Source organism: Puma concolor, chromosome A2 (assembly GCF_028749965.1).
Source record: "Puma concolor isolate L17-30 chromosome A2, mPumCon1.1.hap2, whole genome shotgun sequence".
NCBI classification, from domain to species: domain Eukaryota; kingdom Metazoa; phylum Chordata; class Mammalia; order Carnivora; family Felidae; genus Puma; species Puma concolor.
The window spans coordinates 155,814,521-155,885,779 of NC_141668.1; the positions used below are offsets into that span (position 1 = coordinate 155,814,521).

General features: G+C 46.7%; 2 protein-coding genes and 1 non-coding gene across 4 annotated transcripts; 1 reads left to right on the forward strand and 2 right to left on the reverse strand.

Moving 5' to 3' along the window:
- Positions 1–9,500: 9,500 nt before the first annotated feature.
- LOC112852423 (C-C chemokine receptor type 5-like) lies at positions 9,501–12,851 on the reverse strand. Of its 2 annotated transcripts, XM_086698418.1 has the most exons (3): positions 12,754–12,790; positions 11,855–12,005; positions 9,501–10,882 (listed from the first exon to the last, which is right to left on the reverse strand). In XM_086698418.1, the coding sequence occupies exon 3, from the start codon at positions 10,869–10,871 to the stop codon at positions 9,813–9,815; it is 1,059 nt and encodes a 352-aa protein (XP_086554544.1). In that variant the 5' UTR covers positions 10,872–10,882; positions 11,855–12,005; positions 12,754–12,790; the 3' UTR covers positions 9,501–9,812. The 2 variants fall into 2 exon arrangements, with proteins under 2 accessions (XP_086554544.1, XP_086554543.1); XM_086698417.1 differs by lacking the exon at positions 11,855–12,005 and having other exon boundaries at positions 12,754–12,851.
- An 8,853-nt stretch (positions 12,852–21,704) lies between these two features.
- Positions 21,705–28,035, reverse strand: LOC147583627 (C-C chemokine receptor type 2-like). The gene is made up of 3 exons (XM_086698419.1): positions 27,896–28,035; positions 27,625–27,733; positions 21,705–23,614 (listed from the first exon to the last, which is right to left on the reverse strand). Exon 3 carries the CDS (start codon positions 23,601–23,603, stop codon positions 22,482–22,484), a length of 1,122 nt encoding a protein of 373 aa, XP_086554545.1. The 5' UTR covers positions 23,604–23,614; positions 27,625–27,733; positions 27,896–28,035; the 3' UTR covers positions 21,705–22,481.
- Positions 28,036–59,242: 31,207 nt separating this feature from the next.
- On the forward strand, positions 59,243–59,327 carry TRNAR-UCG (transfer RNA arginine (anticodon UCG)). The gene has a single exon. It is a non-coding gene; the product is annotated as a tRNA-Arg (tRNA).
- Positions 59,328–71,259: the final 11,932 nt, after the last annotated feature.

The following is a 71,259-nucleotide window of genomic DNA, read 5'->3' on the forward strand; positions in this document are numbered from 1 at the left end:
TTTGCCTTAGTTTCCCACATCACCATGGCAAGCACTGAAACCCCTTTCCTTGGCTCTTGGGTAGCTGGGAGTGTCTGAGGAAAATCACACAGATTTTCTCCGCTGGGGGCGGGGGCTGTGCTGTTAGCCCGGACTTTGCCCGCAGCTTGCCCCAAGGTCCCTCATCACCAGGAAGCTCTGCATTGGGGCATCTCCTCCGGTGGTCTCCAGTCCCCGCTCCGGGGCACTGCCGGCCACTCTGGGGTGCATTCGTGGTCATCGCTTTTAGGAGCAAGAATGTGATTGGCTCACCTCGGGCAGCACACGGCACACACCTGGACTTTGTGGGACCAGGCATCCGCTCTAATTTGTGACCACTGCAATGACAAGATCACCAGTCCGGGGTGGGGGGGGACTCTGACTCCCTGGCTCCACTGGTCAATGTTCACATCACGGAAACGGTGGCCGTGTGCCCTGTATGGGCCACCAGAAGGACCCGCCCCACGCATTGAGGGGCCTCCCCGAGGAGCAAAGCACCTGAAATGATGCTTGGGCACGCAGTCATTTAACTGGAAATACAGAAATAGGGCCAACCGTGGGGTCAGGAGAGAAAATATTATAAAAACGGCATTTAGGGGGCGCCTGGTGGCTCAGTCGGTTAAGCATCTGACTGCGGCTCAGGTCATGATCCCACAGTTGGTGGGTTCGAGCCCCGCATCGGGCTCGGTGCTGACAGCTCGGAGCCTGGAGCCTGCTTCGGATTCTGTGTCTCCCTCTCTCTCTCTGCCCCTCTCCCCACTCTCTCTCAAAAATAAATAAATAAAATGGTAGCTTAGAGAACACATGTGAGTCTCAGAACGGGAAATGGGGAAAGCATCATTTCCACTCTAAAAAAAAAATGGCATTTTAAGTTAGTAGGAAAATAATTTAATAAACCATCTTGGGAGGATGGGGTGCCATCCGGGGCAAAAACCTTGAATCCCCACTTTACTCTGCGCTGCAAGATGAATTCTAGGATACAAATTGTAAAAGATGAAGCCATAACAGCTTTAGAAATAAAACCGGGAGAGTTTTGCAGTCTCAGCATGGGGAAGGCTTTCCTAACCATGTCATAAAACCCAGAAATCAAAGAAAAAGTTGATAAGTTCCTTTGTGGGGCGCCTCGGGGCCTCCGTCGGGTAAGGTCCGACTCCTGATTTCGGCTCAGGTCATGATCGCACGGTTCGTGGGTTCCAGCCCAACATTGGGCTGTGGTGACGGTGCAGAGCCTGCCTGGGGCTCTCCCTCCCCCTCTCTCTACTCCTCTCTGCTTGCGTGTGTGCGCACGCATGCTCCCTCGCGCGCAAAATAAATAAATAGACATTACGAAAAATAAGTTCACTTGCGTGAAAATAGAATCTGCCTGGCAAACCGTAAGAAATACTAATAGCCAAAATTCACTGGGTGGTTGTCATATGCCAATTAGCCTATTAACTCATCTCCTCCTTGGAACAATCAGTGAGGTTGGGATCATTATCCCCATTCCACAGACGGGCAAAATGAGGCACGGAAAGCTTAAGAAATCTGCCCAAGATCGTAAAGGGGAAAAAACCAAGGTGCGGTAAAGAATACTCCGAGCGTTTGTGATTTGTGGAAACACAGGAGATAAGGGGAGAGATGTGATTTTGGTTAGATGCGCAGGAAGTACCTCCCAAATGATAAGAGACTCGTAACTTTATTGCCTCCAGGGCGGACGACCTAGCAGGCAGAAGCAGGGGTGGGAAGGAGACGTTCCACTTATTTCCCGTGGTACAAACTGAAAGCAAACGCGGAGACAGGGAAACTACAAAACCAGCCCCAGGAACCCAAGGAGGCTGGTGTCTCGGTGTGTAGACAGGTCCTCTCCCCACCCCTCGATGACCCCCCTCCCCCAAAGGGCAGCGGGTGCTGGGACAATCAGAGACAAGAACATTCTGTTCAGCGTAAGCTATTTAAGGAGGCACGGAACCGAGAGACAATTGTAGCCAGGCTTTCTTTACGGAATGGTCAGAGAACGCACTGACTGTCCGTCTGTCTGTCTCACTCACAAGGCTGTGCCGTTTTAGGCACCTGGATGGTGCCTTGCTCCGTTTTGCCTATTTTCGCTGGCATAGTTGTGCCTTCTCGTAGCCTCTACGTACGGTGCTTCTATGCAGCTCTCACTCAACCACACAGTGCCTCCACTTACCCCATGGGCAAGCTCCCTTACCCCATGCCCCGTGTCTTGCACAGGCCCTCCACGAATGTTCACTGAATGAATGAATGAATGAATGGGCTGCCCACAGTTAATGCACATGAGAACCGTGTTCCCACCTTGCTGCTTCTGTCGGAATCCCAGAGGGAGGGGGTGGGGAGTTGGCCTGCCTCCCTCATTTCCCAGTTTGCCTAGAGCTGCAAGGCCGACATCCGGCCAGAATTACGTTCTCAGGTTAATCCCCCCACCCCCCACCCCCACCCAAAGCCTTTCCAAGCGCACTACACAAGTTCGGACGTATTGAACACGACGCCACCAAGTTGGGAGACCCTGTCCGTCCATTGCTGTAAATCCACAGTGTTTGAGTTCATGCCCGAGAGCCCCCTCGGGTCTGCGGGGGTTCCATTCCACTGCAGAAAGAAGAAATAGCCACTATTAGGAAAGTAGCTAACGGTTCCAAGAACTTCCGCGTGCCAGGCACTGCCTTAAAGCAATGTGCGATTTCTCATTAAATCCTCCGCACAAACGTATGAGGTGGTAGGTGTTGCTATCGGCCCCATATCACAGATGAGGAAACGGAGGCTAGAAGCATTACAACTTGCCTAGGAATCCCTGATCCCAGAGTCCAAGTTATACTGATGCTTCTTGGATACTCACTGTATGCCAGACTTAGCCTTGTCCGTTCATAGATGCACTGAATGTTTTAAAATGAAATGAAATGACAAATCCAGTCCCGTAGTCACATTAGGCACGTTTTGCACCAGTCTGGAGTCATCTCCGTCATTACAGAGCGTCCTTCTGGTCAGGGCTGGTCTAGATACTATATACCGACATAACTTTCAGATGTTAATAGACGTGAATACTATCCAGAATGACAGGAAAGGACCCTGAGGTCCACAGAGGGACTCTGAGTCACCTCCCCAAGCTCCTACAGCCTCAAGGCTGGACCTCAAATCAGTCTGACTTTGAACTCCCCACTCTTTTGTCCACCAGGCTCCACTTTCCACCCTTTGGAAGGAGTGAGATAATCAACAGAGAGTCCGGATTTGATGATCTGTTGGAAAAAAAATCATAATTGTCTGGGGCAGCTGGGTGGCTCAGTCGGCTGAGTGTCTGAGTTCGGCTCAAGTCATGATCTCGTGGTGTGTGAGTTCGAGCCCCCACGCAAGTCTCACTGCTGTCAGACTGTCAGCGCGGAGCCCGTTTTGGATCCTCTGGCCCCCTCTCTCTGCCCCTCCCCCGCTGATGCTCTTCCAAATAGAAATAAATATTTTCAAAAAATCATAATTTTCTTAAAAGGGGTTTTTGAAGAATATTAGCTAGTGGAAATGAACCAAAACACAGGAATTCTAGGGTGAATACGGGCCGTTGCTGTTTTGAGGCTGACTTGTTGCTTCCTCTGCAGGATTATCATCGCCTTACCCAGGGCTCACACAGACTTCCAGAGTTTTCCAGGTCTTCAGGGGTAATGCTTTACTGGACGCAGTTGAAGGGATGGCTCGCGGAGGGACAAGGAAATGGGGTGGGGAGGGGTGGGGGGAGAACTCTTTTGCCAACATAAGCAATACCAATATTCATTTGTAACACATCGCAAACAGACCTTTTCTACCCGAGAGACTTCTTCTGTCTTGAATTTGAAGCCACCAAGCTCCGCGTGGGCAACAGACACCCCATCTTTATTTACTGTTCACTTGGAATGGATGGGTTAAATCATAATCCGAAAGCAGAAATGAAAGCATGATGCTTGGTGCCTCAAAGAGAGATATTTTACGTTGCCAACTAAAGCTAGATGCATATGCTTTAAAGACCAGCTTGTGGGAAGACGGAGTTAATGTTCCGCTGGGACGATCGAGGAGTCGAATCCGGACCCTTCCTGGCCTGTGTGCCACCCACTTCCAGGCCGGCAGGATTCTTCCTCAGACAGCAGCCCGCATCCAGCAGGCTCGGTTTGATGGGCTGTAAGCAGTGGTTTCCAAAGTTGGCTGCGCTTAGAGCTTCCTAGAACTCCGAGCTTCTGCAGACCCATCAAATCGGAGTGCTGCGGGTGGGGCTGGGTGTCACTATTTGTCCAACTCCCCCAGGTAACTCCAAGGAGCAGCTAAGATTAAGCCAGCGGCCGTAAGCATGGTCCCCATGAATTCCGGATCCCGCTGTCCCTCATCGACGTGGGTGCCGGCTGTCAGGGGAGTTAGAACGGCTCCCACCTGCTCTCCTCAATGGCGCATCGCTGGCTGGCAGGTGCAATGGGGGAGCCTGTGAAAACTGAGGCCAGGCCTGTTATGCCACACACCTATTGTGCCAGTGCGTCTGGCACTGGGGGCAGGCTCCGCTCTTCTTCCATAAAGTGAGGGGTCAGGCTGACTGGTCCTCAGCAACCTTCCTGTTTTCAGATGGTGCGATGCCATTAAGAGGAATCGAAGTGAGGGGAACACAGTGATAGAGAAAGGGAAGTGTGAATAAAGAAGAAATCCACCCACATGGCCACCATATTGGATCGCTTCGAATACGAGGTACCCACAGCCATTGCTGGATACACATGGGAGTCACGCGAGACGGGCTCGTGGCATTGGATGGCGAAAAATGCTTTGTCACAAAACACTTTGTGACTTTGTTGCAAGGCTGTGGGTTCAGGGATCTGCAGAGTTTGCCCTGAGAGAGCTGGGACCTTCGGTTCACCGCAGGCATCGACGTGTGTCCTCCACTGGCGCTCCTTTTCTTGGCCAGTGAGTTGGGCATTATCTACCCTGAGCTGCTGTGGAACCACCTCTTGTCCACAACAGGAATGGTAGCAGCAGAGACCAACATGAAACAGCCGAATGTATAACCACCCGAGTCGAGGCTGGCTGCGGGACGCCCTTGTTGGATACCAAGGTGACCACAGGGAGGCAGTATAGCCCAAGATTCTCAATGGCCCGGAAGGCCTTTCCGTTGGCTCCTTTGAAAAGACTTTCAAGCGTTTAAAACACGAGTTACCATCGTAAGAAAAAGAAACTCAACCAAGTTCCTGAAACATGACGGAACCACAATGACACAGAACTTATTATCAAATTAAAGTAGTGACAATATGAAGCCAAAAATAAGTAAGCCTTGGAAAAAACGCTTGTAGAAAAAAACCTAAGGCACGGCGCGCCCGGCTGGCTCAAGTCAGTTGAGCGTCCGACTCATGATTTCGGCTCAAGTCATGATCCCAGGATCGTGGGATCAAGCCCCAGCGTTGAGCTCTGCACTGGGCATAGAGCCTGCTTAAGATCCTCTCTCCCTCTGCCCCTCCCCATATGTGCTCACTCTCGCTGTCTCTCTATCTAAAAAGAAAAAGAAAAGAAAAGAAAATACGGCACCGTCGCAACATCTATCTACAGAAATATTCAAGTTTGGCTGTGTTTCAGGAAAATACCAAGCAAGACTTTCATAGTGAGTTTTACTTAAAAGCAAAAGAACTCTGTTTCCTCCCAGGAGCGGCAGCATCTCAGGGTGTGGGAGTTCTCCACGCTCTCAGGTTAAGCAGGGGGGTGCGAACAAGCTATGAAGCAGAGCAGTCCGGTCGTTCACGGCCACGCCCCTTGCTCACATCTCCACATCTCCTGTGCCTTCATCAGAAAGTCAACAATGAAACTCCGATGTTCCTGTTGAGGAGTCTGTCCTTCCCTTGGATAGGAAAGCAGTGACCTGATTTAATCACAACAGTGGCAAGACTGGTAGCCTTTTAGCTGGAGGTATTTGGAACCTTGGGATACACGTGTGAATGGAATCCTAACGTCTGAATTTGCACATTTTCCCTCCCCGCTCAGGGCGTTCACTTTACTTGGACTTTATCCATGGCCCATACGTAACTCCCTCCATGACAGACGCCCCTGGGCCGGGGAGCAGGTGTCTTCACCCAGGATGTGATGAGTGGAGTCAGAACCTGAAAGTCACGATGAGTTCAAGCCTGTTTGTCAATCTAAGGACTGGGGCAGAGGAGGGGTGGGCCCAGGAGGGCCCACAAAGTGAGGGGCGTGGGGTGGATGGAACTGTGCCCCGGACCCTTCCTCTACTCCGACTCAGTCCCCTCCCTCCCTTCCTTGGGTCATGCCTCCTGTTGAGGGAGGTGGAAGGCGGTCTTTCTGGTTGTTAGGGAAAAGCTGTCCTAAAATCGGCTCCAGCTGCCCTTGCCTTCTGCTCATTCCCCGGGAAAAGCTGTCCTAAAATCGGCTCCAGCTGCCCTTGCCTTCTGCTCATTCCCCGGATGTCCAAGTAGGACCGTGACCTACCTGGTCTCAAGACCAGCCTGCCCCAGGCTGTAAATGCCACCTGGACCAGTCGCCTCTTCCCGGAGCACCTGTTCTCTCTGGGGATAAGAGACACGTGCACAGAAAGCCAAACATCAAGGACAAATCCATGGTCATCACTGCAATTACAGGCAAGTTTTTAGAAGGGATTTGAAATGAAAGAAAAGCAACCTTTATAGCAGCCAGGTCCTCGCGTGTCATGTGTCTGCAGTTTGGGATTACAGAGCAAGGACCAGACTGTGACATCGTATGTCTTCTTCATTTTCTTGTTTTAATTTTTTTTTTTTGAGTTTAGTTATTTTAAGAGAAAGAGAGAGAGCATGCACATGTGCACATGTGAGCAGGGGAGGGGCGGAGACAGAGGAGAGAGAGAGAGAGAGAGAGAGAGAGAGAGAGAGAGAGAATCCCCAGCAGGCTCCGCACCATCAGCACAGGACCGAACTCAGGGCTTGAAGCCACAAACCATGAGATCATGACCTGAGCCAAAATCAAGGGTCAGATGCTTAACCGACTGAGCCACCCAGGAGCTACTAGGCCTTCCTCATTTTCTTTTTTTTTTTTTTTTTAATTTTTTTTTTAACATTTATTTATTTTTGAGACAGAGAGAGACAGAGCATGAACGGGGGAGGGTCAGAGAAAGAGCGAGACACAGAATCTGAAACAGGCTCCAGGCTCTGAGCCGTCAGCCCAGAGCCTGACGCGGGGCTCGAACTCACGGACCGTGAGATCGTGACCTGAGCCGAAGTTGGACGCTCAACCGACTGAGCCACCCAGGCGCCCCTCTTCCTCATTTTCAAACATAGACAACTGGCGTGGGCTTACACATACATTGATTTTCTTTTTTTCTTTTTTAAATGTGTCAATTCTTTTGCTCCAGTAGTAGAATTAGATTAGAAACTGGAAAGTTTTCAGTGTCTGTTGCTCAGAAATGCCACCCTTAGAGGCAGCATCTTCAGACAAAGTATTCTGGCAATTTGACCCAGGAAGAGGGGCAACTTTTAAAAAATATTTCAAAGGAAGTATAGCTCTCTGTGCGTGTACGTACGGAGTTTTCCAAAACAGTGACCTAACAAAATCCTTTCACGGTTTTGTTTTGCTTTGTTTGTTTGTTTTTTAAATTTTTAAAAATGTTTACTGAATTTTGAGAGAGAGAGACTGAGCAGGAGTGGGGGAGGGGCAGAGAGAGAGAGAAGGAGACACAGAATCCGGAAGCAGGCTCCAGGCTTTGAGCTGCCAGCACAGAGCCCGGTGTGGGGCTCAAACCCATGAACGGCAAGATCATGACCTGAGCCGAAGTTGGACACTTAACCCACGGAGCCACCCAGGCGCCCGGCTTTCGCAGTTTTGAACGCTATTCTCTACATGTGCGCTTGACGGAAAGAATAGGAATACAGTCAGTTATTTTACAGGGTGATTTTTTACTAGGCAAGGGTTTTCTTCCAAGCGATTTGTAACTTTCTCTATACATGAGCCGGATCACATCATACATGATATGTATTCGACACACAAAGATATCAGAGTGCCTTTGAGTTGACCCAGAGGCTAGGTCATAGGATACTTGTGCCCTTGAAACGACCTCAAGAGCACTTCCGGTTGCTCCCCGTCGACACCCGCGCTCTCAAGGTCGTATTTGAGAGCTGAGAAACATCGGTAGCACCTCTTATTACTCTGATACCTTCATCTTGTGAGGGAGTCTCACTGCTTTGATGTCGCCTCACCTAATCTCTCCCAAATGGTCTTAGCTCCTCCCGGATTCCAAACCATCTCGGGCAGGTACAAAATAGTACAAGGAGCAGCTGCCAAACACGAAATCATGACCCTGTCTTTGAAAGGAATAGATCCCTTAGTGTTCGGGGGGGTGTCGGGAGAAGGCGTCTGGAAGGAGAGTCTAAAGCCACCACGCTCAGCCCGAAACACCGAGTTCCGTAAAACGGTGCTTCTCGGAGCTGAGTCAGCTGGAGGCGGCCTGTTTCCAAATGAATCTGTCCCTTCTCCCCTCTGCCCACTGCGAGTTAACTCCCGAAGGCAACGCTTAGGGAGGCAGTGGTGTGTCCTGGGCGGGCAGAAACTTAGTCATCCCGGCTTCCCTCCCCCCTCTGGGGCGTCTTTGCTTAGTGCTTATAAAAGCCCTGGGTGTTCATTAACTACACAGTCGGCCCCTGGATGTCATAGCTGACGTAAACGTGTTCCCAGGCCTCAGACTCCCGCATTTCCTAAACCTAGTGCTTCCAAGCCCCCTGGAGACGCCCCCTGGTTGGAGCTGGGTTGGGAAGGACAACTCCAAAGGCAGGAGCGGCCACCGCTAGAGAGCCCAGGTTCTGTCTCCGGAAGGCTGTGTTCAAGCTGGCAAAACCAGAGGCTTCCTCTTCCACCAGCCCCTCCTGGTTTCGATGCAAGCCTTGGCCCCTTTCCATGCCTGAGGTTTCCTTAAGGGCATCTCCAGTCCTCGTGCGTGAAGCCTAGAGGTTCTCTCTGCCTCCCCACGGCCCCTCACCTCCAACCCCAATCCACCCCAAGTTCTGTGGACTCTCACCCTGCCTGCTGCGAGGGTGTCCCCATCCCTGGTGCCCGGACCTACATGGAAAGCCTCCTCGCCTCACCCGACCTAAAGGCTCACCTTTCTAGGCCATCGTTCAGCTGCGCAACGAGCTTCCGGCGACAGTGGCCGGGGATCACCACCCCCCCCCCCCCCACTCTGCTCTGGCTTTGACAAGCGGTGCTGTGCACGCTCCCTATGGTCCGGGCTCGCCTTGCCTCTCCCCAGCCAGTGCTGACCCCCCACCGCAGAGCCGCCCCGCGCATGTGCGGGGCCTGCAGGCCTGGAGCTAACCTTCCTCCCCTCTCCCCTTCTCCCTGAAGAAGCCTTCGCAGCTCTCACCCGGTCCTGATCGCCTGTGGAACTTACCAACCACACCCTGGAGGGGAGATCGCTCTTGGAAGAGCTCGTTTCTTAACAGATCACCCACAAGCACCTGCTTTCAGCGCACTTAACAACCTGCACCTGTTGCCTCGAGCAGATCAGAAACCGTACAATATGCATCTTGATTGGTTTTGTTATTCCTGTTCGTGTCACCGAACTCAAGAATTAGCAGTTCTCTGGGGATTTTTTTTTTTTTATAATGAAATTTTTGCAGCAAAGGAAGAGTTTGCCAATAAGTTGTTGTGTGCGGAGGGGAGGTGAGGAGGTTTGCTATGTCATCAACATATACTGATTCGGCTTTCCAGATGTGACGGGCTTAAATGGTGGGATAGATGCCAGGTGCACAGATGACTCTTAGGCCCTCTATGACAGTAACTTCCTTTTTAAAAGGGTCACTCCCGCCCCTAGGCTGTGTACAAACACCTGGCCCAGGTCACAAGCCGACAGAGATTTCCTGCTCTCCGGTGGATCGGGTGTAAACCGAGCTCGCTCTGTCGGGGACCTTTCCCTGGAAGACAGGACAACGTTTGCAGAAGTGCCTGGCGATGTGCTTTTGGAAGAACACCAAGAGGTAGCTTCTGAACTTCTCCCCGACGAAGGCGTAGATGATGGGGTTGATGCAACAGTGCGTCATTCCCAGGGTCTCCGTCACCTGCATGGCTTGGTCCAGTCTGTTGGAGCTACTGCAGTTATTGAGGCCAAAGGACTCCGGGAAGGTGCTCAGCAGGAGGACGATGTTGTTGGGGGCCCAGAAAAGAAAGTAACCGATCATGATCACGAAAATGAGCTTCACGGCCCTGTGCTTCTTCTTCTCGTTCCGACACCGGAACAGGGTCCTGAGGATGGCCGAGTAGCAGACGATCATGACGAGCAGGGGCAGGACCAGGCCCAAGACGGTCATCTTCAGTGTCTGGAAGTTCTTCCAGAAATGATACTGATTGGATGGAAAATGAGGGCTGCACGTAAAATGAGAGCCCTCTTTTTGGGATCTGCTGAAGACGCACCCCGGCAGAGAGGCGACCACGGCCACCGCCCAGGTGACCGCGCTTGTCACCGCCCCAAAGGTGACCGTCCTGGCCTTTAAAGCGAACACAGCGTGGACGATAGCCAGGTACCTATCGACGGTCAGGAGGATGATGAAGAAGTTTCCGCCAAAGTACCCGACGTGATAGAGCCCGGTGACCGTCTTACACATCACATCTCCGAAGACCCACCCGTTGGCGGCATAGTGGGCCCAGAAGGGGAGGGTGAAAAGGAAGAGCAGGTCGGAGATGGCCAGGTTGAGCAGGTAGACGTCAGTCATGCCCCTCAGCTTTTTGCAGTTGATGAGGATGAGGACGACCAGCAGGTTGCCCACGAAGCCGGAAATGAACACGAGTGAGTAGAGCGGAGGCAGGAGCCTGGCTGCGATTTGCCTCACGTCAGTTTTCTGGCAGGGCTCCGACAGCTCGTATTCAATGTCATAGTAGGGGCTTGTGGCTTGATAATCCATTTTGCTCGACGCTGTGAATAAAGAAAAAGTGATCGTCTATGATACCCCAGAATGTACTTGGCGGTGGTCCGCCATGGGTGCAAACCGTCTTATCCACGAACAGGCTTTTCAACATTGGTACGTAGGTTTCTACATTTAACGGAGCTCCCTTGTTTGGCCAAAAGAAAGAAGGAAGGAAGGAAGGAAGGAAGGAAGGAAGGAAGGAAGGAAGGAAAGAAAGAAAGAAAGAAAGAAAGAAAGAAAGAAAGAAAGAAAGAAAGAAAGAAAGAGAAAGAAAGGAAAGGAAAAAGAAAGAACTTTTTCAGGAAAAGGAAGGATCGCTATCACCTCTGCTCACTGGACGGAGACCGTGACTCTTGGGGGGGGGGTCACAAAAGCATCGTCTGACCCAATAAAACCTGACGCTCTGTAGCCACGTGGGACGAATGAAGCTTTAACAACGTCAAGAAACTGACTCAGGCGCTGTCTAACACTGTCTTACCATCTCTGCTGCAGCTGCCTTCCCTGGGGTGAGCTTATACAGAGCGTCCCCCGGAGTGTGTGTTGCTAACCATGGACGGTTCCCAAGGGCACCCTGTGGGCCAACAACTTCACACCCATTCATTCAATTAATCCTCACGGTCACCCTATGAGTCAGGTCATGTTATCGTCCCCATTTTGCAGATTAGAACTCAAGGCACAGAGAGGATGAGTAACTTGCCCAACCACACACAGCTAGAAAGCAGCTGATTTTGAAGGCAGGCAGCCTGCACTCTCATCCAGCAGCTGCCTAGTCTCTCGCTTCTTGGTGAGGGAAGTGGAGTGTGGTATCGTCAGCCTGGCACCTCGACGCGGTCCGGATGAAACGGGCCGCTGCCCAAGTCCCCCGAGAGGGTCGTAGCAGCTAGTAGCCAGCTATAAAGTCCGGGCTGCCATTCTCACGTGTAGTCTAAGTTCGTGTTTACAGTTCCCGAATTGCTATGATTAAGAGCTCCCGCACATACCCAAGCAATCCAGGTAGAAAACATCTCAGGTGCCACCATGCATATTCTGGGTTTGCTCAGCCCCTCCATGACCCGCTGGCTAGCCTGGTCTATTTCGGTTCCACTTCCTGGTAGAAGTTTCTTTAATAAATCCTCGTGGGTTTCATGCTTCCTGTCCCTCGGATTAGGTAGCAAGGAGACACATACAGAAAATTTCACCTTAAATTCTGAGCCAGAGCAAGAACCATACATTAAAGGACATGAAATGTGCTGTAGAGCTGATATAGTAAAGGGAAAGTTTATTTGCTATTTGTAGTCCAATATGAATTCGGACAATTTTTACCCTTCCCTCTTTTCTGAGAAAAACAAACAAACGAAAAAACTGGACTTAGATACAACTCGTCTTGGACATACATTCACAGGGCATCCTGCCTGGTCAGTTTCAGTTCTTACCAGAAGATCATTCTGCCAAGATTTTGGCCAAGAATCATCTCTCTGAAAAGATTTCTTTTGAAAGGTGAAGTTCCTTCCTTCCTTCCTTCCTTCTTTTCTTTCTTTTTCCTTTCTTTCTTTCTTTCTTTCTTTCTTTCTTTTTCCTTTCTTTCTTTCTTTCTTTCTTTCTTTCTTTCTTTCTTTCTTTCTCTCTCTTTCTTTCTTTCTTTCTTTCCTTCTTTCTTTCTTTTAAATATTGCTCCCTTTACAACAATCTTTCATTCACAATCATGTTTTGTATCTTCGATGTTATCACAGTCTGAAATTGATTCTAAATTCTAACTCTTTTCTCCTCTCGAAGATTATGTTTTAAGATAGCTCTACGAGCCTCTGGTGTGTGTCCAGTCTTCTAGGGTTTCCTGTAAAGCTTTTTACTCATCACAGAAGCCGAGCTAATTAACAGACAGAGTGGCTGAGGGATGACTTACCAGGAGGGTTCTTGTAGGGGAACGGATGTCTCAGCTGCTCTGGCTAGCTGAGTTGTGCAAATCAAACATATAGGCAGCATAAAAGTAGGAAATGCATGGTTTCTACTGAGAGGGGGAGGCGGAGTTTTAATGAATAAGTACATTTCAGGGCCAAAAAAAAAAAAAAAAATCAAACAGTTCTTCTTCTTCTTTCCTTTTCTTTTTAATTGAACTTAAAATAGGTCAGAGACTAGATTTCTGGCCTGAAAGTTTATTTGTGGGCTTCCCTGACGACACTATTTTCTTCTGTTTTCTGCTCATGCAACTACACAGAGTCTGTTAGAAAATAGAAGGACTGAAGGATATTAGTGCTAGAAAAACATTCACATTTATCGGGTCAAACCTCCTCATTCTGCCCAAAGAAACTGCTGCTTCAGAGGCCAATGATTTATTTGTATAAGACCACAGGGCTTATCAATGGTGAGGCTGAACAGTTGAGATTCTGATTCTCTTAAGACTTGCCTGCAATGAAAGCCACGGAAACCAACTTGAAATTGATAGGGGATGCCTCACGTGAAGTCCGTGGTCCCCTTTAGCCACTGTCTCCCCATCCCTTGTGCCCAGCCCAGCCCACACCCATACCTCAGGCCCCAGTACTATTTTTCTCTGCAGACAAAAACAATTGATCATCTAAAGGGCTTTTTTTTTTCTTTTTTTTTTTTTTTTTTAATTTTTTTTTCAACGTTTATTTATTTTTGGGACAGAGAGAGACAGAGCATGAACGGGGGAGGGGCAGAGAGAGAGAGGGAGACACAGAATCGGAAACAGGCTCCAGGCTCCGAGCCATCAGCCCAGAGCCTGACGTGGGGCTCGAACTCACGGACCGCGAGATCGTGACCTGGTTGAAGTCGGACGCTTAACCGACTGCGCCATCCAGGCGCCCCGGCTTTTTTTTTTTCAAATGTTTTTATTTATTTTTGAGAGAGACAGAGCACAAAGGGGGAGGGGCAGAGAGTGAAGGAGACACAGAATCCGAAGCAGGTTCCAGGCTCTGAGCTATCAGCTCAGAGCCTGACACGGGGCTTGAACTCATGAACTGCGAGATCATGACCTGAGCTGAAGTCGGACGCTTAACCAACTGAGCCACCCAGGTGCCCCTAAAGGGCTTTAACTGTAGGCTCTCATGTGAGCAAAACACATTGCCCATCTTCCTTGGGGTCGGATATATCGTGGGGCACGTCGTTACGAATTTCCTCTACCCGGTCGCTATTTTGCAGCCCTCCAAACCGGCTGGTGTTCATGAGCTCCTGCACCATGCCAGATACACAGGCAGCAGAGATCCTCTCTCCAAAGAAAGTCTATCTGTAGTGATGAGAAATTTCCCACATAAAGTGAGCAGGAACGGACCAAAGAATAGGGTCAGGTTCAGGATTCTAGGATAATACCACCTGCAGGCACACGGAGCTTTCTTGGTGGTTGGTTACTTACCTAAAAACCTCAACTGTTGATGGCAGAGCTGAAAACACTGCGGGAGAGCCAGCCTGAGCCTCAAGAGCGCCCTCTGGGGTCTTCCGTTTTGTCCACGACAGAATCAGAAGCGTTGGCTTGTGTGGTCTGAGAAAAGGCGGAGGAGACTCCAAACCTGGGGGGCGCAGCATAATGCAGGGCTAAGCAGGTGGCCTCCGCAGCCAGCCTGCCTGAGCTTGAAGCCCGGCCCAACCCTCAGCTTTGTCTTCTGCGGGATGGGCTGAATAATGGGTTGCCTCATGGGTTTGTGGGGAGGGGCTCATGAGGCACCCACATCCAAAATTTGGCACATAATATACACTCGATAAACATCAACCCCCCTAGCTACTCATTCCGTGATCCTTTCCTAGGGAGAGTTTATTTTAAAATTTTTTTTTTTTTCAACGTTTATTTATTTGTGGGACAGAGAGAAACAGAGCATGAACGGGGGAGGGGCAGAGAGAGAGGGAGACACAGAATCGGAAACAGGCTCCAGGCTCTGAGCCATCAGCCCAGAGCCCGACGCGGGGCTCGAACTCACGGACCGCGAGATCGTGACCTGGCTGAAGTCGGACGCTTAACCGACTGCGCCACCCAGGCGCCCCAAGGGAGAGTTTATTTTATAAAAGGTTAACAAAATTGGTTCCCTGGGGTCCTTGTCTAGAGGAGGGTAGTATCAGCAAACTGGAAGCTGAAAGAGAGAAGTTAATGACTGGCGCTTGGAGAACAGGAGGAAATGGTGGCTGGGGGAAGGCAGAAAAGCTACAGAAATAGCCCAGCAGCAACCACCACCCATCCAGGGCATACGCTTGTGTTACAACAGAGCCCAGCCCTGGTCATCATAACCGGGAGAGTGAATCGGGAACAAAATCTCCGAGTTCATCCCGTGCGTGTAACTCAAGAAGGAACGCTTAGGAACCGGACTCTGCAGACCTGCTCCAGGGTTACGTCCCGGCATCAGCCTTTATTTTTTTTATTTTTATTTTTCATCGTTTATTTATTTTTGGGACAGAGAGAGACAGAGCATGAACGGGGGAGGGGCAGAGAGAGAGGGAGACACAGAATCGGAAACAGGCTCCAGGCTCTGAGCCATCAGCCCAGAGCCTGACGCGGGGCTCGAACTCACGGACCGCGAGATCGTGACCTGGCTGAAGTCGGACGCTTAACCGACTGCGCCACCCAGGCGCCCCCCGGCATCAGCCTTTAACTACTTGCCTCTGAACAAGTTTCTGAAACTCCTCCATGCCTTGGTTTTCGTATCCTTAAACATGGGGCAACACACACACACACACCAACCAACCCAACACACAAACCTATTCGATAGGTCTGTGGTCAAGATCAAAGGATATAACAAGGGCAGAGTGTTTCCCAGATATCAGCCCTCTGTGGGCTACTTAAGTGTGCTGTATATTTTGCAAAAATGTGGGTTCACAAAATGGGTAGCAAATGAATGGATACACAGTTTCGCAGAAAACAGGGAGTTTTGGGTCTTCTGAGACCAGCTTTGTCTTCGCTGGTGCTGTGTGGACATGTGGAGCTCTCAGATGCTGCCGAACGATGTTACATTTCTGCATGTGCCCGTGGCTGGCTTTCGTTTTCACCACCAGGGCTGGGGCTTTGCCCTGTGTTCCGCGTGTCCAGCGTCAGGGCAGCTGAGGATGTGACGGCAGGCTTGCCCCCAGGGGGCAGTGTGGAGCAGGCTTGGAGTCCCAGACTGCGCTGCCTTTAGCAAGAGATTCCCCTCTGCCCTTCCACTTCCTCATCTGTCAAGTGATGCCCTCGATCCCCGGGGGTTCCGAAGGCAGCTCCCTGCTTCGGTACTCTAGATGACTGTGTGGCCATGCCGGTTTGGACAACACGCACTGGAGGGGAAACGGGGTGATGATGCATATACGGGCTGAGACAGGGAGGCACAGCTTAGTAGGTGTCTTGTTTATGCCTCTCGGGTTTCTGGGTCCAGGGGTGGATTCTGGCCATCTCTCAGGATGGAGTTCATCCCAGGGAGTCACAAGCAAGTGAGGACCCCTGGGCACTTCTGCAGTGTAGAATCAAGGGAACATTTCAGTCTGTCTAATGTATGAAGTTAGGGAAAACAAAACAATGGAAAGTAAGGGAAAAAATCAGACATAGGCTTACAATCTCAAAACAGTCCTTTTTTTTTTTTTTTAATGTTCATTTTTGACACAGAGGTCACATGGAGAGGTGGCAGAGAGAGAGGGGGCCACAGAATCCAAAGCAGGCTCCAGGCTCTGAGATGTCAGCACAGAGCCCCACGCGGGGCTCGAACTCATGAACCCTGAGATCCTGACCTGACTCAAAGCCAGATGCTTAGCTAACTGAGCCACCCAGGTGCCCCTCAACACAATCCTTTTAAACACGGGATGTGTGTCAATCCGGACTTTTTCCCACGTATACCTTTTGGTTCATTTTCCTACACATACACCAGTTCTACATGCTTCTCTCTCTGTTTTCTTTCTTTCTCTTCTCTTCTTTTCTTTTTTTTCTTGTTTTGCCAAAGATCACAGTATAGGCCTTTCATCGGGTTATTAAAAAAAACGCTCCCTCTATGCGACTCTTCCATTGTTATTTTTATGGTGGATTTATTTATTTATTAATTACTCGTTTGTTTTTATGGCAGTGTAATTTAGATGCAGCAAAGTGTACCGATCCTAGGTGCACAGCTTGGGGAAGTTTCGATATGCACACGCCCACATCACCACCTTCCCCCTCGCCGATCGACGTGATAGGGAATTGTCCCATCGCCCCAGAAGGTCGCCTTGCGCCGTGCCCAGAGCTAAGGGCCACTCTGACTTCTGTCACCGGGGATCCTCATGTGCCTCTCCTTTAAGTCCATATACGTGGAATCGTAGACGCTACCCTCTGTCACGTCTGGCTTCTCTTGTTCGACGGAATGCCATAACCAGTCGCGCCAGAGCCTTGCTATCAGACGTTCCGGCTCCTTCCGTCGGTCCGCACTACAACAGCCCGTTTCCAGCATCTGCTGTCAGTGCTCTGTGACTCCCACCAAGGAGGACACTCCCAGTGTCCCCAAAGCCACCTTCCCCAAGAAATCCAGAGAATCCCCGTGGTCCTCAAAGAAACAGGAAGAATCCCTCCTTACTGACATTTTGTCACCTGCGTGCCTTAGCAGTGATGCCTTAGCAATGGCCCGTGACTCCCAGCACCGCTTCACCTTCTGCCTCAGACACACGACGCGGTGAGTGGGGCTGGGGGTCATCACGCTGTCCTCTCTAGCCTACCTACGTCTCTGTGGTCCAGGTTTTTCCCGGGATGACGGGGGGTGGGGGGGGGGGAGGGCGAATGCAGTGCAATGCACCGATTAAGGGCTGTGAGAGGCCCAGGGTGACTTTGGCGGATCGGATGACACCTGAACCTCTGTGTTGAGGTCTGCGCAAAACAGGATATCATGTAGGACTTTTCCTGTTGCCCCAGAACAGGCGGTTGCAGCCTGAGGCTGAGGGCAGGGAGGTGTTACGTACCCTCCAGTTCTAAGGAAACCACTGACACCCGGGTTACCCGTCTCCCTCAGGGGCTCACAACTGTGCCCCCAATTGTCGTGTCAACTCCTCCCACCCCAGTCCTATAAGGAGACACATCTGGGCAGGAAAGGCTCGTAGAAAAGGGTGGGACTGGTGGGGAGGTGAGAGGGGGCTCCTGTCCTCAAAGCCAAGGGTGTGTGGGGGTCTGAGAGAATCGTGCGAGGAATGGGGGGCCAGCACCTCCTTTCTGGCTGGGGCATCCCCCGGGCAGCCGGCCAGCCGGGCAGGTGAGGAGGGGACTGGAGAGCCTAGGTGGTGGACAAAAGACAGTGAGGCAGCAAGGAGGGCTCGAGGATGTGAGACGCCCCTGGGTCAAGTTCCAAACGTAGTGCCGAAGTGACCACGTCCAAAGAGTTCGCCAACTGCAGTCACTCACCGTACCCAGGGCCAGCCCTCCCCCCAGTTCACGGGAGGTCCGCTCACCAGCCCGGATGCCTCTTCCCTCATGACAAGCTGCTTCTTGGTGACTGCTGGTGGCCTTTGGGCTGCTGGCTAATCTTCCCTGAAGCTTCCCTGAAGCCCTGGCAAATCTTCCATTTGTTAGGGAAACCCGGATAAGGAGAAAAAGGCAAAGTGGAAGGAGGGGGTCCGGGTGGCTCACCCCCAGGAGGCGGCAGGGCCAGCTGCTTTGAGCGTCGTCGCGCATCGCGGATGACAGCAGGGGGAGGAGGGGCTCTGCCAAGCCCCCAACTCCACCAGAAGTCTTAAGACACCTGTCCCTGGGAATGATGATCTTCCCTGACGTCTGCTTGACTCAAACCGCCCACTCAAGTGTTCTCCTCGGGATAAAGACAGGGTTTCCGCTTCTAGAATGGAGAGGGTTGGCAACTTTTAGGTGGCGCTTTCCCTGGTGGCACTAAAATCCCACCGTAGCTATTACCACTGTGATGTAGGGTTTTCATGGAGTTAGCTACCCTCTCCTCTGGGCTCTCGGATGATTTCACATCGACCTCTATCTGCGTACTCTGCACTGTGCCTGCTGATTTGCAAACACTCCATCTTCCACCCCTCCACGCCCCCACCCCCCACCCCCCACCCCCCGTCCCTGCACTTGGAGGTCTGAGTACGTGGGAATTGACACATCATCCTTATGGACCTGCCCCAGACCGGCCCGTGACAGATCCCCAGGCATGCTTGTCACCCTGAATTCCAGGACGGAACCACAAACACTTTTCCAAATTTTATTTAGAAAGCCACCATGTACCGTATGTACTAATTCGCTTTTGTGCTTCTTGGCAAATAGCCCCTGCGGCCCGGTGGCTTCAAACAGCGAGCACAGACCGCTTGCCCCTGTGACACGTGGCTGCCGTGTGCCTGGGCTCTGGCCGTGTTCTCTGCGTCTTCCTGCTGGCTCGCCACAGTGCCTGGTGTGGCCCGGGACGCACCTTCCGGTGGCTGAGCAGGGGGAGTCAGGGGCTCGGCCCAACCACTCTACCCCTCTGTGTGGCTGAAGCAGATGTCCCTCCGCTCACTCTTCGGTGGCCGAGCCTCCTGGGGAGGGGGTTGGGTGGGGGGACACCTGCAGGGCACACTGTCAGTCACACGGCGAGGACGAGAATGTGTAATCGCACAGGGGAAGGAGGGAAAAGCGAAAAATAAGACAATCTAAGGTTTATCATTATTATTATTGTGGTTAGAACACTTCACACGCCTTCTACCCGCCCTGCCAGATTTTTAAGTGTATCATACATCATTCTATCTACAGGTAGAATGTTGGAAAGCAGATGTTTGGAACTTGATGCCTTGTATAACTGGAATTTGGGGCACTTTGGTAGACGTATAGAGAGAATGCGGCATATACATGCAGTGGAATATTACTCAGCCTTACAGAGAAGGATGTCCTGCCTTGTGCGGCAACATGGGTGAACCTTGGGGACGTTATGCTGGGTGAAAGAAGCCAGTCGTAGGAGGATGAATAATCCACGATTCTCCTTCCACGGGGTGTCTAAAATAGTCGGAATCGTGGATGTGGTGATTGCTAGAGGCTGGGAAGAGGAGAAAATGGGGGGTCGCTAATCAGATTTTAAAAAAAATTTTTTTAGGGGCGCCTGGGTGGCGCAGTCGGTTAAGCGTCCGACTTCAGCCAGGTCACGATCTCGCGGTCCGTGGGTTCGAGCCCCGCGTCGGGCTCTGGGCTGATGGCTCGGAGCCTGGAGCCTGTTTCCGATTCTGTGTCTCCCTCTCTCTCTGCCCCTCCCCCGTTCATGCTCTGTCTCTCTCTGTCCCAAAAATAAATAAACGTTGAAAAAAAAAATTAAAAAAAAAATTTTTTTTAAATGTTTATTTATTTTTGAGAGAGAGAGAGAGAAAGAGAGTGAGCAGGGGAGGGGCAGAGAGAGAGAGGGAGACACAGAATCCGAAGCAGGCTCCAGGCTCCGTGCTGTCAGCCCAGAGACCTATGCGGGGGGGGGGCAAACTCACGAATCTTGAAATCATGACCTGAGTCAAATTCAGACACTTAGCCAACTGAGCCAACCAGGCGCCCCCCCCCCAGATATATATATATTTTTAAAAAACAATATAGTGCGAGCTTTGATTCATTTTCCAAATCATAGCTTTAAAAAACCCCAATATTTCCATCTCATCATCAAAACAAAATTTCACGCATTCATTCAGATGATACAAATACCTGAAGGTGAAGCATGCACTCCCCTCTCCAAACACACACGCTTCTTTCCGGAGCCTTCTCTGGCTGTGAAGCAGGAAAGTAGAAGCAGAGCAACTTCCAGCTCCCGAGTTGCCAGGTTCCAGAAGCCCCGTGTTTCCTGCTTGCACCAGATCCGAAATGCACTGGGTCCCTGCATGGCTGTTTGGTTAGGGCTCCGTGCGATATAGGAGCTCCCAACCCAAACCGGACAGTCTGAGCCTCAATGAGGATATCCACAAAGCACCGAGGCGTCCAAACAGCATCAAACCCCTGACGTCCCGGGCTGCGCGAGGACACAAAAGAGATGTCTGGCAGGGGGTCCGGGAGAATAAAGACACAGTTGGGATGGCAGTTGTGGAGTATGTGCTGTGATCCCCATGATACTAGTTAGACACCAATCACTAGGCAGCCCGTGGATCACAGACCCGACTCCCCGATCGACACTATTTATGCTGCACTGGTAGTGTTCCCAGCATCCCGCGCTCTGACATTTTAAGCTCAAAGCCAGATTTCGGTGACTAATACGGTATTTTCAGACTTGACCTAAGAGCAATTCTTCAAATGACGCTTTGCCCCATTTACAAGTTGTAGTTTTAGGTTTACTTCTTTTTTTACTCGAGGGTGATGATGATGACGATGAGTTTTATTTTTTTTTTTTAACGTATCTGAACTCTACGCCTGTATCCAAAAATGAGGCGCTGGAAGGTAGTTTGCAAAAATGCTTTTCCCCAGCCCTTCTAGAGTCTTCCACCCTGCCTGGGGGGTTAGACCCTGACGTTCACAGGCCGCCTGTGACGTCCAAGGCAGGGCCTCTGTCACGTCTGCCGGGCCCCTTCTCTGTCCCGGCGACACACCCCGGGGCCCACACCTGTCGCTCCCTATCTCGCGGGCCCACTGAGGAGTTCTGGGTGCACTGTTTTCTATTCCTCACGGCTAACTCTACTGGGGGCCGGGCAATCCTCTGGGCGCCAGTGATGCGATGAGGCCTGGGGGAGGGCGGCAGAAGGGGCTAGGGCAGCAGGAAGCAGGGACAGGTAGCAAGATCCAAAGACATGAGGCCTCTATGGGTTCTGATGCCTCCTTCCTGGCCTTCGATTCTGGCAAACACTGCTGGGGCAGTGGCCTCACACACCCTCCTGAGCTCCTGATGCAGGAACTAAGCCTTCACTCCTTCCTATCATCACTACCTGCGCCCCCCTCCCCCACCGCCCGCCTTTCCCTGGTGACGACCCGACGAGGGCTCTTATTTTTTCATCTCATTATAGATTACGCGTATTTTATTAACCAAGAACGTGCTTACATTTTTACATCGGGGGAGGTGGCATGTGAGACGCGTGTGAACAACGGGGCATGGGGTTTGCTAGATTTCAGGTGTAGGGTGCGTGGTTATCGCGGATAAATCACAAGGAAGCAAAAATGTGTCCCGTGCTTGCACCGGAGAGGATGATTGGACCCAAAGTAAGCTCTCCGAGAGTTGTTATGGTTCCCAGGCTCTGGGACCCGGGGGTGGCCGGGGCGGGGCAGGGGGAGGCCTTCCAGGCGGGGCTGGGGACAATGCTGCTGAAACCTTCCTCCTCACCCAGGCTCAGCCATGCCCGCAGCTCCCTCCTCCTGGCTAGCAGGGACCCCACACGCCATCCCCCTGCACCTGCTCAGTCCCCTCCCTGCCTCCAGCTGGGCCCCTGACCAGAGAGAGAGCACTGCGGGGCAAGTGAGGCGCGGGTGAAGGCTGGGAGAGGGGCATAGGCATTCTCCAGATGTGGTGTTTCCCAGGAACTGGGGAGGAGCTCTTTGGAGAGTCACGGTCTGCACCCGCAGTTCTGGAACATTCCCTGAGCGCCCATTGGCTGCACAGGGAGGAACGGAGTCTGTCTTGGTGAGTCCGGCCCTGAGCTTCCCGTGCGCGCTCGCCTGAGAGGCTCACGGGCCTCCCTTCTCCAATGGACCCCCGAAGCCTTTTATCACATGCAGTTTTCCGTCCCCCCCCCCCGCCCCCCCCCTCCCCGCTTGACGGTCGGAGGCAAACTGTTACTCATTTACAAGCCCGCGGACACCTCCTGCTCGCCTGTGGAAGGCGTGTATGTGGAACTCACTCGATCCGCGGTCTCCCCGTAGAAGACCGGGCACTGTTTGCAGAGATGCTTGGCGATGTGCTTTCGGAAGAACACGGAGAGATGCCTTCTGAACTTCTCCCCGACGAAGGCGTAGATGATGGGGTTGATGCAACAGTGCGTCATTCCCAGGGTCTCCGTCACCTGCATGGCTTGGTCCAGCTGACTGGTGCTCTGGCAGTCACTCACGTTAAAGGACTCCGGGAAGGTGCTCAGCAGGAGGACGATGTTGTTGGGGGCCCAGAAGAGAAAGTAAACGATCATGATCACGAAAATGAGCTTCACGGCCCTGTGCTTCTTCTTCTCGTTCCGACACCGGAACAGGGTCCTGAGGATGGCCGAGTAGCAGACGATCATGACGAGCAGGGGCAGGACCAGGCCCAAGACGCTCCTCGTGACTGCGTGGAAAGTCTTCCATCCTGGTGGGAAAGAAGGGCGGCAGGAGTAAAAAGAGTCTTCCCACTGCAACTTGTTAAAGACGCACCCCGGCAGAGAGGCGACCACGGCCGCCGCCCAGGTGACCGCGCTTGTCACCGCCCCAAAGGTGACCGTCCTGGCCTTTAAAGCGAACACAGCGTGGACGATAGCCAGGTACCTATCGACGGTCAGGAGGATGATGAAGAAGTTTCCGCCAAAGTACCCGACGTGATAGAGCCCGGTGACCGTCTTACACATCACATCCCCGAAGACCCACCCGTTGGCGGCATAGTGGGCCCAGAAGGGGAGGGTGAAAAGGAAGAGCAGGTCGGAGATGGCCAGGTTGAGCAGGTAGACGTCAGTCATGCCCCTCAGCTTTTTGCAGTTGATGAGGATGAGGACGACCAGCAGGTTGCCCACGAAGCCGGAAATGAACACGAGTGAGTAGAGCGGAGGCAGGAGCCGGACCGCGTTCTGCCTCACGTCGGTTTTCTGGCACGGTGCGCTGTAATCGTAGTCGTAATTGGTGGTGGGTTCCTCGTTGCCCCCCTGGTTGCCGGTTGTGAACAGAGACTGGGGTGTGGACAGCATGGGGTAGCTGAACAGGGCGAGCGTGTCGTTGTCGCCCATCTTCCTCCGCCCTGTAATCAGAGGACGAAATGATCACACACCGCGTATCGGCCGCCGTCCCCGATATTAAAAATGTCCCCGCTCCCCTTCAGCCCCGGCCCAGCGTTCGTCTTCCTTTCGCGGCCATCACCTTGAAAGCTCGCACGTGCCCGTCGATCACTTCCCTTTACTCCTTCCAGCAGATACCGCTTGTCGACCCTCCGGCCGTTTCTCAACACCCCGGGCCTTCCCAGAAAGCCCGACTCTTATTACAAAGTTCCCCTCGCTGCATACTTGCTTTTTTCCTACCTCCTCTGCCGGGCTGCACAGGCCCGTGACCCACTCCTGGATGGCATTGTGGAAGGGGACCCTGCCAGGGGGTCCCTGGTAATGCTCTCCTCTGACGGGAGAGAAGCAGGAGAAGCCCTGGCCCCCCGGCCCCTTCTGCCTCTGCGGCTTGTCTTGTGAGGGCCTGGTGCTTGGGACCCTGAACAAAAGACTCAGAGGACGGAGCAAAACGAGGCAGAGTCCCAGCATCACCAAGTCGTAAGCCCTGGCCTTGAACAGCCCATCCTCTGAAAAAAATAAATAAATAAAGCCTTGTTTGTAAGCTACGGTGCGTTCCATGCTATGTGGCTGGAAAGCCGAGAGTGTGTTCGCCGACACCCCTGTCCACCCTCTGCCTCCGTCACCCTGCCAAAGCTTCTCCTGCAAGATTGCAGCGACAATCCCACTGCTCAATGCCTGGCTCTCCTTCAGCCTTATCCTCGTTGAGCATCGGACCCGTCTGTTAGGTTCTTCCATTTAAAACTCATTTTGGGGGCTCCTGGGGGGCTCAGCCGGTTGAGCATCTTACTGTTGATTTCAGCTCAGGTCGTGATCTCGGTTCATGAGGTCGAGCCCCGCCTCGGGCTCTGTGCTGATGGCACAGAGCCTGCTTGGGATTCTCTCTCTCTCTCTCTCTCTCTCTCTCCCTCTCCCTGCCTCTCCCTCCCTCTCTCAAAATTGCTAAACCTTTGGGAAAAAACACAAACTCGCCTGGCTTCCGGGAGGTTAGTGCCTGTCTCGCACCTTCTTACTCATTTTCTTCGTTGGTGTCTCCTTCCCCCGTCTACACTGCGAGAATCCCCGGGCACGATCCTTGGCTGCCGCCTCGTTACCCGCTGTCTCTTTATTCTCACCCCAAAGTTCTTGCTGAGTCGTGTGGTGTAATCACAGGGCTTTAGGCCCCCCGAATGCCAATGCTGCCCGAAGCGCTGGCTTCTGGTCTCAACTTTCAACCCCTGCCTCTCAGAGTTGAGTTTCCTACTGCCTCCTGCATATAAGAACTCACTCATTTGACCAGCATTTATTGAGCACCTACTGTGAGCCATGCTGCATTCTAGGTAGTGGAGATACGGCAGTGAGCAAAGTGAGCATCATACAGGTACCTCCCATTCAACCCACCCCGAACCCAACACCCCCGGAAGCGTCCTTCAGCTGGTGGACTCCTTATCTTGGCTACTATCCTTGACTGTCCAGGAAGCGGGAGTGGGCATTGTCCCGGGTCCCTCGTCTTCAGAAGGCTGGGAGCAGGCCTCAGGAACCAACAGACCCAGGTTCAAATCCTGCCTCCGACGACTTACGAGTTGTGGTATTTGGGGCTAACTACTTCCTCAATTCGCAGTCTCTTAATGTATAAAACGCTAACTCTGCTGAGTGGCCACAGGGATGAGCGAAGAGGAGGACCCAGCGCAGCGCCCGGAGCAGGGACGGGCTCTGTGCGACCTCTGTCGCGTCTAGTGAACTTCACCTCGTAAACACCTCCGGGTCTGGCCCCCCTGCCGGCCCCTACCGCCTGGCCTCGGACGCTGCTCGCCCCATTGTCGGCTCGCCTTGCGCGCGGCTTGCTCCTGACCGCGCTCCGTTTCCACCTGTCTTGCCCGGCCCCGCGCTGGGAGATCGGGCGCTCCTCTGCTGAAAGCCGCCAGCAGCCCCGTGATTTGTATGTGGCGGGACCTCAAAGGCAACGTCCTGGCCCAGACTCGGGAGCTCCCGGCCATCCGCCAGCTGCTCCGATTCCCCTTCTCCATGAAGCCAAACCCGCCTCCCCTCTCAATCGATTTACGAGAGCGGCTCATAAAACCGTGCTTGCCTCTGGACAGGCCCTTATCACACGACCTTCCATCGTGTGCTCCCTGAGGTCCAGCTCACGTTCCTGTCCCCGGCTCTTAGGATAGCCTCTGGCTACAGGAGGCACCAAGAAATGTCCGTTGAGGGACTGCGTGAAAGTCTTTATACCGAGTCTGACGTCTACCATCAATAGTCCCAAGAAAGCCGATTCTTTTTCCTGGTAGTGGCTGGGAATTGGTTTTTCTCTTTGTGCACGCCCTTATTCTTCAGTTTCTCTTGTGATCGATACTTCTAGGTTTTGCATTTTACTAAGCCAGGTTGTTGGAAATCTGCAGCAACTAAATAAGACCTCTAATCCAGTTTGGGAAGAAAAGCAACGTATCCACCACAAGGATGACACCTGGGATCGTTAAACTGAGGGCTCCTCGAGCTCCAGGTGCTGTGCTACGTGCTTTGCCCGCGTTAATTAATTTACTCTTTGCAATAATTTTGTGAGCACATGTTCACACATCTTTACGGTGCAGAAATTCGAAATTCAGGCACGGATGAGTTAAACGACTTCCCCAGATTCACAGGACAAGTGATAGCTGGGCTGGATTTTGAACGTGGGGCTCTTCAGTTACAAAAAGACCCCAGGAGCTTCTCTTCCCAGGCTGGGAGCGCAGAGACGGATGCAGAACCGGTAACGATTTTCTAGGTATCCTTGCATGCCTTGAACAGAACTTCTTTGGCATTTGGATTTAAAGCCCACACACTCACCCACACGAGCATGCCCCACTCATGCGCGCACGCGCGCGCACACACACACACACACTTTACTAGAAAATAAATGCCATGAGGGCTTAGGGATTCGCCTTGCAAAGAGAGATCTTGGTGCCCCAGAGCCTGAGCTGGCACCCAGAGGCTGCTGAAGAAATACCATTTCGGTAAATGAATGACAGAAAACTAGCAGGCTGCAAGCTACCGAGAAACGCGATGCCCCACTGTGGACTAGCCTCCCAGGTAATGCAGCGGGAGACCTGATACGGGGGGTCCTTGCACACAGCCCCTTAACTGCAGCACACCCTCTGGGCTGTTCTGTAACCAACCACAGGGTTAGCCTCCTCATCTGGGTAGGACAGTGTGCACTAGACCCATGGTTCTCAAAGGCTGGGCTTCAGCAGCACACAGGAAGTCTGTAGTCAGAAATGCACAACCCAGACCCTCTGGTGGTTCAGAACGGGGGTTGGTGGGGGGAGAGGACGGAGCGCGAGGAAGTCGGTTGCTCTGACCGCTTCCACCTTGCCTCCTCTCCGCTTTGTTTACCTGCACCGGCTTCTCAACTACCAGCCGCCTCTTCCCACACTGCTTCTCCCCAGTCACTCCAGCGCACCTAGCTCCTAGCACAGCAGACACTTAGCAAGGTGCCGCTTTCAAGTGGCAGGACACATCCTGAATCAGTGAAAAGCCGCCTCGCAGAAAAAGAGGTTCCTCACTTCAGCCTCCGCGGCTGTCCTGAATTGAGGCAAGGGGCCCATTGTGGTTCAGGGCCTGGACCATCACATATATGGAATATGGGGGCGGGTAGTATTTGGGATAGAAAGTTCCAGTTCTTTCAAGCCCTTGGAGGCTGGGGAGGGCAGAGTGAGGGGCAGTAGCCTGAGCATCCTTACTCTCCTGTCTTCTTCAGCGTGCTGTCCTCTCACCTGAGCCCCGTGGCGGGGGGTCTCAGCCTGCTCTGAACTTGTTCACCGCTATCAGAGCCTCTCCAATGATCCTGGTGCACACACCACCCTCCACCCTTTCCTCCATGAAGACGATCCCCCAGGAGCCTGGGCTATGCAGCCCTCAGGGTGCTCCCAACCCTACATCTCCAGCGTCTGGATGCTTTCAGCCTGTGACTCATAAAATAATGAAAAAAAACCCTAAAATAAAAGCACCCACAACTCACCAGTGGATGGCTTCTCCCAAGTGGCCCTGGAGCGTCAGGCTTCCCAGCAACTGAACCGAAGAGATCTGGAGGTAGAAACTTGGTGTGCAGAAGAAGGAAATAATGTTTCCTGCAAAAAAGAAGGCGGAGATACACGGGCAAGTAATGTTAAAAATTGTAAGAAAAAAAAAAAAAACCCCACACACAATAGTGATACAGTTCTTCTTTCCCAGCCAGGAACCCTATACCCTAGGTTGAGGACTTCAGAGTAATATTAATTTTGAAATCTTACTTATGCAACCTTGAGTATGAGTCAAGCACGCTCTGTACATCTGCTCCTGTGTCTAACGACTCTGGGGTTATCTTGTGGGTCTCTCTATCTGGAAATCTTCCTCCTCTCTTCTGCCGGTGATAATTTGCATGAAATGAGAACAACAGAACTTCATTCTTCAGAGGATAAATGCCAAGAGGGGGGCTGTGGGTGATGGTGGAGACAATATAAAGAGTTTCGTGTGACCATCCACAATGGATTTGGGATCAGATTGGAAATTTTATCCAGGTACAGATTTTTAATGAAAAGGGCATGCAAAATTGTCTCCTGTATTAGAGATGTCCTTAGCAAGAAGGGCCTCAAGTATTGTAGGTTCCACTCTCCAGAAAGAAGTTTTTATAAAAGAAAACACCACTGAGAGTCTGGGAAGAGAGTAGCATGGAAAGCACCAGAAATCTCTCTCCCTATCCAGGCAACAATTGTACCGACAGAATCTGTCTGACCTAACCATTCCAGAACTCTGGAGTCTACTGAAGGCCCTGCAACGGTCAGGGGAAGGCTTGGATGATCAATTGCAGTTAACTTTGGTCATTTTTAGCTCTTGGCACAGTAGCAGCTATCCGTGCCCCACCCACTCCCCTTGGCACACATGTATAAAGATGTAATTCTGTGACACTAACCACCAAAGGGGGTGAGGACAGAGCCGTAAAAGAGCAGGGTTTTGTGTGTTGTTGATGTCGAACTGGTATAAATTTAAACTAGAATGGGGGCGCCTGGGTGGCTCAGTCGGTTAAGCATCCGACTTCAGCTCAGGTCATGATCTCGCGGTCCGTGAGTTCGAGCCCTGCGTCGGGCTCTGTGCTGACAGCTCAGAGCCTGGAGCCTGCTTCGGATTCTGTGTCTCCCTCTCTCTCTGCCCCTCCCCTGCTCATGCTCTGTCTCTCTTTGTCTCTCAATAATAAATAAATGTTAAAAAAAATTTTAAACTAGAATGTTATAACCTTGGGATATTATATGTGATCTCTGTGGTAACCACAAAGAAAATAGCTTTAGAACATACACGAAAGGAAATAAAAGGGAATTTAAATATTTCGCTACAAAGAAATCAACCAAATACAAAATAAGACAGTAGGGTAGGAAAAAAGAGACAAAAAAACCTGTAAGTGTGCACATAGGAAAAAATGCCAAATGACAGAACTAAGTCCTTCCTTAATCAGTAATTACTTTAAATGTAAATGGATTAAATTCTCCAATCAAAAGATAGAGAGATGGTAGAATGAATAACAAAACAAAACAAAACCTGATCTAACTATATGTTGTCAACATGAGACTCGTTTTTGGTCTAAACACACAAATATATTGAAAGTGAAAGGATGGAGAAAAATATTAACTAAAAGATATTAAACAAAAGAGAGCAGGGATGACTATACCAATGTCAGACAAAATAGCCTTTATTTATTATAACAATAATTATTATTATCATTATTATTATTATTTTAAGCAGGCTTCACACTCAGCACAGAGCCCAACGTGGGACTCAAACTCATGACCCTGAGATCAAGACCTGAGCTGAGATCAAGAGTCAGACCCTTAACCGAGCCAACCAGGAGGCCCTGACAAAATAGACTTTACATCAAAAAAAGCTTACAGAAGATCAAGACAGATGTTGTATATTACAGGGTTCAATACAGTCAGAAGACATAACAATTATGAGTATCTATACCTAATGACAGGTCATCAAAATATATGAAGCAAAAACTGACAGGACTGAAGGGAGAAAAAGACAGTTGCACAATAATAGTTGGAGATTTCAATACCCTGTTCTTGATAATGAATAGAACAGCCAGATGGAAGATGAGTAAGAAAGCACAGGACTTGAACACACAATAAGCCAACTGGATCTAACAGACTTACATGGAGTACTCTATCCAAGAATAATAGCATTATGTGTTCTTCTCAAAGGCACTTGGAACATTTTTTTCAGGAGAAGCTGTATTGAAACTAGACAGAGAACTTCTAAAACTCAACAACTAAACAGCAACTCAATTCAAAACTGGGCAAAGGACTCAAATAGACATTTCTTCAAAGAAGATACACCAATGGCCAAGAAGCACGTGCTATGCTCAATACCACTGATCATCAGGGAAACGGAAATCAAAGCTACAATGAGACAACACTTCACAGCCATCAGGATGGCCACTATCCAAACAACAGAAAATAACAAGTGTTGGGGAGGGTGTGGACAGACAGAAACCTTTGCTTACTCTTATGGGGATGTAAAAACGGTACCGCTGCTGTAGGAAACGGTGTGGTGGTTCCCCCAAAATGTAAAAGTAGAATTATTATGGGATCTGACAATTCCACTTCTGGTTATGTACTCAAAAGAACTGAAAGCAGGGTCTTGAAGAGATATTTATATGCCCATGTTGATAGCCATATTATTCACGAGAGCTCCAACGTGGATGAATGGACGAGCAAAATGCGGCACACGCATACTATGGCATATTATTCGGTCTCCAAAAAGAAGAAAATCCTGACATAGCCTACACCACGGAAGAACCTTGAAGACATTATGCCAAGTGAAATAAGCCAGTCACAAAAAAGACCAGATGAGTCCTCTTACATGAGACATGAGATACTTAGTCAAAACCGTCGAGACAGAGAGTAGGACGGTGGGTGCCAGGGGCTTGGGTGAGGGATGAATGGGGAGCTCATGTTTCATGGGTACAGAGCTTTGGTTTTACGAAATGAGACGAGTTCTGGGGATGGATGATGGTGACGGCTGCACAACGTCACAAGCGTGTTTAACGCCACTGAACTATACACTCAAAAGTGGTTAAAATCGTAAGAGTTTATGTGACGCGAACATAAGGTGTTACGTTTGTTTTGCCACAATAAAAAAAGAAAAGACAAAGAGACATCGTAAGAGTTTATGTGACACAAACGTAATGTGTTATGTTTGTTTTGTCACAATAAAAAAAGAAAAGACAAAGACAGGGCGAATTCTGCAATTTAGGCAATTGTACTTAGGAATATTCCTCAGGTCCCAGAGGGAACATTGGGTCACCTGAGTTGGTTCCACACACTTTCTGGGATTCAGGAGATCTGAGTGCCTATGCTGGTGCCTTGGCGAATCTCTAAGCTTTGACTTCTCCAACTATACACTGGGAATAACGAGGCCTCCGGGGTCGGTGGGGCTTCAATGGATACAAAGCAACTAGTATAGTGTCTGGTATGAAGTAGGCACTCGACAGAATAGTGGCTAACGACAACAATAAAACACTCTGTGAAATCTGGGGGGCCCTTCTGGATTTCCATTTGTTGTAACCATGTATCCTGCATACGACCTGGTTTTTGTGCGAAGAAAGAAGGGCCTCAGGTCTCTCCTTAGAAGACAGCTCCTGGCGTGGTCAGGGACATGAAAAGTTCTCCACTTGGTCCCTAATGTGGTCTCTGAGCGGGGGTCAGAAGGGTCTTTCTGAGATTTCAATGGTAAAACAGATCGTACTCACCCAGCGATGCTGGGTCTGTGCCCACTTTATGGAATGCCCTCACTGGGGCCTCTTGCTGCTGGTTCCTTTGGGTCAGTCTGCGATGGGGAAGGTCAAGGCCCCAGAATTTTGCCCTTGTTGATTTCTGTATTCGCACTAGACATCACCGACTCCAGCCTTGCTTTATAAACAGAGAGAGGCAGAGAGGTAGGGGGGTGGCAGAGCCAGAATCTGAATCTGAAGGCACAGATTCAGACGGAAGGCACATTCAGACGACAATTCGAAGACCCAGCGTAAGGCTGAGCGAACGTATGGAAGGGTGGGCAGTGTGAAGAGAACCAATAGGTGGCAAGAAGTCCAAAGACTAGTGGGAACTCTTACCCTACGCTTGAAGGGCCAAACGAATAAATATCGCCCAATCCCCGTTGTGAGCTGAAGATAGAAGGACCCAGCTGCTGCTAGAACTTCCACAGGGCAGGAGGAGAGCAAGAACAGAAGTCCTCTGACCTCCTGCCAGTGCCTGAACCCAACAAGAAGAGGGAGAAGCTGGAGTCCAGCTGACGTAGCCAACAGGTGTCAGCTTCCTGGTAAATCAGAGTGGATCTGGGGGAGCATGGTTAATAATCACTCAGCTATTAAGTCAATTAAGTCAAACTTCTTTTTTTTTTTTTTTTGTCACTAGGTTCTCACTTGATCAAGAAGACGGGAAAGTTTATCAACCAGCCTCAGGTTACTTTGATGACTCCCCTTCCAACTAACTCCCTTACTTATTTGTGATGGGATTTGTTCGGTTGCCACCCTTAGGAGATAAATTCTTGCCCTTTTTTCAACACAGATGTTTTGGTTGATTGTGGTTTCTACGGTTTGCATGCTTCCTGTGACCTACTAAAATAGATCAGCGAGTTCTAGGATTTTACATGTTCAGTATGGGTTAAAAACAGTGATCTCGACGAATGTGATACCCATGGAAAAAGCACCGTTATACATTCCTACATGCTCTGCTCATATTTCTAGGGTAAAAATAACACAAATTATTTCCACTGTTTTCGACTCAAGTCACAAGGTAACATGACAGCAAGAAAGCCTGGAAACTGAAAATGGCTTTTGGAAAGCCAAAGTGTCAGGTAAGAGAAGTCAGACATGAATGCTTCCCTCCTCCTCTTCCAAGTTCACCATTTCCAAGTGAACCAAGAATAGACAAGGGTATGTGATGAAAAGAAAGAAAGAGAGAAAGAAAGAAAAAAGAGAGAAAGAAAGAAAGAGAGAAAGAAAGAAAGAGAAAAGAAAGAAAGAAAGAAAGAAAGAAAGAAAGAAAGAAAGAAAAAGAAAAAGAAAGAAAGAAATCATAAAGAAGTGTAAAGGTAGCAGATTGGATGTTTTCCATACCTTAAGGCCAAATAAACTTTGGAAAATAGAAGTGAAGTCAAAATCTTTAGTACATCCAGCTGCTGAAAAGCCCTCTCAAGTGACTTAAGAGGATGTCATTTGAACCTGAGGTAGGGAGGAAGGGAGATAATCTTGTATTCTACAGCCCAGTGTTTTAAACTACTCTGCGACTAGACTCAGATCTTGGTCTCGGAGGTGGCCTGCTCTGGGGAGAAAGCTATGGCTGGGGATGGGTCAGGACACAGTACGTGGAAGGCATTTTTAGAGACCCCCAGGACATTGCAACAGTGTGGGACGGGGGCTGGTTCTGGGGAATCAGAAGCTAGAATTCACTGTCGCCGCCATCACCTGCCCTCCCCGCAAGGCGTGGTGAGTAAGAGGAGGATGGGTGAATACCTACAGGATGAGGTTTCATACATGGCAGTAGAAGCCATAACTACTCCTCTCCCACCTCTGACAGCTACCATTTGAGTGTGGTTTCTGAGGTGTCCCAGGGAGGGGCATAATGTTGTAGCCATCTGAAAACAACTCAAATAGTGTTCTTTGCAGGTGCTGGTGGCATGAGAAGAAACCCGCAAATCTGGATGTGGCAGAGATTCTGATTGGAGGACGTGACTGAGGCCTCCCTCTGGATGGGCGGTGGGTGATGGAAGATAGAAAGACCCTTCCCAAGTATGGCTAGTTGAAGATGTGCCCAACCGCTGCTGGCTTTATAAGAACCATAAATAATACTTGGTGGTGAGGAAAGAACAAGTGTGGAGAGGACAACTCATTTGTAATGCAGTGCAGGCATACATCCATATAAAGATATAGTATGTGTTATCTATATAATATATTATATATCTATTTAAAGTAATGCATGCTAAAAGCAAATGTTAGTTCTTTGAAAAGATAACAAAGTTGACAAAGCCCTAGCTGTACTAAGAAAAAAAGAAAACACATAAATAACTAAAATCAGATGAAAGTGGGGATATGACTCGTGAATTTATAGAAATAAAAAAGATTGTAAGAGAATATCATATACGATGTTCCACCAACAAATTAAGTAACACGGACAAATGAAACGAAACGGAAAAATCCCTAGAAAAACACAAACTGCCAAAAACTGCCTCAGGAAGGAATAGAAAATCTGAAAAGATCTGTATAAAATAAAGAGATTAAACCAGAAATCAAAAATCTCCCAACAGATAAATGCCCAGGACTGAGTGGCTTCATTGGTGAGTTCCACCAAACCTTTAAAGAAAAACTAACACCAGTCTTTCTCCAACTGTTCCTAAAAATAGAAAAAGGGGGGTATTTCCTAACTCATTCTATGAAATCGGAATTGACGTGCTAGCAAAACCAGACAAAGACACCACAAGAAAACTGCAGACCAATATCCTTTTTGGATGTAGACGTGAATATATTTTGTCTTCACTCTGTTAATATCAGGTATGATATTGGTTGATTTTCCTATGTTGAATCACCCTTGCTTTCTTTGGATAAATTCTATATGGTCATGGAGTATAATTCTTTTAATGTGCCATTAGATGCAGCTTGCCAGTATTTTGCTGAGGGTTTTGCCTCTTTGCAAAAAACAACCTTGGAGGATTCCAGCTTCCCGATTTCAAAATGTACTACAAAGCTACATTAACTGGCATAAGGATAGACCTATAGATCAGTGGCATGTAATTGAGAGCCCAGAAATAAACTCCTCCGTCTATTGATTTTCAGCAAGGTTGTCAAGACCACCAACTGGAGAAAGAACATTCTCTTCAACAAATGGTGCTGAGACAACTGAATATCCACATGCGAGAGAATGGAGTTGGATCCCTTCCTCACATCATATATAAAAATGAACTCAAAGTGGATCAATGATGTAAATATAAGAGCCAAAACAATATAATATAATTCTTAGAAGAAAATATAGAGGTGAATCTTTATGACCTCTGATTTTGAACGAATTCTTAGATACGGCACCAAGAACATGAGTGGCGACAACCAAATAGGTAAATTGGACTTCAACAATGATGAAGCACGCAGCCTTCTTGAGATTCTCTTTCTCTCTCTCTCTCTCTCTTTCTCTCTCTTTCTCTCCCTCTGTCCCTCTCCCCTGCTTGCTGACGACACACTCTCTCTCTAAAAAAAAAAAAAAAGTAGTATTTTAACTGACCTCAAAAATATGGAGGGTGAATAAGAGTTGACCAAAGAGATTTCATCATAATGGTGATATTGATGATGATGATGGCAATGGAAGACATTATTAAATGCTTATAGGCACTGTTCTAGTGCTCTCTGTCTAGGGGCCGCATTTAATCCTTATGACAACCCTGTGAGCTCAATGCTATTATTATACTCAAAGTTCAGGAGAAAAACTGAGGCAGTGAATTTAAGAATCTCTCCTTGGGGCGCCTGGGTGGCGCAGTCGGTTAAGCGTCCGACTTCAGCCAGGTCACGATCTCACGGTCCGTTGAGTTCGAGCCCCGCGTCAGGCTCTGGGCTGATGGCTCGGAGCCTGGAGCCTGTTTCCGATTCTGTGTCTCCCTCTCTCTCTGCCCCTCCCCCGTTCATGCTCTGTCTCTGTCTGTCCTATAAATAAATAAAAACGTTGAAAAAAAAAAAAAAAAGAACCTCTCCTTAAGTCAACTCAGCACTGGGATTCAAGTCCAAGCAGTGTGCCTCAACACCCCTGCTCTTTTTTTTTAAGTTTATTTATTTATTAATAAATAAATATTTATTAATAAATAAATATTTATTTATTTATTATTTTAAGTTTATTTATTTTAAGTTTATTTTTTTTTTAAGTTTATTTATTTATTGGGGCATCTGGGTGGCTCAGTCAATTAAGCACCCGACTTCAGCTCAGGTCATGATCTCACGATTCATGGGTTCGAGCCCTGAATCGGGGTCTGTGCTGACAACTTCTTCAGATTCTGTCTCCCTCTCTCTCTGCTCCTCCCCCGCTCTCTCTCTGTCTCTCTCTCTCAAAAATAAACAAAAGTTTATTTATTTACTTTTTGAGAGAGAGAGAGAGAGAGCAGGGGAGGGACAGAGAGAGAGGGAGACAGAGAATCCCAAGCAGGCTCTGCACTGTCATTGCAGAGCCTGATGGGGGGCTTGAACTCACGAACGGTGAGATCATGAACTGAGCCGAAATCAAGAGTTGGACGCTTAACTGACTGAGCCACCCAGGTGCCCCTTAATACCCCTGCTGTTAACCACTGTGTGAAGAATCCAGGTAGAGGGACCTATACAAGTGAAGGCCAGGAAGCAGAAAAGAGCCAGTTAAAAAAATTACATGTTGCATTTTTGTTTTCAGAACGGAAAATTTAAATATACAGAAAAATTTGTTAGCTTATTTATTTATTTTTGAGAGAGACAGAGAGGGCAAGTAGGGGAAAGACACAGAGAGAGAGAGAGGATCCCAAGAGGCTCCGCACTGTCATTGCAGTGCCTGATATGGGGTTCGAACTCTCGAACCATGAGATCATGACCTGAGCCGAAATCAAGAGTCAGATACTGAACCGACTGAGCCACCCAGGGGCCCCAAAATATACAGAAGTATTTTTTAAGATGACAGAGTGGCTGTGAACCTACTGCCCCACATTTAACAAATCTTATTTTGCTCTATTCTATTTTGAAAAGGTAAACATTTAGAGCTACAATTGAAATTACCTTGTATGCCTGCCCCTAGTCCTCATTTGTCTTTCTCTCCCTTTCTCCTCTCGGTTAACAACACTGTTCTGAGTCGTGTGCATATCGGTCTGATGCATGATTTACTTCTTTTTACTATGGATACAAGTGTTGTTTTAAAGCTTAAGAAATATTGCTTGCATCATCTGCACCCCTATGATTTTTAAGATTTCTCTTACTAGTATAATTGCCTTTGGGGGGAAAATTAGTAAAAGTAGGAGCATTAGATCAAAGAATATGTCCCCGTAAATGTTTATGCATGAGAGAGAAGCCTAGTAATCAGACCGTGTTTGGAATGGTCCCAGCGCGGGGAAAGGTTATACAGGTGCACAACATAGTTACTGGACAACTTATATGTCCTGCTGGGCTCACCACACGTGCAGCTGCCATCTGTCACCGTACAACGCTGTGACAACATCATTGCCTACATTCCCTATGCTGTGCCTTTTCTTCCCTCGACTTATGCCATGACCGGAAGCCTGCATCTCCCACTGCCCTGCCCCCATCTTGCCCATCCCCCACCCCTCCCCGCTGGCAATTACCAGTTTGTTCTCTGTATTTATAGGTCTCTTTCTGCTTTTTGTTTGCTTATTCATTTGGGGTTTTTTTTTCTTTAGCTTCCACATATAGGCGAAACCATATGGTATTTATCTTTCTCATCAGACTTGAATATATTTGCCTGTCTGATGGTTAGCAGCATTTGACTGTGGTTTTAATTTTTTTTTTTTAAGTTTTATTTTTCAAATTTGTGAGGGAGACAGAGACGGAGCCCGAGCAGGGGAGGGGCAGAGAGATGGAGACAGAATCAGAAGCGGGCTCCAGGCTCCGAGCTGTCAGTACAGAGCCAGACGGGGGCTGGAACTCAGGAGCAGTGAGATCATGACCTGAGCTGAAGTCGGATGCCCAACCGACTGAGCCACCCAGGGGGCCCCTTGACTGTGGTTTTAATTTGCATTGCCTGATTACTAATGAAGTTTGTTGGAGCTGTTTATAAATTCTGGACACTGATCTTTGTTTAAGAAATACTGTTGGCAGATATATTCTCACTGTGATTTATTTTAACTTTATTCCTGGATTTCTTTTGATGGACACAATTTTTTTTTTTTTTTTGAGAGAGAGAGCGCGAATGCAAATGGGGGAGACAGTCAGAGGGAGAGAGAGAGGGAGAGAGAGAGAGAGAGAGAGAGAGAATCTTAATCTTAAGTACAACCCTGGGATCATGACCTGAGCCGAAATCAAGAGTCAAGACGCTTAACCAACGAGCCACCCAGGCGCCCCAGAAATTTTTCTTTTAATTCAACTTAGTAAAATATTTCTTGACGACTAGTGTTTTCTATATCTTATTTAAAGAATCCCTCTCTATCTTACAGTCATGAAGATTGTGTTCTAAACGCATTAAATGTTTGCTTGTCGTACTTAGGCACCTGATTCATCTAGAATTCATTTTTGTGCATAGAGTGAGGTAAGGGTCTATTTTTTTCTAAATGCTAACTAATTGTGTCATTATTGAGTAGTTTATCCTTTCCCTGATTTTTAACAGTTTTATTGAGATATTACGCACAAACCACAAAACTCACCAATCGAAAATGTAAAATTCACTTTTTTTTTTTTTTAGTATACTCACAGAGTTGTCCAGCTATCACCACAAGCTAATTTTAATTTTTTTTTTAACGTTTATTTATTTTTGAGACAGAGAGAGACAGAGCGTGAACAGGGGAGGGGCAGAGAGAGAGGGAGATACAGAATCTGAAACAGGTCCAGGCTCTGAGCTGTCAGCACAGAGCCCGACGCGGGGCTCGAACCCACAGACCGTGAGATCATTACCTGAGCCGAAGTCAGACGCTTGACCGACCGAGCCACCCAGGCGCCCCAAGCTAATTTTAAAATATTTTCATCATCCCAAAAAGAAACCCTGGAGTCATTATCAATCACTCTCCATTATCTCTCCCACTCCCTGTCTCTCCACCCCACCAGCACCAGGAAAACCCTCATCTACCTTCTGTCTGTGTTGATTTGTCTATTCTGGACACTTCACAGAAATGCAGTCATACAATATATGGTCTTCCATGAGTGGCCTTCTTTCACTTGGCACAATTTTTCCACACTTCATCCATGTTGTAGCGTGTATGAGTACTTTACTCCTTTTATGGCCAAATCATATTTTATAGACATACCACATTTTTTTTATCCACTCATTAGTTGATGGATATTTGGTTTGTTTCCATTTTGAGGCTATTATATTTATTCATTGCTACTATAATATCGCTAATGTTATAATTAATATAATGTCATATATCATATTATTTGAACTACATTATATTTTACAATATCAGAGTATAATTAATATAACATTGTAGATTGTATTGTTTATATTATACTCGCATAATGTTCTATTTGATGTGCTAATATATTATTAATATATAATTATAATAATATGCAATATATCTTAATATATGAATTTATATTATATATATAATATTGTCCAATATAATATATTACATTGATATAATATGCTATTGCTAATATACACTTTTGTATACTAGTTTTTTTTTTTTTAATGTAGAATATTGCCAAGGTGATCTGGCAGAAAAGCTTTTTTTTTAAATTTTTACTTTTAATTTTATTTTTTAAATTTACATCCAAATTAGTTAGTATCTAGTGCAACAAAGATTTCAGTAGACTCCTTAATGCCCCTTACCCATTTAGCCCATCCCCCCTCCCACAACCCCTCCCGTCACCCTCAGTTGGTTCTCCATATTTATGAGTCTCTCCTGTTTTGTCCCCCTCCCTGTTTTTATATTATTTTTGTGTCCCTTCCCTTATGTTCATCTGTTCTGTGTCTTAAAGTCCTCATATGAGTGAAGTCATATGATTTTTGTCTTTCTCTGAATGACTAATTTCCCTCAGCATAATACCCTCCAGTTCCATCCACGTAGTTGCAGATGGCAAGATTTCATTCTTTTTGATTGCCGAGTAATACTCCGTTGTATATATATACCACATCTTCTTTATCCATTCATCCATCGATGGACATTTGGGTTCTTTCCATACTTTGGCTATTGGTGAAAGTGCTGCTATAAACATTGGGGTGCATGTGTCCCTTCGAAACAGCACACCTGTATCCCTTGGATAAATACCTAGTAGGGCAATTGCTGGGTCATAGGGTAGTTCTATTTTTAGTTTTTTGAGGAACCGCCATACTGTTTTCCAGAGTGGCTGCACCAGCTTTTATCCCCATGTATACTAGTTTTTATGCGGATATAGGACTTCATTTCTCTTGGATGTATACCTAGAAGTGAGTCGCTAGTTCCAACAGTACCCAAGGCTTCACATATTGAGGAACTACCACACTGTTTGTCAAAGCACCTGCTATACAACTTATATTCCTATCAGCAATGTATGAGGGTTGTAATTTCTCCACATCCTTGCCAACAGTAGTTGTTATCTGTGTTTTTAATTGTAAACATCTGGGTAAATGTGAGTTGGGATCTCATTGTGGTTTCGACTTGCATTTCCCTAAGAGATAATGATGTTGAACATCTTTTCATGTGTTTATCGGCCATTTTTGCATACTCTTTGGAGCCTGTTCCATGCATGCCTGTTCACATCCTTTTTTAAGTTGGGCTACTTATCTTTTTGGTATTTGGTTGTAGGCATTCTTTAGGTATTCTGGGTACATGTCTCTTACTAGGTATATTATATCCAAATATTTTCTCCCATTCTGTGGGTTTCTTGAAAGCAAGTCTTTTTGATGGTGTCCTTGGTAGCACAGAAATCTTTTTAATTTTGATAAAGTTCAATTCATCCATTCTCTTTTTATTCTTGGTGCTTTTGGTGTCATATCTAAGAAAACATTGCCTAACCCAAAGTTTACAGTAAGTATTGAAATCAGTAAGCGTGAGTCTTCAACTTTGGTTATTCTTTTCAAGATTGTTCTGACGGTCCTGGGTCCTTGCGTTTCCATATCAACTTTGTGATCAGTGTGTCAATTTCTGCAAGAATGTCAGCAGGAATTTAATGGAGGTTGAGCTGAATCTGTAGTTCAGTTTGGGAAATCCTGCCATCTTAACAATACTGAGGGTTATTATCACTTGTCCTTTTTCTACCCCACCATTCTGACACGAAGTTTCTGTCCCCGGGGTCACTGGGTGGTCTCAAATGTGCCCAGCCACAGTGTCCACATTCAAACAACAGGAAAGAGCAAGTGAGGAAGAAAAAAAAAAAATAAGGCAACCTCTGCCTTCATTTTAAGGAGAATCTGCAGAAGTTCTACATAACTCTTCTGTTCGCTTCTCATTGTCCAGACTTGGTAATACCTAATAGCAAGGGAAGCCGGGGAAAAGTCCTCTTTTGCCTGGATATCGTTGCCTGGCCCAGGATTTTGTTACTAAACAAGATGGGGCTCCTAAGGAAAGAGAGTCTCTAGAAGGTGCACAGTAGTCTCTGTTAGAGTCAGACATTTGTGAATTTCTATCCCTCCATCCCAACCTTCTATCAGGAGTGCTAGAACCTCACTCGCCTCTGACTGTAAGCTATAAGCCTTAGCTCGGGTATTCACTTGTAATCTCATTTTGAGTAAAAGAATATTTGGTCTTCTCCTTTTATGCTTGTCTTTCCTTGTCCAGCTGCTTTGTGGTGTTCTCCATCTAGTCCCTCAGGCCAGAACCAGGCTTTGTGTGGGGATGCTGAGCACTGGCCCTGAGAAGATATTGGGGGTATAGCAGCAGGTGGCCTGCTTCGGTGCCTGGATTCCAGGCGACATCTGGTCCTCCTGTGTCCTTAGGCCTATTGCTTGGTACAAGCTGTAGCCCGGGGAAAGTGTGGACAACAACTGGCAGCCTTCTTTCAGGAGTTACCCACCTTGGATTTTCAGGCTCCCCATCTCAAGCACACACTTTTAGTGCCCATTATCTCTCAGAAACCACACCCTGGCTGCCATCAGCTACTTCTGGATCTGGGCCCGGCAAGCTTATGGTTTAGCGCCACTCACCACACTGGTTTTGTGCTCCACTTCTGGCTCCCAGAGATGCTTGTTTTAGAACCTAGATTTGTCTTTTTGGAGGTATATTATGGGTGTGTATATATATGTGCATATATCTCTCTCTCTCCAAATACATGTATGTATATGTGTGTGTGCATTTAAACCACTGCCATATCATCATAGGAGAAAGGATACAGCCAAAGAGGGAAGCTTCTAAGCCATCTGGTCAGAAATCACCATTTTTCAAGGAACCAAAAGGAGGCCAGTGTGCCCAGAGCACAAAGTGTAATCTGAAGGTCTGTGGGGCTCGAAGGGGCTGCATTGTGTAATACCTTGTTAAGGAGTTTAAGAACAACACATCATTGTACAGGCTTTTGATCAGGAGCATGTAGAAGGCGAGGAAGAGACTACATTTCCCAGAATTCCCCTCCTTGTGTGGTTTTTATATGGCTTCCCTTTCCTTTGTGGTTAGAGGTGGCCAATTTGTGATTTGGCAGGCGGCAAGGAGGAAAGGCCATTGTTTTCAAAAGTGGTGGCAGCCAGAGATAAGGGTTCTTCAGACTTCTCTCTCAGCTCTTGCTTCACTGTCAAGAGAATCAGGAATTTCACTGTTCATAAAGTATTGCTGTAGGATCTTATTTATTACCTGCGGCCCAAGGGGATTTGGGACTAGCTGGGCGCTTTTCATTATATTTTACTATCTTTTCCTCTTTGACTCATGAAGTTAGCCAATATTTATTTGGCTTTAAAGTCGGGTGGATGGGTATTGCGATAGGTACTAATTAGCCTGTAGAGTTTTTTGATGAATCGCCCTCTATGCTTGTTAATGACTTTGCAGTGACCTTCATGATTCTTTAGGGGAATTCATATCAGGGGAAATAAATGGCTCACTTGTAATATATGCAAATATGACTGGAAACAGAAAGTATGCACTCATTCATCAAACGCTAGCTGAACACCTAAAGTATTTTGGTGCCGTGCTAATGAAATACAAAGACGCGTAAGACGTGATAAGGTTCTGTCTTTTAGGGAATGAAAATGTGGCAAGCTGGGGAGGTTTTACTCCAAGGCATCGTAAGATAATGGCCACAAATGAAGAACCCTGCATTTTGTAAAGCTCAGAGGAAGGAGAACCTCCTGATGGGGGTTTTCATGAAAGACTTCATGAAAAAAAAGGCATTTTGAAATGAGCTCCAGAGAATTTAAATCTGGGACAATGGGGAGGGAGGACATTTCGGGTAGAGTAAATGGCATGAACAAAGTTGCAGGTAGAGAATGAGTCATAGCATACAGCATGTGGTGTAGACACTGGGGATAAGGCTAAGATGTTAAATTGACTTGTGGATGTCACAGAAGACCTTGAATGAAAAGCTCAGGAGTTTTAGGCAATGAGGAGGAACAGATTTGTTATCCCAGGACTGCTTTCAATAAATTGGTGTTTTGATGAGGTGAACCCGATGGAGGTGGGCAGAATGGATTGAGGCCAAACAAACCTATGGGCTGGAGGAGGTAGGAGGCCACTGTAAGAGTTACCTGGGGTGAGGTAACTGGAGAGAAGGCAATGGAAGGGAAAGGAGGGTGGGACGTGGATGAGAAGCTAAAGGGGAAATGGTTGGGCTTGTGTGAATGTTATTGGTTAAGAGAGGCAATGGAGATACTGGACGAAGAGCTTTAGTTCTTACTCATTTGTCACATCAGCCTGATTCATCTTCAAGTTAGAGTCTAAGGCGTCACTACTCAAAGTGTGGTCCGTGACCGGCAGCATCGGCATCACCAGGGAGCATGTGGGTCTAGTGCTGTCCCCTCGTGACCTGGATGACCCAGGATGCTCCAGGCAGCCTCCCCAGAGAAGCAGCCTCGGGAGGCAGACAGCCGACAATTCGGATCCCAGCTTTTCCAGGCCCACCTGGTGAGCCTGAGAAGGCAACTTGATTTCTCTGAGACGCAGCTTCCTACCTGACAGGGTCATACATAAGTCCTCAGAAAACAGGAGCTCTTTGTATTATTATTTCCTCTTCTGTACAAGGACACAATTGACCCTGCATCATAGGCTTCTAAGAATGCTCTGAGAGGTAACCCTCGCTGATAACTCTTTGATCTAGAAGCGGTAAGTCTTTTCCGGGAGTGCCTTAGGGTAACTATGTAAGCCAGTTGTGGTTTTGACCTTGCCCTCTCTAGGGCTGCCATCCCAGCAATCAGTTCCCCTCCCTGGACTCCATCTTTGAGGTCATAAAGCCGGTATATCTGTACTTGACTTTCTACTCTCGCAGATGTTTTAAGAGCGCCACCACCCTCCGCCGTCAAATAACAAAGAAGGCGGGTTAAAAGCTCATTTGTAAATTGTGAAATACATGCTAATTATTGCTTTTGCTTTTCTATTGGGTAAAAGGAATTGTTAATTCTTGCACCGGGGGTTCTCAAACCTTAGTGCATCAGAATTCACCGATGGGTTTGTTAACACCAGAACCCCAGAGTTTCAGGTTCCATGGGCCTGGGGTGGGGCTGAGAATGTGGATTTCTGACAAGTTCCCAGGTGCTGCTGAGGGGGGGACCTCACTCCGAGGACCATGGTCTTCGAGGTAAACCTGGCACTGGGGAAAGCTCAGGGGACAGATGCCAACTCAAAGGAATGAGCACATCATGTTGATATGGCGGCCCGATGAAAAAAAAAACATAGGACAGGTGTCCGAAAGTGACTTTCCAGCCCGTCTCTGACCCTTATTAGCTCTGCGGCCCTTCTCTGAGGTGGGAGGGATGGACATTTTCAAGACAAGCCCTTTTAGCTCTAACAGCCCAGCTCTTCAGGTCAGGTTGCTTGAATTCTCAACTGGACTGGCGCAGAGCTGTTTTCTCAGAGCTGTTTCCCATTGACTATTTTTTCCCCTTTTTTTGGCGGAGTAGTCAGGGAAAAGGGGGAAGCTTCTGGAAATCTCCATTCCTCTTTTCATTTACCTTCCTCTTTTTGTTTCTGGCTCTTAAACCCTGCCTTCTCTGAAATGTTTCAGTTCCCTCTCTTATTTTTAGACCAACTTTCCTTCTTTCGACAGATGTAGCAAGGGTACATTTTGCATAGCTCTTGAGGGGCCAGGACCCTAGAGGGAGACTCATTCTGGAATAGACATGGGCTGGGTCCCCCAAGGCCTTCTTCTTTCTTCTAAGATTTCTGGTTTTAGACGCTGGGTTTTTGTTGGTGGTGTTATTGCTGTAGCTTAAAATCAAGACTGGAGTCTCCTTGGGAAGTCATTCATTGGGGTGAAGGCAAAGCCACTTCATTCAGTGACAGTCAACTTCGATTAAGACTTTTGGCCTCTCTTTAGTACCTTTTGCTCTATATTTCATTCTTTTGTGATGTATTTCACACCTAAGGGAAACTATATTCACCACACTCAATGCATTATACCCGCCAGATGCTTTCCTTCCCTCTCTTTCTTTTCTGATCTCTCTGTACCCCTGTTAATTAGGTTGATAAAATGGCCTCTTCCTTAGCAAAGTTCTGATGTTATTTAACCCCGAGAATAGATTAAAAAGTCTTTCAGGCCATAACAAACTGAGAGCTTTTTCTCTAAGTTTACAAAAAGACAGGATGCCTGATTTCACCATTTTTCTTCAACATAATACTGAGGGTCTTGGCCAGATCAGTTAGGCGAGAAAAAGAAGTAAAAGGCATCAAAATCAACAAGAAAGAAGTAAAATTACCTGTTTCCAGATGATAGGATTGTATATATAGAAAACCCTAAAGAGTCCACAAAAATACCACTTAGAACTAATAAACGAATCCAGCACAGTTGGAGGATACAAAGTCAATACCCAAAAAACCCAATGCATTTTTATATAACAACAATGAACAAACCGAGAAGGAAATTAAGAAAACAATTTAGCTTATAAAAGCATCAAAAAGAATAAAATAGTTGTACGCTGAAACTACAAAACCCTGCTGAAAGAAACTCAAGAAGACAAAAATAAACATCCCATGATCCTAGATTAGAAGACTTAATATCGCTAAGATGTGAATACTAACTGAGACGATCTACAGATTTAGCGCAACCCCCATCAAAATCCCAACAGTATTTTTTTTTCAGAAATAGAAAAATCCACTCTAAATGTTATTTTCTTTTAATGTTTATTCATTTTTGAAAGATAGAGAGAGAAAGCACAAGCAAGGGTGGGGCAGAGAGAGAGGGGGACACAGAATCCAAAGCAGGCTCCAGGCTCCGAGCTGTCAGCACAGAGCCTGATGTGGGGCTCGAACCCATGAACCATGAGATCACGACTGAGTCGAAGTCGGATGCTCAACTGACTGAACCACCCAGGCGCCCCAGAAAAATCCACTCTAAAATTCGCATGGAATTTTAGAGGACCCTAAATAGCCAAAACAACAAAATTGGAGTTCTTACATTTCCTGATTTCAAACTTGTGCAAAGTTACAATAATCAAAACAGTGGTAGTGGCATAAAGACAGATATAAAGGTCAATGGAATAGAATATAATATGCAGGTATGGTCAAATAACTTTTGACAAGGGTGCCAAGTCCATTCAGTATAGACAGGTCAGTATTTTCAACATGGTGTTGGGAAAACCGGATCTCCACATGCAAAAGAATAAATTGGGACCTTTATCTTACACCATATACAAAAATTAACTCAAAATGGATCAAAGACTTAAGTGTAAGAGCTAAAATCATAAAACTGTTAGAAGAAAACATGGGGAAAAAACTTCATGACATTGGACTTGGCAGTGACTTCTTGGATCTGACACAAAGCAAAAATAGATGAATTTGACTTCATCAAAATGAAAATCTTTGTTGCTCAAAGGACACCATGAACAGAATGAAAAGGCAACCCCCTAAATGGGAGAAAATTTGTAAGTTGTATACCGGATAAGAGATTAATATCCAAAATATATGAAGAACTCCTATAATTCAACAACAAAAACCAAACAACCCAACTCAAAACGAGGCAGAGGACTTGAGAAGACATTTCTCCAGAAAAGAAAATGTCCAGTAAGTACCTGAAAAGATGTTCCACGTCACTAATAACTAGGGAAATGCAAATCAAAACCACAATGAGATACCACTCTATACCCATTAGGATGGTTTCATAAAAAAAAAAAAAAAACCCAGAAAGGAGCACCTGGGTGGCTCCGTAGGTTAAGCGTCTGACTCTTGACTTCCGCTCAGGTCATGATCTCACTGTTCATGGGTTCAAGCCCTGCATTGAGCTCTGTGCTAACAGTGAAGAGCCTACTTAGGATTCTCTCTCTCCCTCTCTCTCTCTGCCCCTCCCTTGCTTGTGCTCTCTCTCTCACTCAAAATAAATAAATAAAACATTAAAAAAAAAAAACCCAGAAAATAGCTTGCGTTGATAAAGAGGTAGAGAAATTGGAATCCTCGTGCACTGCTGCTGGGAATGTAAAATGCTCCAACCACTGCAGAAAACAATATGGTGGCTCCTTAAAAAGTTGAATATAGAATTACCATATGATCCAGCAATTCCATGTCTAGGTGTATACTCAAAAGAATTGAGAGTAGAACTCGCCCAAACAGATGTTTTACACCCATGTTCATAGCAGCGTCATTCACAGTAGCCAAGGGAGGAAGCAACCAAAGTGTTCATCAGTAGATGAATGGATAAGCAAAATGCGGCATATACATACAGTGGAATATCATTCGGTCTTAATAAGGAAGGAAATTCTGGGGTACCCGCGTGGCTCAGTCGGGGAAGCATCTGACTCTTGGTTTTGGCTCAGGTCATGATCTCGAGGTTTTGTGAGTTCAAGCCTTGTGCCGGGCTCTGTGCTGGCAGTGTGGAGCCTGCTTGGGATTCTCTCTCCCTCTCTCTCTGCCTCTGCCCCGCTCACACTGTCTCTATATCTCTCAAAGTAAATAAACGAACTTTTTAAAAAAAAAAAGGAAGGAAATTCTATAACATGAATGCTATGAGATGGATGAACCTTGAAGTCTTTATATTATGCAATAAGCCCGTTACAAAAGGACAAACACTATATGATTCTACTTCATATGAGTTACCCAGAGTAGTCAAATTCCTAGAGACAGGAAGTAGAAAGGTGGGTGCCAGGGGGGCAGGAGAAGCAGGGAATGGGGACTTGGTGCTTCGTGGGGACAGATTGGCAGTTTGGGAAGATGAGAAAGTTCTGGTGATGGATGGTGGGGATGGCTATACAGCAGCGTGAATGTACTTGTGCCCCTGAACTGTGCACTTAGAAATGGCTAACATGGTAAATTTTACAGTATGTCTATTTTACCACACACACACACACACACACACACACACACACACGTGTCTCTCAGACTGAATTTCACCACATTGTGGCCCAGGAGAGCTGGGAGTGACCTCTCCGGTTCCATGATGTAACCCGCCGGGTTACAGCGAAAGAGACCGAGGTCCTGAGAAATGGCACCGCTAGATCCAGGCTATGGAGCCACTGGTGACAGAGCCAGGTCGTGATGGCTTTCCTTCTGTTACACTGCACTGAACTCCCATGTGACTTCTCCAACTAGCCTCCTTGCACTTGACTCCCCTCTTACCTCACGTCCTCTGCAAAACCTCCAGGCGGCTCCTTTGATACCAGAGTTCAGATCCATATTCCCCAGATTAAAATCTTCTCATCCTCCCATGCCCTCCCATGCCCTCCCAGGCCCTCCCAGGCCCTCCCATCCCCTCCCATGCCCTATTATGTGTTTAAAATCAAATTCTCCAGTGTGGCGTAGCAGACCTTCTGAGATCAGCCCCTCTGCCTCCCCACCCTCTCTTCTTGCCGCTACACGACATGCGCCCCGGCCACACCAAGTCCATTCTAGGTCCCTGAAGCGATTATGCAGCCTCGCACTGTGTCTCCTGCCTGAGTGTTTTCCGCCCCTCATCTACCCACAAAACACCATTGCAGGTGTCCTCTCCTCCAGGAGGCTGCCCTGGTTCAGCCCCACCCAGGCTGATGTCAACACTGTGCTGAGTGACACGTCCCCCACCTTCCTGTATCTCTGCTGGGCCGCGAGGATCCAAAAGACAGGGGTCAAGTCTCTGATCTTGTGAACAAGGGACACAGATGGTTGGTGTGGGGTGGTATGTGCTATGAACTTGGAGGATAAGAAGCTGCGGGCAGAGGGTTGAGTGAGGATCCGGAACATTGTTTCACATTTGTGTTTCTGGAGCCTAGTGTACGTTTTTGCCTGGTACAGAATAGGCACTCAATGAATGAGTGAGTGAATGAACGAACCAAAGTCATGGTAGCAGGAGGGAAGCAGAGAGTTTTGTCCCGGGTGTCATCTCAACGGCAGACAGTGTGCTTTGGGGTCAGTGTGACATTTTCTTCGGCATCTTTTAGAAGTTTGACTTTTTTAAAACATCCAAGACCGTTCTCCTTACACTCTGGCTCAATGGTGCCCTGACGGAAAAGGAACATGCACATATGCGCGCGCGCACACACACACACACACACACACACGCGCGCGCGCACACACACACACACACAAAACGGTGATTGGAGCTGACCTCAGCAGATTTCTACCCCACCACCCCTGCTTCTCTGAGTCAACTACAGGGAGAGAGAGTCATGCCTTTTCCTGGACACACATACGTTTCGTGTAGGGCAGAGAGGATTGGAGTTTCGAGGTTAAGGGTGTTAAAACGAGTGCTTCTCCATCTTGGATGTGCACGTGAATCATCAGGAGATGTTGTCGGAATGCGGGTTCCGCTTCAGCGAGTCTGGGGGAGAGCCCGAGATTCACATTTGTAACAAGCTCTTGGCTGAAGCTGCTGGTCCCCAACCACTGCTTGAGGATCAAGGTCTATGATGGTACTTCATGGAAAAGGTCGAGAGGCATTGCGCAAAAGCATTGGTTCTCCACTGCGGGTAGGTACTAGAATCACCTGCGGAACTTGGTAAGACTACAATGGCCCAGGCCCTATCCTGCTTCAAAGAACCTGGGCCTCTAGAGGATTCTGATAGACACCAAAGTTTGAGAGCCACTGCACTAATAGATGACTTTAGATGCTCCAGGGGTTGAGCTCTGGCCCGTAAGAAAATAGCAAAACAACTATCTACTGGTTAGAAATAAGGTGGCTCATTACCCCCACCCCAGCTTTATTGAGGTATAATTGACAAAATTTAGGGAAGCTCATTATTGTTCATTGGTTCACTCAGGCTTCCAGTCATTCAACAAACACGTAGTGAGTACTTACCATGTATCAGGCATGATCTTGAATACAAGGAGCATGGGGGTACATAGATTCTGCTCTCAAGAAGCTCATAGTTTAGTGGGGGAGACAGATGCTAAACAGGTCCTTGGAATATTGTTAACAGTACCTGGAGCTCATACTGTGGAAGAAATGAGGTAAGACATGCATGTTTATAATTCACCAAACCTTCAGGGAACAGCTATTCTGAATCACGTGTTAAGTTGACAAAGCTGAGTAGGACAGACTCCTGCCCTCTAGAAACTCCCAGGCTATTGGCAAAAAAAAGGAATATGAAAACGTTAGCCTGCGGGGTCCCCTGGAGTCCCCGCGGATAACTCAGAGAAGACAAGAACTCGTCTGGCCCATGGATTGTTGGAATCAATGCCTAGGGGGTCACCGTGGAAATAGGATAGGTTTTCATTCAAAGAAGCTAGCTCTCACAGATATTTCAAAATGCCTACTTAATAACAGTTTCTCCAGCTCCGTCCCAGTTATGGCCATCTATGACCATAATCCACATCCCACAGGGAACTGGAGGAGGGGAGGGTTTTGATGTTTAATCTTAGCAGGGTTTCACTTTCTTGTGACATTCCGTAGCCAACGATGCCACCAGCATTGTCCCCAAGTACTCCAGCTCCAATGCTTGATTATGGATTTCAAATCCTTACAGATCCTAAGTCCTAAGTTAAATTGACTCTACACACCAGAGCAGGGAGATGTGCATTTTGCTTTTCCTCTTTAGAAGGTTGCAACTCACTTCAAGCAGAAATGAATCACTTCCTGTGGCTCCCCTCTGCTTTGGGGTTAAGGACCTGAACTACATGGTCAAAGTCAAGGTTGTGAGCAAAGTTCTGGTGGTAGGACTCTGGTGCCTTCAGCTGCCGTCTCTCATGTGACGGGCCCAGTTGTAAGCTCACACACCTGAAATAGCACGTGTTTCAATCTCAGTCTTTGATTGTTTCACCAAACATAACCCAATGGAAAGAGGAAGTCATCATCTCCAACCTCAGGGATGAGGAACCAGTGTATGTTACACATTCAATACAGATTTAATACCAAGCCCTGGAATAGTTGTCATTTTTAAAAGAGAATGAAATCATTTTTATATGTGAGGTACCAAAGACACCATTTTACACATTCTTTCTTTTCATACTATAATTTTCCCTTGGCCCTATCTGTACAAAGCCCGCAAGAATGCCCTCCCTCTTCTCCCGTAAATTTTTTTTTTCCTCTTCTTACTTTTTCTCTAACATAATTCATGAAATTATTCTACGTTGTATCTATGTAGCGATGGGTCAGCAAGTGCTGAGGACTGAGGGAGAAGCAGTGGGGAGAGACATATTGAAGTCCTGTGTTCTCAAGAAGGATGTCTTCCAATGAAAGAGGCAGGACTTAACATACTGGGAAGGGTATCCAACAATGTTGGCTTGCTTGCATTTCGTAGAAGAGTAAAGTCCCAAACTATGCATGGTGCTAGATTGTTTTTTTATTTACACTCATGAAAAAATATTAATGGGCCATTTTCTTTTGCTATCTCTGTATGAGTTTGGTCTCAGAGTAATGTTAGTCTCGTAGAATGAATTGGGAAGTACTGCTTCCTCTTCAGTTTTATGGAGGAGTTTATTAAGAATTGTTATTATTTTTTTCTTTAATTGTCTAGTAGATTTGAAGCCGTCTGGGTCCAGAGTTTTCTTTTCTTTTCTTTTTTAATGTTTATTTATTTTTGAGAGAGAGAGAGAGAGAGAGAGAGAGAGAGAGAGAGAGAGAGAAAGCATGAGCAGGGAAGGGGCAGAGAGAGAGCGAGGCACAGAATCCGAAGCAGGCTCCGGGCTCTGAGCTCTCAGCACAGAGCCCGATGAGGGGCTTGAACCCATGAGCCGTGAGATCGTGACCTGATCCGAAGCTGGGTGCTTAACCGACTGAGTGCCAGGTGCCCCTGGGTCTAGAGTTTTCTTTATTGGGTGGGGATTAACTACAGTTTCAATTCCTTTCATAGTTATGGGGTTATTCAGTCTATCTGTTTCTTTTGGATGATCTCCAATTGTCTGTGTCTTTCAAGCAATTTTTTTCATTTAATTTGTTTAATTTACTGCCATAAAATTGTTCATAATATTCCCTTATTATCTGTGGGATCTGTAGTGATATTGCCTCTCTCATTCTAGATATTGGTAATTTGTGTCTTCTTTCTTTTTTTCTTAATCAGTCTGGCTAGTTTTATTAATCTTGTTGATCTTCTCAAAGAACTAGATTTTCATTGATTTTTTGGTTTTTTAGTACAATGATTTAGGTTCTTATCTTTATTTTCTTTCTTATGTTTACTTTGGGTTTAGCTTGTTCAACTTTTTCTAGCTTCTTAAGGTGTAGGCTGAGGTCATTGATTGTAGTCCTTTCTTCTTTTCTTTTCTATTCTTTTTTTAAAGTTGATTTTGAGAGAGAGAGAGAGAGAAAGAGAGAGAGAGAGAGAGAGGGAATAGAACTGCATGAGTGGGGTAGGGGCAGAGAGAGAGTGAAAGAGAGAATCCCAAGCAGGCTCTGTGCTGTCAGTGCAGAGCTCAATGTGGGGCTTGATCTCAAGGAACCATGAGATCCTGACCTGAGCTGAAATCAAGAGTTGGACACTGAACTGACTGAGCCATCCAGGTGCCCCTTTTTTCTTTTCTTTTTTAAAAAAAATTTTTTTTTCAACGTTTATTTATTTTTGGGACAGAGAGAGACAGAGCATGAACGGGGGAGGGGCAGAGAGAGAGGGAGACACAGAATCGGAAACAGGCTCCAGGCTCCGAGCCATCAGCCCAGAGCCTGACGCGGGGCTCGAACTCACGGACCGCGAGATCGTGACCTGGCCGAAGTTGGACGCTTAACCGACTGCACCACCCAGGCGCCCCCCTTTTTTCTTTTCTAATGTGAGAGTTTCATGCTATCAATTTCCCTCTAAGCACTACTTTAGCTGCATCCCACAGATAGAGTGCAATGTAGAATAAGACCAAAACTAAACAAAAGTGAAGAAATGTTATCTTTGAAAATCCTCGGGAAGACTAAAAGAAAAATTGTTTTTCCTGTACCCCGCTCACAACACTTCATATAAAGGAAAACCTTCTTTCCTCTTCCCACAGAATACTTTTCACACCAAATGTGTGGGAGTTTTCCCCACACCAGCCAATTCTCCAGTACTCTCCAGACACCAGTCCGGTGTCCTACAATCCAATTCTGACACTATCTACCTGGAGTGAGCACAGACCCCACAGGTGAAGTGCTCAGTCTATTGGATTGCTCCCACTTCAAGCACCAACTGCAAATTGGGTTCAATAATTTGCTAGAACAGCTCACAAAACTTTGGAAAATGAATTAGTTACTAGATTACTGGTTCATTATAAAAGGATACAACTCAGGAGCAGCCAGATGGAAGAGACGCATGGGGCAAGGTAGGGGGAAAGGGTGTGGAGATGCCACGCCCTCTTGGGCTGTGCCATCCTCCGGGCAACTCAATGTATTCACCAATGGAAGCTCTCCGAACCCCTTTGGTTAGGGTTTTTATGGAGTCTGTCTTACACAGGCATGATTCATTAGATTGTTGGCTCTTGGTGATTGAACTCAATCCCAGCCCGTCTCTTTCCAAAAGTTGAAATGTGAAGAACAGAGAGGTACGGTACGTGGAAGGTTGGGCAAAAAGTTCCAACCTTCTGATCCGGGGAATCATGGTTGGTTCCCTGGCAACCATCACCCCACCCTCAGAGGCTTTCCAAAAGTCACCTCATTACCATAAACTCAGGTGTGGGCAAAAGGGGTTTGTCATGAATAACAAAAGACGCTCCTTTCAGCTTTATCCTGCCTGTGCTATTTCAGAACCTGCGAACAAAAACCCAGTGTTACAGCAAAAGGTACTTTCTTCAGTCTTATCACTCAGGAAATTACAAGGGTTTTAGGAGCTGTGGCCAGAAGTCGGGAGGAAGACCAAATATCTATATTCTTATTATGTCACACTATCGCAGAAGACAAACAGAACAACTTGTTGGTAAATACAACGTCGTCATTCAGGACCTTCGAGGATGGTTGTGTGGCCGTGGTGCTACTGGATGGAGGCTGAGATACAGCCCGAACTCTGCTCATCGAACGCAATGCCAACCATGGCTCCTTAGAAGAAATACGCTTTTCTGACTGGCCGGAAGTTGCCCTAAGGATGCTCCATCAATGTTTTCCTTTTCCTTCGCTATCGGAACGGATTTTTTTTTTTTTTTTAATTTTGCTTAAAACTTGCTTTCATTTTGCAAAATTTGCTTTCATTTTGCGAAGTAATCGGCTTGCTCTGAGTAGCCGTGTGGGACAAAATTAAAGAGGCATCTTTATGCTGACGTGTTCTTATCCTATGAGGCTGGATAAGAGTCTTCGGTCTGTTAAATATAAATATTTCCTTCTGCTCTGTTGCCTTTTAAATCGGTTTATTGTGTCTCACTGTCTTCCTTTATTGCTATGATTTTATGTTTTACTTACGAGGGCTCTCCCTCCTCCAAAGGAATAAAAACATTCTTCTATGTTTTTCCTAGTGTTTGTAGAGTTTTCTTTTATACATTTCGATATTTAAGCCATCTGGAATTTGTTTCTTCTATATGGTACGGATAGTTGAACTTTATTTCTTTCCAAGGTGTAACCAACTTTCCCAGCACCATTTGTTGAATAACCTATCCTTTCTCAACTGATTCGAAATACTGCTTTTATTATGTAGTAGATCCCTATACGCACATGAGTTGGTTTAGACTATTTCGTTTCATTCATTTGCCTACTTCTGCACCTGCATCCCATCTTAAATAAAATCATTTCCAACTCGTTTGCCGCGAGCGCACTATAAAGGCACGTACCCGAGTTGTGTCTTTCCGCATCGTCGGCTTTATTCAGTCATGAAGCAAGGTTAACATAATTGTCAAGCAGGTTCACGATTCCAAACGCAATGACATTTCACTGCGCGTTTACCTTGCCTTCCTACACGTCACGCAAAACAAAGCACAAGACAAAGTCACACAACGAACAAGATACAACGAGGGGTGAAAAGGTAACCAACAAACGCAAAGTCGGTCGGTGAGCGCGCCCTTATGATGAGGTCTCGTTCGTGCCTGCAGCTTATCACGTTCAAGCAGTGCAGGACCTCTGTTATGTTTAGAGATTAGTCAGGCAGAGGCCTCATGGCAGTTGCCTTCTTCTTCTTCTTCTCCTTCTTCTTTTTTTTAAGTAGGCTTTGCGCCCAGCGCAGGATCCCGAGATCAAGACCTAAGCTGAGATCAAGAGTTGGTCGCTTAACTGACTGAGCCACCCAGGTGCCCCATGCGAGTGACCTTTTTAGGTGGTCAGGCCTGGGAGTGTCAGTGGCTGACGAGTCTAACAGTTGGCTCCAAAATCCTTCCTTTTTATTTACTTTTTTAATTATTTTTTAAATGCTTGTTTATTTTTGAAAGAGAGAGAGAGAGCAAGTGGGGGAGGGGCAGAGAGAGAGGGAGGCACAGAATCAGAAACAGGTTCCGGGCTCTGAGCTGTCAGCACAGATCCTGGTGCGGGGCTCGAACTCATGAACTGCAAGATCATGACCTGAGCCGAAGTTGGACGCTTAACCGACTGAGCCAGCCAGGCGCCCCCAAATCCTTCCTTTTTAAAGTGGTTTAATCAGTCTTCGGACTTAACAGGACCCCTTTGGTTCTAGTGATTATCAGCTCCTGGTTTTCCCAAGTTCACATGGCCTTGCTGATGATCAGTTCTTAGCATTGCCAGTCTGTGCTGGTTTGGGTGATATCTGGTCTTGGCTGCAATGCCCTTGGCTGTTGGCGTCACTGCTTCACGTGAGTGACTCTGTCTTGCTCTGTACCCTGTTGCTTCCGTGTATGTTTTGATCTCCGGAAGGGTGAGACTTGATTCTTCTGTTTCAAATATAGTTTGGTGTGTCATATTTTATTTTCTGTGGGAACTTGGGATCATTTTCTCCAGTTAAAATAAAACTATTACGGGGCGCCTGGGTGGCTCAGTCCGTTGAGCATCTGACTTCAGCTCCGGTCACGATCTCACGGTCTGTGAGTTCGAACCCCGCGTCGGGCTCTGTGCTGACAGCTCAGAGCCGGGAGCCTGCTTTGGATTCCGTGTCTCCCTCTCTCTCTGCACCACCCCTGCTTGTGCTCTGTCTCTCAAGGAATGAATAAACGTTAAAAAAAATTCGAATGCCACTATTACGACTACTGTATTGATTTATAGTTCAACTTGAGAAAAAAATGGCATCTTAACAACAGTAGTCTCTTTATCCAGAAACATGGTAGGGCTGTACATTTATTCAGGTCCTATATTCTGTCCTTCATACAATAAGCATTTCAGATAAATTGTGACATTTTGACATTTTGCAACAACCCCCTGAGGTGAGTGATGCTATTCTCATTTTAAATACGAGGAACCAAAGGCTCAGATAGTTTTTGTGATTTTTCTGAGGCCACATACTCCCAGAAGCAAGCTCTATCAGAAACCAGTACCTTTTCCACTGTACCTTGTTATCAGCCATGCGTCCTTCACATTACAAATATTAATCACTTTCTTGAATATTGATTTTGACCTGGGGAGAAAGAAGAGAACGTGACCTCGTTCGAGACTCGGGGAGAAAAGAAGATATATAATTGATGGGGTCAAAAGAACATTTATTATGGCTTCCTCTTTCCCTTTTCAGAAACAACTCAGATCCCACTCGGGAAGCCAAAGCGGGGAGAAATGTCGTCCTCTTACTTTCCGACACCTTGTGGATGAGCATGTCATCTAGGCTGAACCATAGGCTGCCATCTGGACGCTTCCATCTGCAGGGAGTGGGGGTTGGGTGGCGCTCACTGAGGAGCCGGTGCTGGGCAGCAGTAGAAATAGAGTATTCATGTCACCAGGATAAAGGGTGAGCCCTGGGTACTGCCCAAGTCTGGATCCCCAGTCTCCTCATAACAGCAGCCGCTGTTAGCCTTTCAGTGACATTCCTCGTCCCTATGTCAATTACCGTTCCTGTTGCTTGCAACTAAGAGCCTTGACTAGTATAGGCATTGGTGTCTGGAAAGGCACGGGCCACAGACCCTCAGGGCAATGGGGAGACTGGGATTGGTTGGTTTCCTGGCCTGGCTGGGGCCAAAGCTGGTGAGAAGCCAGCTGGCGGTAAGGGATGGGTGTCTGAAACAGCTAATGAAAGTATCCCCTGTGGTCACTGGTAATAAAATGCTGTGATGTCATCTGGAATTCACTTCATAACACTTTGGCTTTAAGGCATATAATACAGAGGCGTGTGATTTCGTTTTAAGCCCCGGTATCCTGGGGGCATCAGCTAACTTTTGAAATACCCCAATCAGAAATGCACCCTCCTGGGGTTAGTTAACTTTGGAAGAATTTAGTGAAGAGCCTTACTCCAAAAAATTATGCGCTTTCCCTCCACTGATTTCCAAGGCCACACTTACCAGGTAGTAAATGACTTTATTTTTGTGCATCTATTACAATCCTCTGGATTTTATTTTATTGGTGTATTCATTTACTTTTGTACCAATACTACAGTTCTGTTTTTGTTTTTTTTTAAATGACTAGTGTTTTGATATATAGTAGGAGAATACCCTTGTATTGTTTTAATTTGGGGTGGACTGAACTGGTTCTGGAAGTCAGATTCTGGTTCCAGAGTGGGCAGAAGGGAGAAACCACATGTCTTACAGAGTGTCATCAAGGGTCAGCCCTGCAGAGATGTGCTGCATTGATGATGGCCCCTAGAGTCGCATACAGTGTTCTACACGTGACCAAGGCAAAGTAGGAGACTTTTTACCTTATTTGCTTCGGGCTCTCTTTGCACAGATGTCTATCAGAGTAATTCCTATCTTTAGGGATCGACTCTTCTTCCAACTAAACATGCACTTTGCAGCCAATGAAGGGTGTTGGGTATTTCACAAGCATAAAACGGATGCAAGGTTAGATCTCCCCCATCTTGCCTTGTGCAGTTAAAAATCGTTAATTCAGGGGCGCCTGGGTGGCTCAGTCGGTTGAGCGTCCGACTTCGGCTCAGGTCATGATCTCGAGGTCTGTGAGTTCGAGATCCACGTCGGGCTCTGTGCTGACAGCTCGGAGCCTGTTTTGCATTCTGTGTCTCCCTCTCTCTTTGACCCTTCCCCGTTCATGCTCTGTCTCTCTCTGTCTCAAAAATAAACACATGTTAAAAAAAATTTTTTTTTAAATCGTTAATTTATACTTTACTGTAATAATAGGTATTAGGCAAGAAAAATCACACAATATTCTAACAGGGAGATTTCTGTCATTTTTCTGTTTATGTGCAATTCTCGTTTGTAATTCCTGTTCAAAATATACATAAGCACGTCTAACTTTACGATTGTACTCAGACTAGGAAACAATTAATTTTATCTTTTTATCGCATACTGTGAGATCTTTTTCTCTTGCTATGTTGTCTTTAGAATAACACCAAATTTCCTCCCTTTTTAAAAGCTGTATAATGTAGTTGATATATATATCAAATTACTAAATATTATCACTATTGTTATTGCTTTGTCTCCAGATTTTTGCTATTATAAACAGTGCTCTCGTGAGCCTCTTTTTGCATTTGGCATTTTTCTCTTTTTAGATTTTCTTCCCCCAGAATAAAGCCATAGGAATGGAATTACTATGTCAAAGAGGAAAAATAGTTTGTGACTGTTGAAACATTTGTCCATTAACTTTCTAGCAGTGTTATGCCCATTAATGAAATACCAATGGGTCATATTCACTACAAACTTATAAACATTAGCTATTATCATCACGTAACATTTTTGAGAGAGTCGTTCTTTTTTAAAATATTTATTTTGAAAGAGAGAGAGTGCGCACGTGAGTGTGTGTGAGTGAGGGAGGGGGAGAGAGACTTCCAAGCGGGCTCGGCACTCTCACTGCAGAGCTTGATCTCACGAACTGTGAGATCATGACCTGAGCCAAAATCGAGAGTTGGACCCTTAACCAACTGAGCCACTCAGGTGCCCTGAGAGGTTAGTTATTATGCCTCTAAAACAAGATTTTATACTTATTTCTATTGAATTTTATCCTCTTATCCTGAAATAACTAGGTTGGTTATTTCAGTCTGTCAAGATGTTTTTGAAATCTGGTTCTGTTTTTTATTTTTTTAAAAAATGTTTTAAAATGTTTATTTTTGAGAGAGAGAGAGAGAGTTGGGGAGGAGCAGCGAGTGAGAGAGAGACACGGAATCCGAAGCAGGCTCCAGGCCCCGAGCTGTCCGCACAGAGCCCGACGCGGGGCTCGAACTCACAAACCACGAGATCGTGACCTGAGCCGAAGTCGGATGCTTAACCGACTGAGCTCCCCAGGTGCCCCAGAAATCTGATTCTGTTATTTAACTCATTAGCTGTCATTCCCAACTTTGTGCCAATTACTTCTCCAAATAAGACATAGCTTCAGTGTTCTCATTCAAGGAACTAACAAATCATTGACTACAAAATAGTTCAATATGATGCATTTTAACTTACCCCTAAACACCTTCTTCGACGGTAAGGTTAGCCTATTAATCACCTATTGTTAGATACCGGTGTTGACCCAGTCAGTCTTCTTTTCTCCTGTAAGCTATTCCATAGCCTCTACTCAACCCAATCCAATTAAATTTATTTCTCGGGGCGCCTGGGTGGCTCAGTCGGTTGAGCGTCCGACTTCGGCTCGGGTCACGATCTCGCGGTCCGTGGGTTCGAGCCCCACGTCGGGCTCTGGGCCGACGGCTCGGAGCCCGGAGCCTGCTTCGGATTCTGTGTCTCCCTCTCTCTCTGCCCCTCCCCCAGCTCACGCCCTGTCTCTCTCTGTCTCAAAAATAAAATGAAACATTAAAAAAAAATTTAAAAAAAAAATGATTTCTCGTGAGCCCCCAGATGCCAAGATACATAGTCAGCAGCAGAAAGTTTACCAGATACCTTGTTGTCATGGAGGTGCGTCAGGCATTCCTGGATTTAACGATCGAGTAACTTCGCTGAAAAGGGGAAATGGGGCTGGTGTGGCGTGAATTGTTGTTAGTGGATTTACATCGTCTTGCAGTGGAACAGCTGGCTGCTCTGCCAGAGGAGGGGGGTGGCGATGGGCCAAGGGATTAAGCAACGACAAAACCAGGGGTGGGCAAGTGGGGTGGAACTGAGAAGTTATTGCCTAAGCATGCACAAGAGGGGCTAAACCAGAAGTTCATAAGCATGGTGAGCTCATTGCAAGGAAATTAGGTCAGAGGGTAGGGGCAGAAATGAAAAAGTCCACAAAAACTTACAGTCTAGCCTTACAGTCTAGCTGTGGGAAAGAGGCGTAAAAGTAAACAAGCAGAAAGTTCCAAGGAGATGAAGAAAAAGTATTTTCCCCTGTTCCTCCCCCTAAGTACGAGTAAAACCCCGATCGTCATATATTAAACAAGCATAGGGAAACTCTGAAAGGTGGAGAGAAGACAGCGGGCCAGCCTGAGACCTCCGAACTTGCAAGGAATAATACAGTGGAGAGTTCTCTGGCTTTTCTTTGTGTCTCCTGTGTCCCCGGGGGCTGAGGAAGCTAGAAACCTGGAAATGACAACAGATGCAGACAAAAAATAGCTCCAACAAAAGCTGGCTCTCTCGAGCCAAAGGACCAGAAAGACAAAAAGCGTTTAGACATTTATTTTTATTTTTATTTTTTTTTTTTTTTAAATTTTTTTTCAACGTTTATTTATTTTTGGGACAGAGAGAGACAGAGCATGAACGGGGGAGGGGCAGAGAGAGAGGGAGACACAGAATCGGAAACAGGCTCCAGGCTCTGAGCCATCAGCCCAGAGCCTGACGCGGGGCTCGAACTCACGGACCGCGAGATCGTGACCTGGCTGAAGTCGGACGCCTAACCGACTGCGCCACCCAGGCGCCCCGCGTTTAGACATTTAAATGCTCTACTCCAGCCAAACACCACAGAAAAGGCTGTGGTCTCAACCCCAGCCGTACCCTCCAAGGCCAGCGGGGACCATACACTTTCACCCTCCACAGGTTGTAACAAGACTGGCCAAACCTCTCACCTCTTCCCATAGCGGTATGGTGACAGAGAAGGTCAGGTAGAAAGCAGGGACTTCCACCACCGCCACGTGGTAATGAAGTCCCCCCCCTCCTCCCTGCAGTGTCAGTGGAGACTATGTGAAAAGCCTGGACTTCAGCTCCCACCCAGCAGTGAAAAAGCACACCTCCCACTCCCCGCTGGGGTGGTGTCAGAGGAAAGCTAGTGGGAAGGCAGTACGTTTACCACCATCCGTCACTAACAAGGTCCAGCGATGATGTGGTGTCAGTGGGAGAACAGTAACGAGGCACACCCATCCCTCCCATCTAGAATGGTATAGCAGAAACCTAGTAGGAACTCCCAGTTCCACCTAGCAGTACAAGAGTGCCCCTTCCCCCTTGCGTGTCAATGGAGACCAACCAAGTGGAAAATTTAGATTTCTACCTTGTCAGTAGATCCTACCTTTAGATCGTACCTTGTCAGTAACAAGGCAGCCCTCCTTCCTACCAGAGCAGTGTCAAAGGAAGACAGCGAACACACATGGTTGAAATAAGATTCAGCGTCTGACATTATGCGACTTAAAATGTCCAGCTTTCAATAGGCAGTCCCTTGTACCACAAAGCAGTAAAATCTCGGCTTGAATGAAAAGATAGTCAACAGCTTCCAACACCAAAATGGCAGTGATGTTAGAAATACAAATATTTACAAGCAGCCATCATATAAAGGCTTCAATAAGCAATGATGAACACACTCGAAGCGTATGAATAAGTCAAATAACTCAGGAAAGAAACGGAGGATACAGAGAAGAACCACAAGGAAATTTTAGAACTGAGAAATACAACAACAACGAAATCTTGCTGGGGCTCAACAGCATAATGGAAGGAACAAGGCAGGTCGGGGGTGGGGGGGATCAGTGCATCTGAAGAATTAGCAATAGAAATAACCTATACTGAACAACAAAAAGAAAAAAAATATTTAGAAAAAAAGAAAAAAGAACCAAGCTTCGGGAACTTGTGGGGCAAAAAAAAAAAAAAAAAAAAAAAAAAGAAAAAGGAAAAGAAAAGAAAAAAGTTCTAACATTCATGTCATCAGAGTCCCAAAAGGAGAGGACAAAGAGGATGAGGCTGAAAAAGTACTCAAAGACATAATGGGTGAAAGCTTTATAAACTTGGCAAGAGGCCTAGTTTGAAACCCACAGATTCAGGAAGCTGAGAAAATTGCAAACAAGATAAACTCCCCCAAGTCCACACTAAACCACATTATTGTCAAACTTCTGAAAATTAAAGACAACGAAAATAGCTTGAAAACAGCTGTGAGACTTATTAACCTATAAGAGGCAAACAATTAGAATGATAGTGAAGTTTTCATCAGAAATCAGAAAAGCCCAAGTTAGTGGCACAACATTTTCAAGTGCTAAACACACATGCCCACACACACACCACCACCACCATCACCACCACCACCACCAACAACAACTATTACTCCAGGATTCTATACCCAGTGGAAATAGCCTTGAGGCATGAAGGAAAAATCAAGACATTATCAGATGAGAGTAAAGAGAGATTCTGTTACCAGCAAACCACCTAAACAGAAAGGAAATAATAAAATAAATCTTAGAATGTCAAAAAGGGCAAGAACAATGAAGAGTAAAAATATGGGTAAAAGAAATACATTTTCCTTTCAGTCTTGAGTTTCCTAAATGTTTGATGCTTGCAGCAGAAATTGAACCACTGTTTGATGTGGCTTGAAATAATATGGAGAGGAAATATTTAAGACAATTTAAATATAAATGGGGAAGGATAAAGGGAAGTAGAAGGAAGTTTCTACATGTCATTTAAATTACTGAAATGTCAGTACCAGTAAACTCTGCTGTTATGCATATAACGGGTAATAACTAGAATGACTACCAAAAAAAAAAAAAAGAAACTATACAAAAAGAGATCTCTTCGGGGCACCTGGGTGGCTCAGTCAGTTGGGCGTCCGACTTCAGCTCAGGTCATGATTTTACGGTTTGTGGGTTTGAGTCCCACGTCAGGCTCTGTGCTGACAGCTCAGAGCCTGGAGCCTGCTTCAGATTCTGTGTCTGCCTCTCTCTGCCCCACCCCCACTTGCACTCTGTCTCTCAAAAATGAATAAACGTTAAAAAAAAAAAGAGATCTCATCAGAAAAGCTATGGCTAAATCAAAATGGAATTCTAAAAAAAAAAAACCGTGTACAAATGTCTCACAGAAAGGCAGATTAAAAAACAGAGAAATGACAAAGAGGAAAATCCAGAAAATAAAAATAAATGGTAGATGTAACACGTTAATAATTACATTAAATGTAAATGGTGTAAACACACCTATTAAAACACAACGATAGGGGCGCCTGGGTGGCGCAGTCGGTTAAGCGTCCGACTTCAGCCAGGTCGCGATCTCGCGGTCCGGGAGTTCGAGCCCCGCGTCGGGCTCTGGGCTGACGGCTCAGAGCCTGGAGCCTGTTTCCGATTCTGTGTCTCCCTCTCTCTCTGCCCCTCCCCCGTTCATGCTCTGTCTCTCTCTGTCCCAAAAATAAATAAAAAACGTTGGGGAAAAAAAATTAAAACACAACGATAGGCATGATTTAAAAAATATGATCCAACTATCTGCTCTCATAAGAATCTCACTTTAAACACAACAATACATGTATATTGAAAGTAAACGGATGGAAATGTACATATCGTGCAAACATTAGCCAAAAGAAACAATAATGGCTATGTTAATATCAGTCAAAGCAGAGTTCACAGAAAGAAAATTAACCAGGACAGAGGAGGACGTTAACAGACCAAGAGGGACAGAGAGGACAGAATGATAAAAGGGACACTACACCAAGAAGACACAGAAGTCCTGAGTGTGTATGCGCTAAATCAGAGCCACAAAATAAGTGCAGCAAAGACTGATAGAACTGAAAGGAGAAATAGGTCAATTCACAGTTATAGGTGGAGATTTCCACATCCTTCTTTCAACACTTGATAGAGCAACCAGACAGAAAATCAGCAAGTTTATGGAAGAACTTAATAACACTACTCACTACTAGGAGATAATTGACGTTTAGAGAACTGATGGGATACAATTTTTTTAAAGCATCGACATGACATATATGAAGGTAAACTATGTCCTAGGCCGTAAAACAAACCTCAACAAATTTAAAAGAGTTGAAATAATGTCGAATGTGTTTTTCAGACCACAGTGGAATCAAAATAGGAAGATAACAGGAAAAATCAACAAATATTTGGAAACTAAGCAATGTACTTCTACAAAATCCATGCATCAAAAAGGAAGTCTCAAGGAAAATAAAAAATATACTAAGCTCAATGAAAAAGAAACACAACATATCAAAATCTGTGGGACACTGCTAAAGGAGGGTCAAGAGAGAAATCTACAGCACTAAATGCTTATCTTAGAAAAGAGGAGAAATCTCGTACCCCTTGTCTAAGCTTCCACTACAGGAAGCTAGAAAAAGAAGAGCTAAGTAAACCCAAAGCAAGAAGAAACAAGAAAATAGTCAAAATAACACTAGAAATCAGAGAAATTGAAAAGAGAAACACAATAAAGAAAATCATTGAGACAAAAGCTAATTCTTCTAAAAGATCAATAACATTGACAGCCTCCAGTAAGACTAACAAAAAGCAAAAATAGCACAGAAGATTCTACAAACATCAATTTCATAGCTTAAATAAAATGGACCGGTTCTTTCAAAATCACAAACTATGACAACTCACCCAGGGTGAACGTGATAATTTGAATTTCCCTATAACTATTAAGGAAATCGAATGAATAATTTTAAAACTTCCCCAGAAAAGAAACTTCTGGGTCCATATGACTTCAGTGGAGAATTAAAACCAATTCTATGTGGGGCGCCTGGGTGGCGCAGTCGGTTAAGCGTCCGACTTCAGCTCAGGTCACGATCTCGCAGTCCGTGAGTTCGAGCCGCGCGTCGGGCTCTGGGCTGATGGCTCAGAGCCTGGAGCCTGTTTCTGATTCTGTGTCTCCCTCTCTCTCTGCCCCTCCCCCGTTCATGCTCTGTCTCTCTCTGTCCCCAAAAACATAAATATTGAAAAAAAAAAATTAAAAAAAAAACCAATTCTATGCATTCTCTGTCAAAAAATAGAAAGGGAGGGAACACCTATAATCTTATATTGCTAGAATTACCTTTATACCCAAACCGGGAAAAAGTCAATACAATAAAACATAACTATGGACCAATATCTCTAATGATAATAGACGTAAAAAATCCTTAACAAAATATTAACAAATAGAATTCAGCAATATTTAAAAACAATTCTACATTTTCTAACCTGTTAACATAGTGGGTTGCATTGATTGATTTAAGAATGAGCTAAAAGGGAAAAGCTGGCGAACAGGAACAAAATAGGATGGCTAGAGTCAGTCTGATCATATCAATACTCATTAAAAAATGGCAAAAAGTAAATGGGTTGGCATCACTATCAAGAGACATAAATTAGGATACCTGGGTGGCTCAGTTGGTTGAGCGTCTGATTCTTGACCTCAGTTCGGGTCTCGGTCTCAGGGTCGTGAGTTCGAGCCCCAAGCGGAGCTCCCTGCTGGGTGGGAAGCCTACTTTAAAAAAAAAAAAAAAAAAAGTCATAAATTATCAGGCACTGCTTACCCTGGAAAAAAAGTAACCAAAAGAAAAAAAAAAAAAAAACGCTGAGGTAGAAGATCAAAATAGAAGTTAAGGCAAAATCATTAAGAAAAGAAGAACGCTAAATAATATTACAGGAATGTCCCATTAAGAAAGCAATTTTCATTTTGTTGATATTATAGTTACAATGAGCAATGTAAAATTCACAGTTATATAATTAATTAGGAGGCATTCTTCTAATTTTATTTTATCATTTTTATTACTTGATTTCTACACTGTAAAAACGATCTTATAATTATTGGGTGTAAGTATTATGAAGTAGTAAATATTAACTTTTTATAAGTTTTATAAACAAAGTATCTTCCCATTTTTAAATGAGAAATGAGGTTGCTCCCATAGACATAAGCTTTTCTCATCATTTCTGCTTGAGACTGCTGGACGCATTGCAGAGCAGGATTTTTGATGACAATAATTACAAATTCTTATCATCACCATCAGTGAGAAACTTTCTTCACTCGAGCAGGTAAGAAGAACGAAAGCAGGGGCGCCTGGGTGGCTCAATCGGTTGGGTGTTCGACTTCGGCTCAGGTCACGATCTCACAGTCTGTGAGTTCGAGCCCCGCATCGGGCTCTGTGCTGACAGCTCGGAGCCTGGAGCCTGCTTCGGATTCTGTGTCTCCCTCTCTCTCTATGCCCCTCCCCTGCCCACCCTCTGTCTCTCTGTCTCTCTCAAAACAATATTAAAAAAAAAATGAAAGCAAAATGTTCACAACGATGCAAACTTTTGCAACAGCTGAAATTATACCCGAGGAACCTAGTCGTTCTTTGGCTTTCGTTAACAAATGTCATGTTGACATTTCTTGTCATACTGAGATACACACAACTGTCAAAGGCAGCCAGATGCTTTATACTACGAGTTTAAAACCTGGTGCAACTCCGCTTTACGAATCATGCATTCGTTGTCAGAACAGTCACCCCTGCAGCCGGTTCGGATGCCACAAATAAGCAAATGGAGCCTGCCTGGCCCCCGACCTCTACCAACCAGAGGCTTTGGCTGTTCCCCATATCCTGGGCACCTGGACCATGAACAAGCTGTCCTGTAATTCCACAGACCCCCATGCCCTTGATGGGGAGCCAGGAGCTCTGCAGCTGGCTGGAGTCGTGGATGGCCCCCAGAGATGTCTCCTGGCGGGGGCCCAGCCCATGACCACAGAATGCAAAGGCTGCGCGGAGGTCGTGTTCTTGCTGCCCATGGGGGTTACCAGGCGAGCTTCCTGGATGAGGGGTTGTCTGCCAGGAACCCCAGGGGAGATTGCTCATGATAAGGCCCCACCCATCTGTGTCGAGCACTGAAGAAATCCATGTGTTGAGACTCATACACAGCCCATTCATGGTTCACCGGCTGGGGAACTCTGAAGCTGAGACTATAACAGGGAACTTTGATAAAAGTTGACCACGTACAAGTTCATAATAGAGTTATTAGAAAATATGAACAAAATGGTATCTCACAGACCGCATTCCCCGACTGCAGTTTATTAAATTAAAAACCATCTTGGGGCACCTGGGTGGCTCAGTCGGTTAAGCATCCGACTTCAGCTCAGATCTCATGGTTCGTGAGTTCAAGTCCTGCCTCGGGCTCTGTGCTGACAACTCAGAGCCTGGAGTCTGCTTTAGATTCTGGCTCCCTCTCTCTCTGCCCCTCTCCCCCGCCTCTCTCTCTCAAAAATAAACAAACATTTAAAACAAAATTTAAAGGGGGCACCTGGGTGGTTCAGCGGGTTAAGCGTCTGACTCTCGATTTTGGCTCAGGTCATGATCTCACGGTTCATGAGTTCAAGCCCCACATCGGGCTCTGTGCTGACAGTGCAGAGCCTGCTTGGGATTCTCTCTCTCTCTCTCTCTCTCTCTCTCTCTCTCTCCTTCTCTGCCCCTCCTGCACTCTCTCTCTCTCAAATAAATACACTTAAAACATTTTTTTAATCTTTATATAAATTCAAAAAAACACACAAAAGCATGTTTTTGGAACCCCCAAAATATGTTTCTAAATGTACCATGATTTAAAAATAAAAGCAGAACAAAAGTCACCAAGTAATAAGAGTTGCATGAAAACGAAAGCAACCATGAGGTCTCCAATTCTGAAATCCAAAAGATTTTGAAAACCGAAACTTGAGTTCATAACTCATTTGGTGGCAAATCTGACCTGAGGCTATTTGGTTTTAATTTTCCGACCTCTAGCAAGACAATGAAGTGGGGTGGGGGGTGGGGGAGAAGAAAAGTCACAAATTAGCAATATTAGCAACCACCACAAAATATATAACTACATAGAACAGAGAAAAACCATCATAAGACAATAACCTGGAGTGCCTTCACGCCAGTACATTTGGAAATATGGACAAAACGGATGGTTTCCTAGAAAATCATACCATTGCCAGAATTAACTCCTGAAAAATATAAAAACAGAATAAACTTTTTAAGAAACAGAATCATTAAAATATCCCCTCTACCCAGTGGATTTCCAGACTGATATATAAATGGTCAAAAAACATGCAACTATGCTAAGTTTCCATCATAGTCAAGAAAATATAAACTGAAACAGTATTGGGCTGACATTTCCCACCCATCTGATTAGTAAAGATTAAAAATCCTCTTAAAAAGTTTTTTTTGGTTTATTTGTTTTTTGAGAGAGAGAGAGAGAGAGAGAGAGAGGGAGAGAGAGGGAGAGAGAGAACCCCAAGCGGATTCCGTGCTGCCAGTGCAGAGCCCGGTGTGGGGATCAAACCCACAAACTGTGAAATCATGACCTGAGCCAAAGTCACACGTCTAACCAACTGAGCCACCCAGGCGCCCCAGGACTGATGTTTTAATGGGGTCACTCTGGCAGCCGCATTGGGCATAGCCTGTTAAGGCACACAGAAGTGGAGAAACAAGTTAGGGGAAAGTAACAACGGAGGTGGGGTGAAGGGGTCAAATCCCGGATATAGCCGCAGGCCACATGACTGATATTAACTAAGCAGGTGCATAGCCCTGGCCTCACCCCCACGCACTGCCAATGGGGTAGGTGAGAGATTTTCCAACAGCAAACAGGTCGCCTCCCTTCAGTGTGTACTTGTGGGAAACCAACTTCTCCCGGGGCCAGCAGCCTTCCTTTACTGTCCCTTGTGGAAGTGAGGAGGCCACTTTTTCCGTTTGCTTAATTTTTTTTTTAATGTTTGTATTGATTTTTGAGAGAGAGAGACACACACACACAGAGCACAAGCGAGGGAGGAGCAGAGAGAGAGGGAGACACAGAATCCTAAACAGGCTCCAGGTTCTGAGCTGTCAGCACAGAGCCTGACGTGGGGCTCGAACTCACGAACCGTGAGATCATGACCTGAGCTGAAGTTGGGCACTTAACCGGCTGAGCCACCCAGGGGCCCCTGAGAAGGATTTCTAAGAGTGAAGTGGTCTGACCATTCCGCATCATGTAGAGCTTGGAGGTATCTTGGTTAAAAAAAAAAAAAAAAAAAAAAAAAGCAAATCCAGAGATCTTGAGAATATTAGTTGCAGAAATAAACAAGATGAAATTTAAAAATATCTTTTTTATTAATGCCTATTTATTTTTGAGAGACAGAGAGAGAGAGAGAGAGAGAGAGAGAGACAGAGTGCAAGCAGGGGTGGGGCACAGAGGGAGACACAGAATCTGAAGCAGGCTCCAGGCTCAGAGCTGTCAACACAAAGCCTGATGTGGGACTCAAACTCATGAACTGTGAGATCATGACCGGAGCCGAAGTCGGACGCTTCACCAACGGAGCCACCCAGGCACCCCAACAAAATGAAATTTTTAAAAATCATAATAATAGTAAGGAGAGTTTTGACTCCAGCTCCAGAAGTAGAAAAATGCTGCCGTATGGTTGGTACCTCTTCCTGAGAGCAGATCTGGTCACTCACAATGTTCTATCACGTCCTGGCAGCAAGATAGTGAGTCTAAATGGTTGGTTGTATCTCCTAAGTTAAGGACTTTATAAAGAAAATACAGGAATTATTTGGAAAGAACCCAAGTCATTTTTTTTAAGTAAATGAGGTGCCAGGTAGTTACAATAAACATATACATCAAGTTCCAGCATTGCTCAGGGCACAACCTGGGCAACTGTCCTTGCCCACCCCTTTTCCTCTGCTAAAACCCAGAGCTGAGAGCAGCCAAAGATGTCTGCTTCCTCTTTTATCCTTGTTAAACTTTTTTGTTTGTTTTTTGTTTGTTCACCTCTTTCTGCACCCCACACAGGCCACACTGAGCCACCCTAATTCAAGCTTGACTTGCTATTTCCTTCTACTGAGGCTGACACATTAACTGCTGAGAGTATTTTTCTTTCTGCAGTTTCACAAAGGTCAGCCTGTAAAGCAGATCATTTTCACTGCCGTTTTCTTTGGCTGTGGCTCTGCAAAATGCCTCCTTCTCTCCTTCCCTTTCTCATCAAAGCCTTATGAATATTCTAATCTTGAGGTCGCCATGGGTTTAGACTCGCCTGTTGGTCTTGTGCATGAAAAGCCCTTAATAATTATAATGGTGGGATCTAAGCCTTGAGAGTGGATGTCGGTTGACAATTCTGGTCGGGGACTCCACGTAATGACACGGTAGACACAACCCTCATGCTAACGCCACTGGCTGCTTCCATATCGCTCTCTATTCTTCACACAGGCCTCGCGGGGGCTGGCTTCTTCTGATCTACCTTCTCAGTGACTTCTCTTGTTGACCGAGAAAAGTTCCATTTTTTCACCATGAGAAGTTGAAGCCCGGAGGCCTGAGCTTCGGCCCTGCCTCTGTCAATGAATGCGAGACATCGGCCGTGGCATGTGACCCCTGGGGGCCTCGGTTTCCCCGAAAGTGCAGAGGAAAGATCAGGCTCTATCCCAGCCCTGCCGGTCGGAGGGTGGAATTGGGAAGTCGGCTCGTGCTTTGCACACGGTGTTAAGGCGAGAAAAGTGAAGGGGGAGTCACCACCCGGGATGTTTTTTCTTCTGGTTTCTCTTCTGCCAATTTCGTTATGACTCTAAGGAAGTGGGGTGAAAGATGGACAAGGTTATAGAAATGATTCGTCTCTCTCATCCACGGGGGTTTTTGCACCTTTTCTGAGCCTGCTCTGACAGCGGTTCTCTGACTTGTCTTTGCTGTAAAGCACAACCCGGCAGGCCCACTGGAGAGTTTCTGGTTCCGTGGGTCTGGGGTGGGGCAGGGGGGAGGCCCAGACTGGTTTTCTAACAGCAGGTGGCTCATACCCCTGCTGGGTAGCACTGGGCACAAAGCCTGTAACTCCTAAATTTCCCTCCCTCGCCTTGACCTCTTCCCCATGCACCTGTCTGGCATTCCCAGCACCGGAGACCCTGTGGACTCACACTTACTCCCATCCACTTGGGTGGGAGGTGGGGAGTGGGGAAGGGGCACTGTGCTCGGATCCAGTGCCTCAGTCGGCCTCTGGCGGGGCCGGTGAGGTGTTTCCAGAGTGACCTGGAACCCCAGGCTAAGCGGTGAGCCTCTTTCAGCCTGGCTGCTCTGTGTGGCAGAAACCCTCAGCCAGTGGAAGGAGACACACAGGATCCTCCTTTGCAGCTACAGGAGGAGTGGAGTGGAGGGTAAGAGGAGAGCGAAGGCGCCTGTTGCCCTGGGCTCCCGTCTTGGCTACCCGTTTTATTTTAAGTTTATTTTGAGAGAGACAGAGAGCGCGTGAGTGGGGGAGGAGCAGAGAGAGAGGGAGAGAGAGAATCCAAAGCTCGATGTGGGGCTCGAACCCACGAACCGAGAGATCATGACCTGAGCGGAAATCAAGAGTCGGACGCCTAACCGGCTGGGCCACCCAGGCGCCCCTTCGAGGTCCTGTTTTACCTCTGCCCTTGGATCCCCCGAAGGGCCCCCCCATATCCTTAAAATCTATTCCTCTGTTGGCTCAAACCAGCAGGTTTCAAGTTCTGAGTGCACCTCAGTTTCCCCGGAGGGCTGATTATAAAATACACTACCGGGTGCCGCCTCTAAAATTTCTGACTCAGTAGGTCTGGGGT

What these genes read in the sequence shown, in the direction of transcription:
- LOC147583627 (XM_086698419.1), bottom strand. Translation starts at nt 23,603, where the DNA reads ATGGGCGACAACGACACGCTCGCCCTGTTCAGCTACCCCATGCTGTCC.
- LOC112852423 (XM_086698417.1), bottom strand. Translation starts at nt 10,871, where the DNA reads ATGGATTATCAAGCCACAAGCCCCTACTATGACATTGAATACGAGCTG.